Source organism: Heloderma suspectum, chromosome 1, assembly GCF_057233095.1.
Source record: "Heloderma suspectum isolate Gila_16-S chromosome 1, 16-S_ref, whole genome shotgun sequence".
Classification (NCBI taxonomy): domain Eukaryota; kingdom Metazoa; phylum Chordata; class Lepidosauria; order Squamata; family Helodermatidae; genus Heloderma; species Heloderma suspectum.
The window spans coordinates 374,932,872-375,004,960 of record NC_139458.1 but is presented as its reverse complement, the minus strand read 5'-3'; the positions used below and the strand labels follow the sequence as shown (position 1 = coordinate 375,004,960).

At 43.6% G+C, this 72,089-nt stretch overlaps 2 long non-coding RNA genes across 2 annotated transcripts; one reads left to right on the top strand and one right to left on the bottom strand.

The window, feature by feature from the left end:
* Nucleotides 1-64,633: 64,633 nt before the first annotated feature.
* LOC146359885 (uncharacterized) lies at nucleotides 64,634-68,308 on the bottom strand. The gene is made up of 3 exons (XR_014786815.1): nucleotides 68,246-68,308; nucleotides 68,043-68,148; nucleotides 64,634-65,013 (listed from the first exon to the last, which is right to left on the bottom strand). It is a non-coding gene; the product is annotated as an uncharacterized LOC146359885 (long non-coding RNA).
* Nucleotides 66,528-71,876, top strand: LOC146359884 (uncharacterized). The gene is made up of 3 exons (XR_014786817.1): nucleotides 66,528-66,680; nucleotides 66,838-66,939; nucleotides 71,661-71,876. It is a non-coding gene; the product is annotated as an uncharacterized LOC146359884 (long non-coding RNA).
* Nucleotides 71,877-72,089: the final 213 nt, after the last annotated feature.

Here is a 72,089-nt window from a genome sequence, read left to right as displayed (position 1 = left end):
ATTGCTTTTCTGAGTGAGCTTCATGCACGCAGCAGCAGTGGTAAAATAAAGCATAGCTGGATTGCAGACAATAGCTATTGCCACAGCAGCAGTGACCCATTTGTATTGTAGACTGCGTGTACACACAGAACTTTTTCCAGTGAAGGATTACCTTCAGGGAGGGCCTTAGGGGTGGGTGGACGAGCTCGGCGGTCACCCGGGGAACCTAGCTGTAGGGGGGCACCAAGCTGAGCTGAGGAGCTGTGTGTTTTGAATGTACTTCTTGCAGTAAACAAGGGTGGCAAAAAGCCGGTGCCCGTAACCTTTCTTTCAAGCTTCCATAGGTTGTTTGGGTTCTAACTACAAAAATGAGCTTCCCTCAATTAGCTTTAAAGTACATCTCTTTTTGAGGTTCCACTGTGATGTCATTTGTGCTAGGTAAAAATCAATGGAACCCAGCTTTGCTCTGAGGCAACATTCCTGAGCACTTAACGCTTCAAATACTGTAAACACTATGAGCACTGTATAAATAATAATAAAATAAAGCCATAAGCTGTAAGGGGTCAGCTGGATACCTTTTTTATTTAAAACTTTTCTTTATTATTTTTAAAGATAAAAATAATGGATATTCTAAAAGAAAGAATGCTTACCAAAAGATAGGAACTGCTACAAAACAAAACAAAACAATATTATGAGTAGGGATGTGCGAACCCACCTCTGTCTGGGTTCTCCAGACAGATATTTTTTCAGATGTAAATATGCACATTCTCAAAAATGTGCAGTTTTGCGCATATGCGAATATGCACATTTTTGCAATCGCCATTTTATTTTATTATAAGTAATACCTGTGATAGTTCTGCTGTGTTGCATAGTGCACTACCACTGCTCAGAGTGTGGCCTTTTGAACGCTGGCAACTGTAGCACAGTGGCTGAGTGATCAAGGTTTTGAGCAATGTCATTCTTGATGGACATCACTCCTGCACCAGGCCCCATAAATCCTCTGGGTGGCTCTGCAAAACTTGACTACCTGGTGTCGTTGTTTTTTTCCAGAAAAGGCACTCCTTGCCCATGGTACTATTATCGTCAGCCCTGATTACTTTATATGCAGTCCTTGAGCCAGATGTACTCCATATGCTGCTCCAAGTCTATTGTGCAAATATGGGCCACATCCACTAAGGGAATCTATGCACAGAAATTTGTCACCTGCAACTGGCAGGAATGTGACTAGCCCTCACCTTGGAAGCAGGTATGCCTGCATGGAGGAGGTGGAGTTGGCCTTAACCAATTAAGATGAGCCTTTCAATGGCTGTTACTCATACATGCTGCCTCCGGTATTGGAGGCAGTATGCCTTGGTATACCCATTGCTAAGGAACATCAGTGAGTTGGTACCATTGCACTCATGTCCTACATGTGGACTTCCTACCAGCAGCTGTGCTGGAGTAGATGGACTTGTGTTCTGATCCAGTGTGGTTCTTCTTATGTTCTTAACCAGTTATGTGCAGGTCAGATTTATAATTAAATACATGTGTTCCCCATAGTTAAACCCATGAACCATGTCTGTGCCTTCATTTTGTGGGTGCATTTGGGGGGAAGAGTGATTTTGAGGGAGAAAGACAGAGATAAGAGACCAGAAGATCTAGAGGGAAAGGTTTTTACAATACTAATGAGTAAGGGAGCAATCCTATGAGGATAGACGGCCGCCTCTGAACTCGGAGGCAACCACCTATCCAATGCAGGGTGGGAGAAGTGCAGAGGGGATTGTCTCATCCATGCTCCAGCCACCCTGCATTCATGGCTAGATGCCTGATTTCGGCTGTCTAGCCACGGGACATCGGAGCGTGGGGGGGGGAGGCCGGACGACACATAGGAAGTGCCGTACCAGCGCTTCCGAACTCCCCACCCTGCCCTGCCCCAGGAATGCCTCCTTTCCCCTGCTCCACAGTGTTCTTCCAAGCACAGAGCGTGGGGACGATCCACGCTGCCTATGAGGCAGCGGGGGAGGGGGTCAGTTCCCAGGAACCGACCAATCCTATGGCCATCTAGCCGCTGTCTAGCAGCCATAGGATTTCACCCTAAGATTTTTTGAATACTTCAGAGTGATATTACAGTAATTAATCTTCTGAAGAACTTGGTGAATGATTGTTTTGAATAGGAATCTGTCAAACCTACTGATACTTTGATGAGATAGAAAATGTACTTCACTGCATAGCACAGCATATTGATGGACTCACTTCAAATCCTCTTAAAACATACCTCAGAGATGAAGATATAATAGAAATCATGCATTTATCTGTAACGGTACTAGTAAAACATAATGAAGAATGACAACTGTCACTTCCATTATGCCCATATAATAAGGGCCCATGACTCTTTTCTTTTAAATAAGCATACATAAAATATAAAAATTGTGCAGCACACATCATAGTAGAATGTTTAAAGGAGAATAATGTTATCTGAGCTGTAATCATGTTACTTTATTCTCCTGTATGAGTCCTGCTGGTTTTCAGCTTTTGCGGGCTGAAATCTGCGATAATATTTTCCAGCTGAAAGGTTAACCAGAAGGATTATTTACATGCTTGACTAGTGGGATTGCCCACTCTCTAAAATGAGCAAAACAGCAAGCAAACACAAAAACCCAGCAGTGGTTATTGCTTCTTTGAGAGCTTCAGCTATTGAGTGGAATAGAAATATAGTAAATCAATAAAGAACATTTAAAATTATCCACTGAAATACCAGGAGGGCAAAAAGAAACAAAAACACTGCTTGGTGCTGGTAAGTCACTCAGGGTCAGAAATATGACTGCATGGAAGTATCCTCTTTCCAGAACTCCTCATCTATTATAATAGTATTTATGAAACATAGCAATGGTTCCAGCTGAACCAACCACATAGGTTTTCTCTGAACAAACCACATAGGTTCTTTATGTTCAAGGGAACACAAAGAGGTCAAGGGATCAGACCAGAAGATATGATCTTTTTCCAATCTTAATTTAAATTACCAATACCGGCCTTATGTCCTAAAAGGTCTTGGGCCTGGTTATCTCAAGAATTCTGTGCTCACATATAAACCTGCCTGGGCTTTAGGATCTGTCTCAGAAGCCCCTGCTCCCTATGCCATTGTCACAAATTGTTAGGCAAGCATGAACAAGAGACAGGTCCGTCTCGGGGGTGGCACCAAGGCCGTGGAATATCAAGATTCTCCAGGCTGTATTTTTGTTGTCTTTTGGACAGAAGCTGGAACTGCTATTGTTCTGTATTTTAATTTTATTCTGCATTTTAATGCCTAGCTCTGCTGTTATTTTATTGATTGCTACTTTTAATGAGTCTCTTTCAAATTTGAAATTTTAGTAATTCTCTATTTTACTTTTACTTTGTATTGTTTGTCTTCTTCATAAACTGGTGTGGGTGCTCACTGAGCCGAAAAGTAGGTTAGAAATAATAATAATAATAATAATAATAATAATAATAATAATAATAATAATAGCAACAACAACAATAAACAATGCCCACTGGGGAAGGAGGTGAAAAGGAAGGAAATGTCATCTCCCCCCATCCTTCAGTGGGAGCTTCCTCCAGATCTTAGCCCCTTATGGAAACAGAAGGAGCACTTCCATTTTGAAGCAACCCAGTTCCTGAATGCAACCCAGCATCTTTGACTTCAACTGAATAGTGCCAGCAGAGGTTCAGTTTTTTGATGAAAATTCTGCAGCCAAAATGCGGTACAAAAAGAATATCTGTGCGAGGAATGTCAACATGAAAAGTTCAAACGTCTTAAAAATTATCTTCCCCTGAGAAAACAGTGTCTAGAACCAGACTCCTTTCATAGGAGATGGCTGATATCCTGGCTTTTGACTTAGCACAGCAGTGGGCAACTTGTTTTGACATTGTCACAGCTAGCTTTCCTGGCTCCTCAGGCAATTCAACACGACAGCCCTTTTGGCATTCAGGCTTTATTTCCATAGATCAGGTTATTTATTTATTCATTCATATCTATACTGCCCAATAGCAGAAGATTACACAGATACGCATTCCAAAGACCTGTGAAATAGCTAACAGCACTTAAACTCCCCACCAACAACCATTGGCTTCTTCACAGCAAGACGTCCTCAACCTGACTCAGGAAAAACATTCTTAAGCTAAAATCCTTTCAGCATCGTAGTTCCCAGAATCCCAACAAATGTTGCCATTATGGATGTCAGAGAAATCTGCAGAGGAACAAACTAAGTTCAGGTTTTGATGAATCTGACTGGCAGATTCCCCAGCAGACCGGCTTTTCCCCTGTTGGGTGGATTCCACAGACTTGCAGACCGCTTTTCTAACTTTCCTGATTTTGTGCAAATTTCATTGTAGAAAAATAAACAAAAAAATTAAACACGGCCAAAAATGTAGATTTTCCCCATAGCCTAAAGTGTGAAAATACATATTTGGGTGCATTTTTGTGCATTTTTGCACATGAGAATTTCCACAAATGCACATTTGCACAAATTCAGAAACTAAAAAAAAATCCGATTCCGTCAATAGGAAGACGACAGAATGAAAGGTTCTGCAAAACACAGACAGAACAGATTTTACACAATAAGTACTTCCCTAGTTGTCATACATAAACTCAGAACCAAATTATCATAAACAAGAGTTCATAGAGTTACTAAAAGAATTCAGACCTGGTAGATATTCAAGCATTAAAGACGTTGATCTCCACAAGGTCTCATCAGCTAGGGCCTACTTTAAATACAGGGTAGACCTAGTTAACACCCTTTTTCTGACCACTGTTCCTGACATGAACTTTTAGGCCATAAACTAGAGAATGTCACAGGGGCATCACTGCTCCTCGCTCTTCATTTGACATCTCACCCTAGGTGAGGCCTCCGATCCCCCTCCCTCCTCTTCAGAATCCTCTCGTTCTCCAGTTCCCACCATCTTGGGCAATACGGGCAGGGGGGAGACATGACACCTTATCTTGCAGCTGGGCCAGATCTGAAGCTACTCTCCCCGTTGTCATGGAATCAGTTGCAGAATCAAGATGTGCCAGGTTCCCCCGCCTTGAGGTTTCCAACACAATACCGGAGTCTAAATCATCTCTAATTTTGACTCAGACTCCTCAGTGTTAAGGTTCTTAACACTGCTTGGGCCAGTCCTGACAGGCCTACAACTCCCTTCAGCCCTCAACATTGGCTATGCTGACTAGGGTGATGGGGATTATACAAAACATCTGGAAGGCGACAACAAGTTGCCCACCCCTGATCTAATGGGTGCTTTGATTAATGTAAGAGGAGGGGAGTCAATTTTGTCTGATTCCTTTTTCCTGTTGCAGCCTCCTGGGCTCTAGCCCCATCTGTTCTGGCAGGTTGTGGGGATCCTCAACAACAGTGTGGATGGCAGAATCAGAGGAAATTGCCTCCCTCCTCCCTGTGGCCATACCACCCTGAGTGATCCTTCCTCCCTCTTCCAGAGCAAAGGCATCTACTAGATCAAAGATTGCAGCAGTAGCATTGGATTCCCCCCTATGAAATTAATCTGGAAAAACCTGATTAATTTCCTTGATGTCTACTGAGTTCTTACTCTTCCAAGGAAGGAGAATGGCCTTTGTATTAGGAAGGATATTACTGTCCACCTGCAAGTGGTACATAAAAATTGCATCCCAACATTCCACAATATATTAAGCTTTGTTTTAAAGCTAATTAATTCCTTTTCTCGTAACTAGAAACTTGTTATCTCCTCTCAATCTGCTTCTTCATCCTCCTCCAATTTCTTGGTTCACCTAATCTTAAAAACATGTTGCTAGCATGGAAACTTATAATAAAAGGAAACCTGTATGTTTACCTGGAACAGATTTCAAGGTTGTGCAACAGCAGGTCACAAACTTGATTGTGAATTACTTTCACTCTTAGGAGCTATTAATATATATTAGAGGTTGCTTTGATTCTACACACAAAACGTACTTCAGCACATTCTGTTTCAAATGGTGTTCAGCACAGGCCTCATTGAATTCAACTGAAGGAGTTCCACAGATTTCAGAAGGGTGAGGGTTTATGCAGCGAATTACACTGCGTGCGTTATTTTCTCCAACTTCTTTCACATTTTGTATTTCGAAGAATCATTTCAGGGACAGCTATAAAAAGATCTTACTGATAGAGCTGTTTGCAGAGGAAAAGAACCGACTGAAATGTTACTTAAAGTCCAGCTATCATACGTCTGTCCATGAACCATTGGCTGAGGGAGCTGTGATATCACAGAATGTTTATCATTCTTTCTAACTGCTGCGGAGGATGGAGGGTAGCAGTCACTGAATGGAAGAAATCAGTACAGTTCTTATGAAGGAAATGAAAGGATTGTTCGGAGGAAGGTTCACACAGGGACTAGTTATACGAAGGGATAGAGAGGATGTTCCTGGTGGATTGTGCCCATTATTCAGAAGGGTTAAATGCATTCTTCAAAATCAGTAAGTTGAGTCAAAGCATGAATGCTTACTTGTGTGTCCTTTTGTCTCCAGAATTATATGTGAAATAAATGCTCATTTCTGAACAAATGGAATCTGACTTACTTAGGCTGTGCACCTGTGTGTATTGGCATATTACAAAGCCCTTAAGCAATTCATGTCAGTTTTTAAAATCCTGTTAGTAATGGCTTTTTTGTATTGATTTCTGGATGACTGCTGCATCCTGTTTCCTCCCATCTTGTTGTAAATTGTGGTTTACGTGCCAAGGTGTTCTGTGTTTGCAACATGTCTATTGCCATCCGTTTGCCATTATTAGCTCCATAGTTCCCACTTTTTCTTTTTCATATGCTTATGCCTAGGACACTGCAACCTGCTCTTCATGGGCTGATCTAATATATCAGGACTCCGAGTCACATGTTCTCAAGCAGAATTTGTCCTGCAGTGTGTAAGGGAGGGACTAATCCCATTTTTCTATAGTTCACATCCCAAGCACGTTTATTACTGGAAGTTTGCAGGGAAAAAATGGCTGGTGTGCTGACTGGCACAGGGAAGTTAGCACATATTATACCAGCAGTATCCGTCTAATCAAAGCTATGGTTTTCCCAGTAGTAATGTATGGCTGTGAGAGCTGGACTATAAGGAAGGCTGAGCGCCGAAGAATTGATGCTTTCGAACTGTGGTGCTGGAGAAGACTCTTACGAGTCCCCTGCCTGGACTGCAAGGAGGTCAAATCAGTCCATCCTAAAGGAAATCAACCCTGAATGCTCATTGGAAGGACAGATACTGAAGCTGAAGCTCCAATATTTTGGCCACCTAATGCAAAGAGAAAACTCCCTGGAAAAGACCCTGATGCTGGGAAAGACTGAAGGCAAAAGGAGAAGAGGACGGCAGAGGATGAGATGGCTAGATAGCATCACTGATGCAATGAATATGAACTTGAGCACGCTCCGGGAGAGAGCGCAGGACAGGAAGGCCTGGCGTGCTATGGTCCATGGGGTTACGAAGAGTCGGACACGACTGAACAACAACAACATAGCATGAAAACAACTACATTGGCTCCCAATCTGCTTCTGAGCCCAATTCAAAGTGTTGGTTTTAACTAACAAAGCCCTTAATGGTTTGGGCCCAGATTACATTGACTGAGTGTCTCCATATATCCATCAATAGGTACTGTCCTGCTATGGCTGCATCAGGCTCAGCATTAGGTTAAACTAAGGGGCAATCCAAAAGCAAGTCAATAAACAGGCAACGGTCAAAGGCACTGTTCTACCAGGCAAGAGGGTAAGTTCCAAAAGAGAGGTCTGAGGAGCAGCCAAGGTCCAAACACAGATAAGCAGTCAGATACATTATGCAGTCCAAGAAGCAGAGTCATGCAGGAGTCCAAGGTCATTAGCACAAAGGTTCAGTCACAGAGCAACGTCAGAAGAACAAGGATTCTAGGCATTGGAGCAGGTAGAATTCATTGTTTCCAGCAATGGCTAGGCCAACACTGAAAGCTTGTATTGCCAGAGCTTCCTGAGCTCATCTGTAGTTCGTTACAAACCGCTGGCAAAAGTCCTACTAGTGAGGAGGGTCTTGCTCCAGAGGAGGCCTGTTCTGCAGATGGGCATTCCTTTGCCTGGCCATGGCCTGAGCTTGTACATTCAGGCGCTGGTGTTCTCATGTACTGCGTGGTGGTTCAGCATCCCCCACTGACTTGGAAGCAGAGCTTCCCACATTTCGAGGGGGAAGATCTGAAACCCTGTCTCCTGACGGGCCAAGACCTTCTTGGTCAGCACTGATGCCCTGAAGCATTGCGTTATCTGGGAACATCTGGCTCAGGAAGCTCCAGATCATCTGAACATGATTCCCCCAGAGGGTGCATGACGGATACCTAGACATAACAGCTATACATTACCTCCGGTATCAGAAGCAGCATGCCTCTGAATACCCGTTGCTGAGAAACATGAGCAGGAGAGTGATACTGAGCTCATGTCATACTTGTAGGTTTCCCATGGACAGTGGTGTACTGGTAAATTTTGAAGTGCAGACACTCATCATAACAGTCCCCATAGCCACACCCCCAAGGAGAGTCCAAAAATCCAGACAGCTGTCCATATCAAGAAAGCCATTCTAGTAGTTTTCATCTCCAGCAGGAGCAAGTCTTTTGTGAAGCTAATGGGTCATAATTGGCCATTCAAGACTAAGCCACCCCCCAAATACTTTGCATTGCAATAGGCAACACTCACAACAATATATTGTTGTTGGAACACTCTATTTCCACCTCCAGCTGCAGTGAGGATTGCAGCTAAGCTCAGAGGGAATAGCTCGGGCTCCATTACAACAGTGCCCATAGCCACTGTGGGAAATGAATGCTGGACTAGACAGGCTCTTGATCTTATCCAGCAGGGCTCTTCTTATGCTCTTAGATTCTTATGTCCTGACCCAGGTGTTAAGCTCAGCTAAGCCTGGCCTACGATAGGTGCCCCCACATGTTGAGATGCAGTGACTGGCTATCAGGAAATTTGCCTTCTCAGGGGTGGCACCCCATTTGTGGAATCCCCTCCCCCAAGAGGTTTCCTAGTGCTATCTTTACGATCATCTAGTTGCCAGGTGAAGACCTTCTTTATTCTCCTTTTAACAATATTATTTGTGGATGGGTGTATTTTGCTAGGTGCTCTGTGTGTGTGTGTGTGTGTGTGTGTGTGTGTTTTAACGTCATTGCATGAATTTTGTTTTACTGTATTTATGTATGTTTTCATTTCTGAGCCACCCTGGGAATTCTGGTAAATTGAAGAGCAGGGAATAAAATTAACTAGTACATAAATGAACAAATCACATCACTGTGTGAAATTCAGTATTTTCCTACACTATACCCACTGAGTTCTTTGTGCCCTTTTTGGGTTGCAACTTCACACTATTGCAAAGAGGTGAGAAGCCACTCTAGCGAAATTCTTTCTTCACTTGAACTCATAAATTTACAAGAACCCAAACTAAGATAAAAACCAGGAGGATGCCACAAATGGGAGCAGAAACCAACAGTCTGAACACGGACTTGCCACTCATTGCTTTATCATCCATCAAGGCAGCTCAGCAATGGAAGGGGGAAAGCACAAGGAATTCTTAAGTATTTTTGACAGATATGAAATTCAAGCCCTGTATGCCTCACAAAATCACTTTTTAATATGAGTCTTGTTAATTGACCCGATGTTCAACAAAACTGTCTTAATAAAAAGAGCCGACCATGCTACCTGAATCACTGGAGCCTATGGAATTTAAATTAGTTCATTTCACAGATTTTAATAAAGAGAAATAGACTATACCACAATTTGTCATTCTTTCTAGAGTATGTTTCTTATTTCATTTTTTTTTTTTTTCAGGTTAAGAGCCTTATTCAACCCATCTTCAGACATGATGAGACCAGCGAAGGGTGACATAGACTTGATAATGAAAGCCACTCCTGCATTGATTAGCTGGAAAAGGTCTGGAAGGTGAATGAACAATTAACTCTGGAGATGTTTTGTGCTCCATGTTAAAGATAACAAACCATGCTAATGATAAAACCAATCCTGGTCGGTCACCTTGGACTAGACAAGAAGATTAAATAAAGGGCAGTATATTGAATGGTATTTCAATACTCCCATGTAAATGTCCTTAAGTTTCAGAGGTGGAGATGGATTTGTGCCAAAGGCACTTGTCACTGGGTTAACTAGGGCCACAATATTTATTGATGCTTAACAGAACAAGGAAATCTACAGTGATTACCCATAACACATTACAGTGATTACCCATCTAAGACAGGGGCCATCTTGTGACCTCCCTACTGCCTACGTGAGGGTGATGCTGACCCGGCCCTGCATTGGAAGCAGTGTGCTGACTGCTTCCACCCCTTCTGGCCACACCCCTTCTGATGCAATTTGGCTTTTGTTAAAGTGTGGGGAAAGGGGAAAATGGGGGAGAAAGCCCCCAGACCAATTTGTAATTGTAAGTAGTCCTCTCCCATAAAAGTGCTGCAATTTTCATACCCCCTCCCCCAAGAGTGACAGAAATTCCCATCACCTTCACAAGGGATGAAAGTCCAATGAAGGTGGGTGCTTGTCAGGCTCCCAGCCGACCTGAGCCCAGGGGAGACCTCTTCAGAGGAGTAGGAGGATTGGGGTTCCACAGCAAAGCCCACTTCCACAGATAACGTGGAGCAGCCTGAGGAGCCCACTCATTGGGATGCCTCGCCTGAGCCCCCAAAGAATCCTTTCAACCCCATCCTGGGCCCTGCTCTGTTTCCTGACTTTCTTCCCTCAGCCCACAACTTTCTAGAGCACTGGCGGTGGCAGGCCATGTGGGAGACTTAGAGTCGTTCTTAAGAACATAAGAAGCGCCATTCTGGATAAGACCAAGGGTCCATCTAGTCCAGCATTCTGCCCACACAGTGGCCAACCAGCTGGCCATGGGAAACCCACAAGCAGGACATGAGTGCAACATCACCATCCCAGCCATGTTCCCCAGAAAGAAACTGGTGTACGTAGGCATACTGCCTCTGATACTGAAGGTAGCACATAGCCATCAGGATTAGTAGCCACTGATAGCCTTCTCCTCCAGGAATTTGTCTAACCCCCTTTTAAAGCCATCCAAATTGGTGGCCATCTTGTGGTAGTGAATTCCATAGTTCAACTATGCACTGTGTGAAGAAGTACTTCCTTTTATCTGTCCTGAATCGCTGACCAGTCAGCTCGATGGGATGACCCTGGAGCACTCACCTGCCCAGCCAGAAGACCGTTTCACCCAGGATCTAGCCAGGAGGGAGAGTCTACTTGGGAGGAGGGGAAGGCCCACTGCAGACAATGAGGAAGCCAGCTGCAACTGCTGAACCAAGAGAAGAGGTAACTGAGAGCATGTATACAAGCCCTCAATCTCCCCCGATTCCTTTGCTAGGTTAATAACTGCCTTAGGGCCTTTGTCCCAGCTCCTTGCCAGTGTAGGTTCATCCCTAGTCTTAGCATAGATTGCAGGATTAAATTTGTGTAATGTTAGGTCACATGAGTAGCATCACCACCACTTTATGTTGTTCAGTTTGCTTTTTTAAAAAAGAGAACAAGAGAGTAGGTGAAAAAGAGAGAGACAGACGTAATGGTTTGGATGTAATGCTAAATCACAGTTTAGTGTTATGAGCACAAGCCTACTTTCCCCTTTCCTCCTCTGATGCAGCCACAAGGAAGAGATCAGAAGCATCCACTTCCATTTTCAATTAAACAGAGCTTGACATTTGTCTGAACCAGGAACTTTCATTAGTTTGAAGTAGGGTTCATCCAAACAAGCCAGGATCAGAAAGCACAGCTCCATCTTGGCTTGTCTAGGCAAATCATAGTTTAAACCAACCACAATTTGTCCTGGTTTAGAACCAAACTGTGATTAGTTGGAAAGAGAAGAGGATGATTCCAATCTCCTCCCTGTGGCCCTGCTGGAGGAGGAGAGAGGGGAGTGCAGGAACCTAACAGTTGTTCATGTAGCTCTAAAAAGTATAGTTTAGTGTTACATCCAAATGACCAGAGAAGAATAGATAGATAATGGATGGATGAATGGATAGGAAAAAAGGAATACTGGAACTGAGGTTGGGTTAAGTGTTCTGAAAGGTTGAAGACTATGCCTTTAGACTGCACTGACCTTCCATGACCCAGAGTGCCATGATTAAAAGCACTCTTCCCACCTAAACTTCTACTCTGGTTTTGTTTCTTGGAGTTGATTTGTTCTTACATTGACTATTGACCTTCCAGCATTCATGGCTGCTAGTATTTCCAGTATATATAGCTACACACTTTCCTTTCCACAGTGGAATGCCACTGAATTGTTATCTCAGATATCATGATAACTGAGATTATCATTTGTTTGAACAAATTTAGAGAACTGACTGTGTGGGTGCAGCTCTGATTGTTGTTTCTGTCAGACTTCTATTGGTGCATCTTGTTAGCAATAATGTGATTGTCTTATATTCCAACTAAGTAATATGCACATCTGCCCAAGGTTGAATGCAGTTCCTGCCCAGACATGGCATGAAACTCTGTTGCTGGAGCGTATGATATCTTCCTGGCCTTTGAAGGTTTCATTAAGGCTTTTGATATTTGCTTCCTATTGCTAATTCACAGTAGGCACATATTAAGCCAGTATAAAACAGTTATAACTAAAATTTGAGAATTAAATCTCTGGATGGAAAATTGCTACCTTCAAGTAAGATAAACATTTTTAAAGGATTTCTAGGGAGTCCTTGAGTGCTTTAGTGGCTCAGTTGCCAAGCCTTGTGTTTTGGGGACGTGGGGATGGGGGCAGTGGCTGGGCTGAGAAAGAGGCCATTAACAGATAGATGATGCACAAAGAATTTGCAGTGACTGCAGTAATTCCTAGAAGGGAAGAATGGATTCAGAGAATCATAGAACTGTGGAGTTGGAAGGGAGTCTGGAGATCTTCTAATCAAATTCCCTGCTCAATGCATGATCTGCAATGCAAGATGTAATTACAGCTAGGGACAGGGGGTGGGATTGTTTGGTTCACAGTGTCATGCAATCCTCCCTAATTCAAGTTGTCTGAAACAATCCACAAACTGAAATACCATTCTCCACCAGTAGTCGCACTCCTCCAAATGTTGCAATGCAGTTCTCCAGTTAGAAAATATGTACAAAGACCCACATTTCAGGGGAAAGAACATACAAAATGCATTATATTAGGAAGATTTGCATGCAAAAAAAATGTATATTAGGCAAAATTGCATACAAAAATGCATACGTCAGGAAAAACATGCATGAAATGTGTGCACGTTCTCATGTGGACTTTTAAAAAATGCACATTGATGCAGAAGTGAAAGTAAACTAACTTATAATTGGAAAAATGTGAAGCTGAGAGAAATGGAGATTGATAGAGTCATTGATCCCTAAGTACAGCATACATGAGAGACGACTGCCCAGGCTCTGCTGAAATAGCTCCACCAAAATATAGTGTACCAGTGCTCCGCTGTTAGACAACTCTTGATGTTAGGATGTCTCCATTTTTAGCTGAAATCTGCTTCCCTGCAGTTTCTGGATGGCACCAGGCTTTGGAAGGTGAAAAGCTTTGGAAGAGAAAATGGCAGCGGGTATACTCCATGGACACAGAAAGGGTAAACACACCTCTTTTCTGATTCTCTCTTACAAATACTTCTCCTGCACTCATTTTACCTTGGCAAATTGGAGTTATCATATGAAGATGCCTTAAACTGACAGACTGTTGGGCCACATAGGCCAGTATTGCCTACTGTTGAGAGGTGGCTGCATTTCAGAGCTGGTCTCTTAAGCTGTGGATATGCCAGACATGGAACTTGGAAACTTCTGCATGCAAAGGATGTACTTTACCACTGAGCCAAGGCCCTTCCTTAATGAGACAGAGGCCAGATCTATACCTTATGTCATATCATTATGATCCCGTCATGGTAATGCTATATCCCTCTTGCGCAATGGTGCCTCATAGGACACACAATGACATTTGTTGCAGTATTTTGGATAATGGGGAATAAAAAGCAGGAAAGAACACTACAATAGCAGTATATAGAATGTGTAATGTGCCCCAACAGTTATCAGTGCACTTCAATACCGCTATAAAGCAGTAGTGTAGACCAAGCCACACATTTTCCAAAGTCAAATAGAGTTCTGCCTTGAGTGGGGATTTGAAGCCATGGCTCCCTGCAATAAGCCCAACACTGTGTCTATTATACCACACTCGTTACATTTATCTAGTGCTTTAGAGTGTGTGTCCCAAACTTCTAGAGTCTTCTAAAAACTCTAAATGCCTCCAATGTTTTACTTCATAAGAATCCCCACCAGCACATTTGTTTCACTTTCTAGTCTAGATACCTTCACACACACACACACACACCTGCTGCCAATTCATACCTCTAGTCTCATTTAAGCTCTTTGGGATTCCCCAGATGTTTCAGCTGAGGAAAAATGCCCAAATTGGCTCCAAATGTCCCTACTGGTGAAATGTTGGTGGTAACTGTAGGGCTGAGGTTGAAAGAAAGTGGTTGGTCTAAATCAGCAAATCCAACACTTACAGAATAGAACCAGTGAGGAATTCCTGTAGTTTATGGAATTGGATTAAGTGGACTTCAAGACATTTCTAGCCCATGAGCAACACTCACTGTACGGTCAACGCCCTTACTGTAATGATTCTGGGTCCAAAAACAGGCTAGAGGAATAGCTTAAAGCACAATTTTATTTTTAGACCCTTCAGAGAATTTCTTCTACAACAACCTACAGAACTTTGAGGCTGCTCAGGTCATGTGACTTTCGGAATAGCCCTCAAATGTTATACTTCAGTGACACTCCCTATCATTACACTTATCACAGCAAGTGGTGTGCCTCCTCCCAGGGCCAGCACCAGCCTTCAGTGAGCCTTCGATGTAGTGTTGCCAAGGGCCCACACTACCTGAATCCCCTGTGGCACAGTGCTGCACCACCCACTCACCCTCCTTTCTTTTCTTTTTTTACCTGGCAGCACTGATGGTGCTGCCACCTCCTTTTTCTCCTCCTCCTCCTCCTCCTCCTCCTCCTCCTGTCAGGGTTGTATCTCAGAGTCCCAGAGCAGCTCCAATTCTGAGGAAGGGAGACAATTTGTGGGGGAGGAACTCTCTCAGACTTCAGAGGTGCAGCTGGAGGGGGAGCCCCCCCCCATTCACATCCCTGCGAGCGACAGTGAACCAGGCATGGAAAGGGAGGGACAACCTGAACTTTTAGATGTCAGGCGCAGGTGCAGGCACAAGTGAGAGATCGCAGGGGCCAAGCTTCGGCACTCAGCCCGATTGGCTCAGCGTCAACAGCTGCGCCCAGAAGCATCATGGGAGAGGGGGGAGATCTCCCCACCACCACCCCTTAAGTTCAGATAATTGCTGCCCTTTTCCCAAACAGAAATCAACTGACGTCCTAACTCTTTGAACCCCTAGATGGCTGTTCCTTTGTAGTTTCTCTGAGTCTCAAGCAATTAGCATCTGTATGCTTCATTAGGATAAATGGAATTAAAGCCTTGGAAAGCAGCCCTTTTGTCTGAGTGTAGATTTTGGCTACTGGAGTATTCAGTAGGCAACAGGGGCACCTCTGACACCTCCTAGCCTGGCTGGCCCTGCTGGCAAAAGGAAGTGCTGTAGCAGCTGGCTGGACAAGCCCGCTGTCGGGCCCATGGCCCTCCATTGGAAAACTGTCTTTTTTTGTACTTTGCATTTCGAGTAGCAGTAATCTGGACCAATCAGATGCTCCTGCCTTGGGGGGAATGGCCAGTGAGGGCACAGGAGCAGCAAAGCGGTGGTCTTCTTGTCACTCCTGTGCCCTCATTGGCTGTCCCATCCCCCAGGCAGCATCGGATTGGTTCAGATAGCTGTTACTAAAGGAGGGGGAAGGATTTGTTTTCAAAGGGAGTGGTACAGGCCCTGCAGGCTTGTCCAGCCGGCTGCCATGACACTTCCTTTCGCCAGCCGGGCCAACCCAAGTAGGAGAAGGAGGCATGGAAGAGAAGGAGAAGCTGCTATTCCCACAGCAGTCAAACCTTGGCAGCCACTACTGCAGGGTCACGGCTAGGCCCTTTTGAGCCTTTGGGCCCTCGGCAGCTGCCCACCCATGCCTCCTCCACTCCCTTTTCAGTTTTGAAAGAGGAGACAAAATTACACAAGCCCTGCAATGTGTCGGATGCAAATTTTCCATATTCTGCATATCGATGGAGAACAAGTCTTTATTTAATATATCATTGTTGTAGCTGTAAAGAGGGATGAGGGAGAAATTTGTTCAGTTCACAGTTTAATGCACTTACCTAACTTTGCACTTTCTAACCAGTATGTGAACCAAAACTAAGTTATCCGTCAACATTTGCACTTCTCTGAATTTTGCAGTAAAGTTCTCCAATCACTTCTCCTTTAAAATGTGTGCAAAAATATATATGTTAGGCAAACATGCATGCAAAAAATGTATATATTCATGAAAATAACATTAAAATGCACTATATTAGGTAAATTATTGTAACACAAAATTGTGTACAAAAATATATGTATTAGGCGAAAGTGATCTTTAAGTTCCCCATGTGAACTTAAAAAAAAAAAAATCAAAGTCTGGAATGAACCAAACTTAAGTTGGAGAAATTCTCAAAGAACAGGATGATCTGACTTTAAGATCTGAAATATGAGACTGGGAGAAACCAAAAGTAAGAGATTTGTCCATCCCTACTTGTAACAAATGATATTCTTATATTTGCTTTGGGAAAGGAAAACATGAGGAGTTGTGTTTCTAACTGTTGTCACATAGCAAAGTTATTTTTCACTGCATTTATTCTAAACACATTTCCCTTCTTGCTGGGAATGTTGCTCCAACTTACTAAGCCTGCATACTAAGAATGACTGACATCAATCCAAGCAAACATGGGGAATTTTCAACCAGACATTGATGCAAATGCTAAAGTATCATCATCTCACACTGTCTAAGTTAAAGAGGGCGTCATTTTATTTCTACATCTACAGATGCATTAGTGGTGGTGAGAACTATTGTGTGGGCTCAGCCCTCATGATACAACAGCAGGCCTGACTGTTCTATTCATCATTCAGTTGTGAGAGAAAATCAAACAAGATCTGAGACCACAAATGTTTTGGTTTCCTTAAGTTGTTTCTACAGACTGCTTGGAAGGTCTCCTTTCAGTCCAGGGAGATATAATTGGTGAATAAATGTTAGGGTATATTTAACTATCATGGCGTGGTGTAATGATCAGTGGCCTGGTAACACACAGGGAAGGTATTTGGCCATTCTGAGTAGGATGTAAGTGCAAAACATGTACATTTTAAACATTATTTCATTACATTAATATCCCACCCTTTTTTTTCCCTCCAAGGAACCCAAGGTGCCTTACAGAATCCTCCTCCTATCCATTTTATCCTCACAACAGCCCTGTGAGGTAGGTTAGGCTGAGAATCAGTGACTGGCCCAAAGTTATCCAGTAAGCTTCATGGCTGAGTGGGGGCTAGAACCTGGATTTCCTGAGCCCCAATCCAACACCCTAACCACTACAACACACTGGCTTTCAATGTTAGTACATGACCTTTTCATAGCACATATTTTTCTTCCGGTATTGATAACTTTAAATGTGCGTTACAAATTCTGCCCTGAAGCCTTTCCTATAGTCTGAGCTCACACCAGTCTTTCAGGACACATGAATTTTGAGATCACTGACAGCACTCTCCTATTCTACTGTAATCAGACACACAAGTCCTATTATGTTCAATAGGACTTGGTCCCAGGAACTGTGTATTCTAGCCTTATCAGCTCCAGAAAATAATAAGGGGTTTATGTATTCCATGAGCTCGGAGCAGAATTTTGCCTTACAACCATGTCGTGAGGTTGGTTAGGTGGAGGGATGTGACTTAGCTAAGATTTTATTTATTTATATTTATATTTATTATATTTCTATACCGTCCAATAGTCAGAGCTGTTGGTTGATTGATTTTGACTGAGGTCACTGAGCCTCATAGCCAAAGGTGAATTGAACACGTTTTCCAAATCCATCCCCAGGACTTTAAATCTGGCACTACATTCCAGCCACTGTGCCACTGAGCCTTACGTAGGTTTCAGCTACCTATTTCCCTTTATTGCTTGTAGAACCACTTCTTGCAAGATATTTTGTACCTGTGAGATACATTGCAACAGATACAAAATATGTATTGAAACGCATATGACTGAAAATGTGTTTCAAAAGAAGGCTTCCCATCCAAAAATACTTACAAGGTGGTCTCTAAGTCTTTCAAGGGAACAGGTGCAATGCACATGGATTCAGTACTCAGACTTCTATACCCGTTACATCAGATTGCTTTTTTTTTTTTTTTTTTAAGGCAGCCCTGGCATACACGGTGCAAATTTAACTTTCATAGCTTTCAGATCAGGTTTTGGTAAACTGAAAATCAGGATCCACTAATGGAACAGGCATATCATGGACTGGAGCATTGCAGTTCACCTTGGCCTAATTCTCTTTCTACCTTGAACGGTACAGGCGTTGGGCATGACCCTGATTAAAATATTTCTACAAGCCTAGACTACTACTAAATGTGCAAAGGGTTTTCTGTTTCTTCCTAATACCCAGCTGACCAGAATAGGCCAGCATGCAGGGCCGGCTCCATGATCAAGGACCCCCACAGCAAAATAACCTCTGGTGGGGCTCCTTCCTACATCAGTGCCCCCCCCCCAAGCTTACCTGGCAGCAGCAGGGGGGGGTGGCAATGGCAGGAGACTTGCAGCCACCATTTTGATTCCCCAGAATGCCCCTGACCAATGCTACATCAGGGCAGTGTGGAGAATTAAAACAGTGGTCTCTGGCCCCAGCTGCCATGTGCTAAGAGGGGCCCAGGCAGGCATCTGTGGGATGCTGCGTGGTGATGCCAGGCATGCCAATATGACTACTTTTCACAATGTCAGGTTGCAATCTTTGTAGACATATCACTAAGGTGAATATAGCACTATGTTTAATTCTGTTCGATGTTGCACACTAAAATAACATAGCAATATAGCAGTCATGGTCCTCTTAAGCACAAGGTGATCAGTCCAATGAATGGAGTATACAGGACAAGAGTGAGATATACCAAGTTGGGTCTCATGACTTGTGATATAATACTGCTACAAGCTCTGTGAACTAGAGATCAAATCGCCAACTTTCGCTGGATCATGGAGAAAGCAAGAGAATTCCAGAAAAACGTCTATTTCTGCTTCATTGACTACGCTAAAGCCTTTGATTGTGTGGATCACAACAAACTCTGGCAAATTCTGAAAGAGATGGGGGTACCAGACCAACTTACCTGTCTCCTGAGAAACCTGTACGAGGGTCAAGAAGCAGCAGTAAGAACCAGACATGGAACAACCGATTGGTTCAAAATTGGGAAAGGAGTACGACAAGGCTGCATATTGTCGCCCTGCTTGTTTAACTTATATGCAGAGTACATCATGAGAAACGCCGGGTTGGATGAATCACAGGTCGGAATTAAGATTGCCAGGAGAATTATCAACAACCTCAGATACGCAGATGATACCACCCTAATGGCAGAAAGAAAGCGAAGAGAATCTAAAGAGCCTCTTGTTGAGGGTGAAAGAGAAGAGTGCAAAAGCTGGTTTGAAACTCAACATTAAGAAAACGAAGATCATGGCATCTGGCCCCATCACGTCCTGGCATATGGAAGGGGAAGAAATGGAAGCAGTGACAGATTTTATTTTCTTGGGCTCCAAGATCACCGCAGACGGTGACTGTAGCCATGAAATTAAAAAACGCTTGCTCCTTGGGAGGAAAGCTATGGCAAACCTAGACAGCATAGTAAGAAGCAAAGACATCACCTTGCCTACAAAGGTCCGTCTAATCAAAGCTATGGTTTTCCCAGTAGTAATGTATGGCTATGAGAGCTGGACTATAAGGAAGGCTGAGAGCACTGAAGAATTGATGCTTTCGAACTGTGGTGCTGGAGAAGACACTTACGAGTCCTCTGGACTGCAAGGAGGTCAAATCAGTCAATCCTAAAGGAAATCAACCCTGACTGCTCATTGGAAGGATAGATACTGAAGCTAAAGCTCAACTATTTTGGCCACCTAATGCGAAGAGAAAACTCTCTGGAAAAGACCCTGATGCTGGGAAAGACTGAAGGCAAAAGGAGAAGGGGACGGCAGAGGATGAGATGGCTAGATAGCATCACTGATGCAATGAATATGGACTTGAGCATGCTCCGGGAGAGAGCGCAGGACAGGAAGGCCTGGCGTGCTATGGTCCATGGGGTCACGAAGAGTTGGACATGACTGAATGACTGAACAACAACAACAAGCTCTGTGAACAGGAATGGTTACTGATAAGTCAGTCTCCATTTGATTTCATCTCAGCTAAGCTTTGCTTTATTATATGCTAGAGCCTCCATATTTTGTGCCTTTTAATTTGCTTATTAAGGTTCTGGCACACACTGCATAAACATAGTCTGCCAACTCATTGATCCGAGGGTGGCTTGTCAAGTATATACCTGTGTTTATAAAACACACACAGAATTGACACACAAACGTCAGTTGTGTTGGCCACAAATCTGTAATACCAAACCCTTCACAAAACAAAAAGCCAAATAAAATGTGCAAGGCATACATATGTGGGGAGGGGGGAATCTTTCCTTTAAAAGAGAGGACAAAAGAAAACACTAATTTGCATAAAATGTGCACATGCTAATTGATATGTATAGGTGCAAATTCAAGAAATTATTATTATAATTTCAATGATAATACAGTACATCTTACCATAGTGTGGAAGACGGTGACCAAGTGACCTGTTTGCCTTGCTCAGTCTGCTGTTGATGGGCAACTTCCAGACCCAGCTCTTCTTTCTGATGGTTCCTTGGATTTAAATCAAACTTGGATTGGACAGCCCTCTAAATAACGCCTTCATAGGCTGTCCTCTATTTGTCCTTTGGCAGCCCTAGTTTGCAGTCCACTTTGCCTCCTTTCCCCTCCATTCCCCATTTTTGTCTTGTACTTCCCCACACTAAACTCAACAACAACCAGATCTGAGACCCTCTCCCCTCACCCAATATTTCCATTTGTTTAAACTCCCACAATTAATCAGACATGATAGAATACTTATTTTCAGAATTCGCCAGTTCTTTCCCATCTCCTAACCCAGGTCTTGCCCACTAATGTGGACTTGATGGAGTTCAGCCTCATTGCCGCAGGGCCTAATTGCATGAACTTCTCCAATTAAAACCTAGAACTTGGCTCCCTGCTGTGTTTAGTGGCTATGATAAGGCATTTCAGGGCAGACGAGACATATGAAACAGTAACAACAGCAGGTAACAAATGCCTTCATGTTACTTGAGGATAAGTAATTTTAATCATCTTCTAATAAGCAGGAGAGGTAGAAAAACAGGCTTAAATATAATTACAGATTGTAGGTGCAGTTCTCAGTGCAAGAAAAGGAGGAATATTGTCAATACCTGCATGTTTGCAAAGTTCAATCGCAAGCCAAATCAAAGTCTGTTGCATTCCCAATGATCCTAACAAGTTGGTCCTATCCCTCCCACAACTTGTTAGGATCCCCCAAAGCCTCTGCCCCAAATGTTTGTTACTTGGTAGTGGCTGCTACTACTCCAGCAGGTTGAAAAATGTCTGTGTCTTTCTTTCCTCTTCCATGCCACCTGGATTGATGCTACAGCAGTGACTCAACTGAAAGAAGCCCTGGGAAAGCTGGGCTCCTAAGTAGCTATCATACAGTGATCTAGGTGTTGGGGAATGGCGAGAGCCACCACTCCTACCTCGCCTGCTGTAGCAGCAACATAGGTAGGCAGGTGAATGAGTGGAAGAGTGGCTTGGAGGTGGGAGTTTTCTCTAGTTCAGATTAAAATACAAACCAGCAAAGAATGTGGGGTGTCATGATGCTTGGCTCATTGTAAGTCAAGCAACAGGAGTTACCAAAGTTCATATTTTGAACTAAGGAATTAAGAGATACTTGTGAGATCAGAGGAGGGGCCTAGCTAGTGCAGCATTCTGTTTCCCATCAGATGTCCATGGGAGTTACAGAACTCAGCAATTTCTCATCACCAATATTGAAGTCTAGCAAATGTAAGCATATACTTTATTTTTGTTGGAAAGTTAACTTTTACTGGGAGGCTACCTCAGGGCAAGCTGCCAGTATCTCAGTTTTCAGTTACTGGAGTGTAATTTGTCACTAAGAACACATGACATAAACACACAAGACAGAAATTTGTCACCAAAACAGCCATAGACATTCTTACTACCTGGAATTCATCTATTGATGTGATTATATGGTGTAGGCACCATTACCAGTAGCGAATGAAATCAAGACAATTTCCAAGATTCCTCTAGTGCAAGAAAGGAACAGTTCCATTACTATGACACGGAAGTTAATTCAAACTTCCATAATTCAAGTTTAGCAGATGAACGATGAGTGTCAGATCATCGTTCACAAACCCCCCATTAAGCATCATATAATAGACACGACATTCAATATAAAATTCAAAATATAATACTGATAACATACAACAATCAGAAAAAGCAAAGGTAAGCTGGGTTGATGCAAAGAAACAATTCCAAATGAAAAATGCTAAGAGCCATATTACTGTAAGAACTTTATTAAGAAGTCACAAAATACCATGCAAGCTTTCGAGTTCTTCACAATTCTTCATCAGTCAAGGTGATAAACAAAGCAAAAATGTGGGAGGGGCAGAGAGAGTGGCTGATGTTGAAGCCATGGAGTCTTAATGTGTATATTTTTATTCTATGTTGCCTTGAGCACTTTTACAGGGGCAATTCAAAAATATTCTAAAAAATGCAATTTTGGTTACAGCATGGAAAGTGGGAGTGGGCTGCAGACATTCAAACTGGGCTCTACCAGGCGATGATATGGTTTCAGCTTATGCTTGGGGTTTCTGAATAGAAGAAACAAGCAAGGAATGGTAGACTCCCCATGAAAATATTAAATCCAGCTGTTTACTCAAAATCTCTCCCTACTTAGGCAAAATACACAGATCCCTTCATAGGTGGAAATCAATCACAAAGGGCACAAAGGGCACAAAGACAACATCTATAACAATTTTTCCATCTCAACTAAAACTTTACTGAAACAGCCATGCTTTGGATAGCTGCCCCAAAGAACAAATATATTTTCTAGATGAAGCTTTTTAACCCACTAGTTCCAGATATTTTGCAGGATTAAGATTGGATTTCTACGTTTTGTCCTTTCCAGCTTTTAGGTATGTTCCACTTTATTTATTTATTTAAAACATTTCTTGGTCGCCTTTCAGAAGCCCTCCCAAGGTAGCTTACAGTAATAAAACACATAAAAAGTTAAAGTATTAAAAGTGATAAAAAACATAAAAACAATAAAAGCCAACAATAAAAAATAACCTCTAGGTGGCACAAACCTGCAACAATGCCTGTGTAGAGTTGTGCTTTGTTTTGTGATTCCAAAAAGGCTGCATTTTCCCCACCCCTAAAGCTCCAGGAAAGTGGTTGAAAAGTGTAGGAGATTCATTGGACGACGACGTCTAAAGCCCCCATAAACTAGCATGAGTGAGGAGGAATGGTGAGTGCACAATAACACTCTCATCTAGAAAAGCTCAAAGGGGTAGTCCTCGGTGAACCTCTTTGGGTAGGCCATTCTACAGGGTAGGCCCCACTTCCAACCCTGCTCTTTATGGTTCCTGCTGAGCCCTATTGGGTTCACATGGAGGAAGGCCTCAGATATTTAACGGAGCATACGTGGAAGACATAGACATGTGATAGCATTAACCCAGGCTTTTTACAGTTGATGGTCATGTGAGGAGAAGCTACAGTATTAGCTCCTTCCAGTTGGTCCAGGGCTTCTCTTCCCACTCCTGGGAGGCAGCAGGGAAGGGACGTATTGGATGGCTGTGGCTCACACACCCTCAGAATAGTATGAGTAACTAGACTAATTTCAAGCTTGTGGTGAAACACATCAGCCCCAAAGGAAAGGATTCTCTGTCTCCTTGAGAAATTAGGTATTGTAGTATACAGTGCCTTGCATAAGTATTCATCCCCCTTTGACTTTTCCTCATTTTGTTGTGTTACAACCTGGAATTAAAACGGATTTAATTGGCATTTTTACCATTTGATTTACACAACATACTTAACACTTTGAAGGTACAAAATACTTTTATTGTGGTAGAAAAGTTAATTAAACCAAAACAAACTGGCATTTGTTGGTTGCATAAGTATTCACCCCACCCCACCCCCACCCCACAAGTCAATACTTGGTAGAAACACCTTTGACAGCAATTAGAGCTGTGAGTCCTTCTGAGGAAGTCTCTACCAGCTTTGCACATCTGGATCCTGCAATTTTTGCCTATTCGTCTTGGCAAAATTGCTTAAGCTCTGTCAGGTTGGATGGGGACCATTGGTGAACAGCAATTTTCAAGCCTTGCCACAGATTCTCAGTCAGATTGAGGTCTGGGCTTTGACTGGGCCATTCTAAGACATTCAGGGTCTTGTTTTTAAACTACTCCAGTGTAACTTTGGCTGTGTGTTTAGGGTCATTGCCCTGCTGGAAGGTGAACCTCCACCCCAGTCCTAGGTCCCTTGCAGACTGAAACAAGTTTTCCTCTAGAACTGCCCTGTATTTGGCTCCATCCATCTTGCCTTCAATCCTGACCAGTTTCCCAGTCCCTGACAATGAAAAGCATCCCCACACAATGTGATGCTGCCATCACCGTGCTTCACCATGGGGATGGTGTTCTCAGAGTGATGAGCAGTGTTGGCTTTGTGCCACACATAGCATTTTGCGGTAAGACCAAAAAGTTCAATTTTTGTCTCAGCAGACCAGAGAATATTTTCCCACATCTTTTGCATGTGTCTCCTACATGCCAAATGGGGTTTTATATGTTGTTGGGATTTTTTTTCAGCAATGGCTTTTCTCTTGCCACTCTTCCATAAAGCCCAGCTTTGTGGAACATCCGGGTGACAGTTGATTCCTTCAGACTTACCATTGGCCTCCTGGTTGCTTCTCTGACTAATGCCCTCCTTACCCGGTCACTGAGTTTTGGTGGATGGCCTTCTCTAGGCAGAGTTGCAGTTGGGCCATATTCTTTCCATTTTGTAATAATAGATTTAATGGTGCTCTGGGGAATAGTTTGGGATATTTTTTTATAACCCAACCCTGATTGGTGCTTCTCCAGAACTTTATCCTGGACTTGTTTTGATAGCTCCTTGGTCTTCATGATATTGTTTGTTTACATATGCTCTCCAACAAACTCTGAGGCCTTCCAGAAACAGATCTGAGATCATGTGAACTTGAATTGCACACAGGTGGACTCCATTCAGCTAATTATGTGACTTCTGAAGGCAGTTGGTTGCACCAGAGCTTATTTAGAGGTGCCACAGCCAAGGGGATGAATACTTATGCAATGCAGACTTTTCAGTTTTTTAATTGTAAATCATTTTGTAAAATATTTTCTCCCCACTTTGACATTATGGACTATTCTGTGTAGATCAGTGATCCTGGAATGGTGTATGGTTATGGTTGTCTGCTTTGAGATTGCTTGTTGAAGTTGTTTTAGATATATGTTCTTGTATATTGTTCTATTTGTGTGTTTTTTACAGAATTGGCTTTTTAAATCTGTATATTGTATTTTTAAATGTTTTAATCTTTGTAAACCTCCCAGAGAGCTTTGGTGTCAGGGTGGAAACTGAGCCCATAGAGCCCCAGAGCAGTTCTGATTCTGAGGAGGAACAGCAATCCGTTGGAGAGGAGCGCTCTCATCTTTCACAGGCACAGCAGCTGGCAGAGATTCCTCCTGCCAGCATTCCTGAGATAGATAGTGACCCTGGCAGTGAGAGAGCACTGGAGGGGGGCTTGCTGGATGCTCGGCGCAGACACAGGGAGCGACGACAGATGGAGGGCGCCGAAAGGAGGCGCTCCGCTTGTTTGGCGCTCAAACAACAGTCATGTCCCGAGGACCCAAGGGAAAGAGGGAGGATATCTCCATAGCCCATAAGTTCAGAGTCTTCCCGCAGTTGTCCTTCAAACAGGGACCAACTGCCTTACCTGGAGCCTAGGCTACTCTGCTATCTATCCCCAGTGCAGTTCCCTGCTTAGTCGCTAGTGAGTGACTAGTATCTGTTAAGAGTCATAAAGTAATAAAGGAATAAAGCCTTGGAAAGAATCTTCGTTGTCTGTGTCCTGAGTTGGCTATTGGAGGGGACTGTAAGAGGCAGCTAGGGCGCTCCTGACATTTGGCTATTGGGCGGTATAGAAATGTAATAAATAAATAAAAATAAATAAATAAGAAATCCTAATTAAATTCATTTTAATTCCAGGTTGTAACACAACAAAATGTGGAAAAGTCAAGGTGGGGAGGTGAATACGTATGCAAGGTAAATGGTAGCAAAGATTTTAAAAAAGAAAAAAGAAACACCTAACAGATTAATTTCCTTCCTTGAAGAAAATCCCTGTGGATAAAATATGCATTAAGCTCTCTTCATTCTGCTTTCAAATAATGCTTCTTTCTGTACTGGCAAATTGAAGTTCTCTAGAAATGGAAATTTTATGTGAAACTATTGCATTTAAAGTAACTTTATCTACCTTACCTCTTGGGTTGTTATCTGCCTTTCATGATAAAATATAGATTATAGCCTATAAATGGAGGAATTTATAAGGATGTGGTCTCATGCTCACTTGTGCAGTGGCAGAACAGCAAAGGATATCCCATTATCCTCTCAAAGGCAATGAATGCAAATACTGCATCCCTGCATTAAAGTAATGTGACACAGCTGCACAGCACAGCAACAGGAAATGGGCACTGCTTTTAAATTTGTATTTCCTGTGTCTACAATTTGCAATAGACCAAGGGTGTAGAACCTCACGTCTGGAGGCCAAAACTGGCCCTCTGGGATTCCCTCTCCTGAGGCATAGCTACTGGACTTGAAGCTACAAAATGCTGGTAGTTTTTGTATTTTGGGCCTCACTCTTCTGCCTTTGGCTAGGAATGCCGCGGGTGCCCTTCTCAGTCCACAAATCTTTCAGACCGCTGGCACCCACGCCCCCTGAGCTGCACCTGCTGAGCTCTCCCCTGCTCGCTGATCCTCCGGACTGCAGTTGAGCCCCCCCCCCCCAGCTCAGTGAGCTGCCTGCACTTATCTGAGCCTGTTCGTCTCTGTCCCAATCGCCATGTTTTTAAAAAAAACATGGCGATCGGGAAGAGATCATGAACAGGCCCGGGTAAGTTGCGGGCAGCTCACTGAGTGTGGGGCGGGGGGCTCGACTGTAGCCTGGGGGGCCAGCAAGCAGGGGGGGAGCTTGGAGGGTGCCCAGAGAACCTGAGCTAGGATGTGTTCTCACACCCCTACTTTGGCCCTGCCACCATTTGCCTTCAGCCCAGCACACCACTGAAATGCAGCCCCTGAAAGCTCCTCCAAAATGGAATTTGGCCAGCAGGCTCTTCACCCCTGGCCTAGACTGTGATTTTGATTTAAAATTACTATTTTCTCTCAGTCCTATATTAACAATAGTCACAGCTGCACAAATAGCAGAAGGAAGAAGCTCACAGATCAGGACTGAAATTAGCACCAGGCATTTAGGGCCACTTGCCAGCACCCCGGCAAGGCCCGTCAACATCAACACCTACCCTAGGTCCCCCAAGCCAGGCAGTTGGCTCTTTCAGCAGCCATTTAACATTTCCTACAGTGCTCTAGAGCAATACTACAGGGTATTCTGGGAAATTTAAAAGGGCGGCTCACAGCCCCCCATGTCTGCCGTCAAGTAAGCTTGTACAGGGGCTCACCAGAGGCCACTTTTGCTGAAGGCTCAAAACTGAGGCAGCCCTGTCACAGATACTTCAATATTATGTGCAAAAACGTCATAAGAGATTACGCAGAACTGAAAATAACACTCTTTCATGTCAAAAGCTGTCTGCACATACAAAACTACTGTCAGGGAAAAGAGTTTTAGCCTCGACTTCTTCCTAATATGTTTGTTTTTTAATGGCGGTGATATTGTTATTGTTCAGTCGTTCAGTCGTGTCCGACTCTTCGTGACCCCATGGACCATAGCACGCCAGGCCTTCCTGTCCTCCGCTCTCTCCCGGAGCGTGCTCAAGTTCATGCGGTGATATAGGGTGATATAGAGACAGACAGAAGCCTTTGGGATATAAAAGGCACACGTTTATTTAAGCAACATGAGTGCAAATAACTGAGCAGGCCTAATGGAGGTAGTGCAAGGGGGAGTTCACAGTGTCAAATTCCAAGGGTATGGAAAGGATAGGCCCAGCCCTGCCTGTGTAAACAAACCGCAAGTCATGCTCCCTCATTTGATATCTCTTCATGTTCATAGATAATTGCCAGGCTCTCATAGGTAGTATCTCTAACCACACCAATCTAACCACTAGGAGAAGCTGCTTAATCAGTGCTGTATCCCACAACACCCTACCTATAAATATTAAACCTGAAATTATTCATCACTTCTCCATAGATAAAGAGCTATAACATAGTGAGCCTCAAGCAGATGTGCCTTCCAGCAAAAAACAGGCAACAGTTTTGTATGTTTTCACCCATGGGGAAGCATTCGATCGCACTCCCCCAGCAGCAGTAGAAAGTGGTACAGCCCGGGTACAGTTGTACCATCCCCTCTGCTGTTTGTATGAACTAATAACTGATCATCCTGTTTGATTGCATGTAGTTCTCCACCTCAGCTCCACTGGGAATAGCTTCACCTGCACACACACAAAAGAGGCAAAGTAATGAGATTTTACTTCAGAAAGAATCAAATGGTCAAAGCAACCAGCCTAGATTTCACAATAAGTTTTGTATTGTGAAGGTGGTCATTTATTTTGTATCCCAGTTTGACTGTCCCTTTGTGCTAGCAAGATCCTGTTAGGAGTTTTTTTTGGGAGGGGGGATCAATATCCAATGCATCAAATCCACTACATAGTTAGCGGCTGATGTCATTTTGCAATCTCAACAGAGTTTATGTTTCAGGATTGGGGGAAAGCAGAGAGAGGAGATTCCTTTTAAATCCCAAACATGTTTAATTAAAATACGGTAATTATTGTAGGCTAAATTTGAACAGACAATACAGTTGCAACAATTATCTGTAATTATGCAGCTCCAATCACAGAATAATAGGGGTTTCGATGTCACTAAGCACAATAAGGATAATTACCCTTTCCGTTACTGATGGGCATGTAATTAACAACTTTTTCCCACCCAAAATATTCACAGAGCTACAACTGCCATACTTTAATGAAGGGATGGTTATGAATGAACAAAGTAAGCTGCAGGATGGAAGAAAGGGCATCCTCAGGAAGTTCCAGAGTCACCCTTAACTTGTAGCATGACCATATGGCTAAAGGCACTCACACTGCAGAGAGCAGCTAGTACATTTATTCATCCTATGGCAGCTTTGACGAAGATGGGACTTGGTGGCTCACATTGGCCAGTGGGAATGTAAAAAAAGGCAAACAAACACATACAACAGCTACAGTCCGAGTTTCATATCTTCCACACAGGAAGAGGAGGGTTGGTTTTTTATTTTTGTTCTCTTTACATCTCAGCCCTAATTCCACTATGCCTCAGGGCATCTCTACACCAGCCTAAAATCCTGCATTTAAACAGGGCTTTCTGCTTCTGTTTTAAATGCAAGATCACCACTGACTCCCTTTACATGCTCTACCTTTCCCCCCACCTCCTTCTCCCCGTATCTGAGTCTTCCATTACCTTTCATTGGTCTCACTCCTCTTCTTGCCGCTTTTCCTCTTTTCACGGAGGGAACTCAAGCAGAACACAATGGGGTAATTTGATAGCTCATTATCTGAGATCTATTTAAAAATGGAACAAAGGGCATTTCGTGCAGGAGACAGTTTGAATGATCACGCGTCATGTAAAGAGCCCGCAAACTTCTGTGAAGGACCCATCACAATAGCAGGATCAAAGAGAGCTTCAGCTATTGGGCGGTATAGAAATGAAATAAATAAATAAATAGATAGATAGATAGATAGATAGCTCAGTGTGAAGGAGCCCTCAGTCTCTGTTTATAAATGCCCACCACTGTCTGTGCACATTTCATGGTTCTGCAGGAATAGGCTCACTCGGTCCTATCAAACGTTATGGTGCAGTGAACTATTTAGACCAGGGGTGTTGAACCTCTTTCAGCCCAAGGGCTGCATTTCCATTTAGGAAAAGCTCTTGGGGGCCGCAGCCCAGGGGTAGGCGGGGCCAAAGGTGGAGTGGGCGGGGCCAAACTAGAAAGAACCCAAGTGGATTGTCACGTAAGGACACAGTCCTACAGGTTGCCCTCCCAACAAATGCAAGCCTCTGAGTTCAGAGCCCTCTGCCTATCCTGTGCCCTGCCAGCAAGAGCAAAGCAGGGGGAGAGGGGGATGGAGGGGCTTTCACCTCTGTTCCCCCGTGTAAAATGCAAAAAGCAGCTAAATGGTTCTCTGACTTACCTTTCAGTGGGTGGGGAGTGTTGACTGGAGATCCCATATTTATTTTTATTTTATTTTTATTTACAATACTTATATACCGCTCCACATCAAAGATTTTGGAGTGATGAGCAACAAGATAAAAGAATCAAACCCCATAATTAAAACCATTAAAACATTTTAAAATAACAGATTCTGGACTTAATAAACTGCAGCTGGTCACTCAGGGAAGGCCTCTTGAAATAGCAATGTCTTCAGGAGGCACCGAAAACAACACAACGTTGGCACCTGCCTGACCTCCAAAGGCAGGGAGTTCCACATGAAGGGGGCCACCATGCTGAAGTCTCTTTTCCTGGCGGATTCCAGCCAGGCCATAGGTCCATGTGGAACCACCAGGAGCAAGCCCTATGATGACCTCAGTGACCAGGCAGGTTGCTTAAAAAGAAGGTATCCATGGGATTGCGTATCGCAACCTCTCCTCTCCCCTCCCCTCCCCACCCACCAGCACACGACCTTGTCTCCCTCTCAAACCTCTCTTATGAGGTTGCAGTGGTGGCTGGGAGGGGCCAGGGAAGTTCCACAATTGGATTGCCTCCTCTGTACTTGTAGCTCTGTCCACAGGCACAGAGGAGGTGATCTGCAGCTTCCTATGGTGCAGCAGATGCTCTCTAGGGGCCATAGGACTCTTCTGTAAAGCTATTGCTGCCAGGAACCCAGCCTTGGGAGAGGCATTTCAACCTTTTAGAATGGGGAAAAAAACTTCACAAAAGCCAAGAAACCATCAAACAATTTTTATTTTCCCAGGCATTTTAGGAACGGTGTTAAGTGTTTTTTGACATTTGCACTGTTGCTGGTTTTACTCTTGGTTTTATGATGTGCTGCTGCTGGGTTTAATCTTCCTTTAATATTATTATTATTATTATTATTATTATTATTATTATTATTATTATTTTCTTACTTTGTATTTTATTTTTAGTTTGTACACCCCAAGTTTGTTTTTAATTTGTATAATTCTCAAAATTTGGGACAAACTGAACTTAAAATTTGAAAAATTGCCAGTGTTTATGACAAACTAAACTTAACTCTGGAAAAATGAGAAATGGGGGGAGCCTGAAATTAACGTATTTCTCAATCCCTACAAGTTGACACATTGAATTTGGGTCGGAATATCCATTTTTTGAAAAACAAAAAGACATGTCAATGGTAGACAGGATGTGTGCATTTTAAAATCAGATTTTCTTGGGAAAAAATAGTCAAAGACATGAATCCGATTCATCTTTCATCATTACTTCTGTCAGGCGATTTGACTGTGCATGCACTATCCCCATCTCTTGCAAGAGCCTGCATTTTGTAGTTGCCTGCCTATGCCCAAGTACAAAATGTGATGTGAGAAAGAGACCTGAGGTCACCTTAATGGGATGTCACAGGAATATTTATCTCACTATGTAAGACACTATTACTGCAACCAATAACACTACTACTACTGTCATTATAAATTGCTTTACTTACTATTACAAAGGAATTTATCAAAAATAAGGTGCTGAATATTGTAGACAGAAGTGGCACTATCATTGCCCTGAAGTCTTCAAACACCATTCAGATAACTTCAATTATTGAATGGTTTAAAAATGTAATAACTGTGTAACATCTCAAAAGCAGGCCTTCTGGGTAATGGCAGCCACCCTCTGGAACACCCTGTCTGACATGGTTCAGGAGGCAGAAAGTTTGGTGTTTTAAATGCCTCCTGAAAACATACTGCTTTATGCAAGTTTTCCCTGGATTATAATGATCACAATGCTGCTCTGTTTTACTGTCTCTTTTATTGTTTCTTTTGTTCTTATGCTTGGTTTGGAAAGTTGAAATGTTTTTAGTATTGTATTTATATTTTTAACTTTAAATTTTAATTTTCGTACCTAAACCGCTTAGAGATTTTACTATATTAAGTGGTATATAAGTCTTACTAATAAATAAATAAATGGATCATCACCCCATTCACTTGCTAGAGCAAGGAGCAGTCCTGCAGATGACATCACCACGGCAGCTCTGAAAAAAAGTCTCAGTACTGTACTCCCCCATAACCAATACAATTAGAGGCCATTGTTCTTTATTATATTACTTCCTAATGTTTTCTGCAAGACAAGGGCTTTTTCACACTGCTCAAACAGTCTTTTCATTAGGGAGAGACACATCTGTCTGTTTCTCTTTCTCCCACATTCATTTTTTTTTAAATCTCGAGTTCTTTCCATCCTGTTTACAAAGAAATGTGTGAATTTTGGTAAATTCATATAAAAAAACAACCGAAACGAAATTCTCACCCATTTGCACCAGTGAAATTCAATAGGTCCAGCTATCCCCAGCACAGAGAGGACTATGTTGTACCTGCCTGCTATGTCACTGTTATAGATGAGGAGCCTGTCAGAAAAAAGAGCTGGAAACCTTAAGTCAGCACCACAAGTAGGGATTCAGATCCAGACTTTTAAAAGCCCAGGACTCAATGCTCTCTGCCTGGATGGATCTGTCAGTCTGGTTTTCTCTCACATTCAGTTTTTTTAAGTCTCAGGTTCTTATAAAAAATAATTAACCAAACACAATTCTAATCCATCCCTACTTTTCATGGTGTAGCCTATGTGTGCCTCTGACCAAATGGGGATTCAAACACATGATGTCCCTCACCAGAGCTGCAGCTTCCAGGTAGGGATGGACAGGCACCCCCTCACCCCGTCCAGGTTCTCTGGGTACCTGCCCAACCCCTGCCCCTGGACCTGTGTTCAAACACACATGTACACTGTGCTTGCCAAGCCATCCACACTCACCTGGGACCTGTCCTCCACCACCACAATCACCATTTTGAAGAGAAAAAAAATGGCAATCACGAATATGTGCTCATACTCATTTTGTACGCAAAATGGCACCATGAATCATCCATATATGCAAGATTACAGGTGTACTCAAATCATTCGAAATGTGGATAACCGATGCATGCTGAAAATACCATGGACTGATTGAGTTACACATGAGAATGTACTATACAGAATAAACAAACAAACAGAATTGGTCAAGACCACCAAAGAAGAAAGTTACAATGCCTTGGCCATATTACCTGAGGCGAAAATACATCATACTCCAACTCATTATACAAGGGAAAATGGAAGGAAAAAGATCAATAGGGAAAGACAAACATCATGGCTAAAGAATCTGAGGGAATGGTTCAGCTGTACTTCTATACAACTATTCAGAACAGCAGCATCAAAAACAAAAATAGCTGTAATGATAGCTAACTTCCCATAGGAGATGGCACCGTAAGAAGAAGATGTAAATGGCCTATTTAGGTCTGTAATCTTGTGTATATGGGCAATTCATGGCACCATTTTGTGTACAACTAGATGTGTGCATATTCACGATTGCCATTTTTTTTTTTTTTTTTGCAAAATGGCGATTGCAGCGCTGGCGGAAGTCCCGGGTGAGTGTGGGTGGCTCGGTGAGCACGGGAGGGGGGGGCCAGCGGGGGCAAAGGCTCGGCAGGCATGGCTTGGAGGCATGGGCAGGGGGGAGTCCACTGGACTCCCAGACCCAATCAGGCTCCAATGCCATCCTTACTTCCAGGTGGCTTTTCCACAATCACAGCAGCACTTTGTAGGCCATTGTTGTCCTAAAACTACAGTTATATCTCAGGATGTATCAGCCTAGGCATCACATGCTCCACAAAATGCCTGCAAGGATGGCTGGGATACATCACACAGAGGTGCTTTGAACCATATGAAGTAGTGCTATCTTCCATTGTCTCTGGACTAGGGGACACATTCATGTGGCATGGGAAAGCCACTAAAATGGTCTCCCCATGGTGAGTGATCCCCAGGAAGAATTACTTATTGTCACATGGATAATGTCCATACGGAAGCAGCATGGCCTATCTAGTTTGGTACTTTACTCAAACGATTTTCAATGACAGCTCGAGGAAGTGACAGCATTTTAGACAACTCTGCCCTTCTAGATTCTTTGTCACTCATTCAAGCTTTTCTAATGTCTTTCCAAGTTCTAACATTAGATTGCTTCTACTTTATTGCATCGGTTATTGCTTGTGCACTTTTCTCTGAGAATAGATGAGTATTTCCCCCCCTTGGCTTTCTTAATGGTACTGCATTACTGCAAGACTGTGAATTACCTCTCTGATCCGTTTGACCATTTTCACCACTACATTACCATTTGTCTTCCATGTTTGTATAGCAAAAGACAATGCTATCAGGTAGCGCTGCCTCTTTTATACCTTCTACTGTACTTAATTCTGGACTTTGAACACTTCTCCTTTATGAGGCAAATTCTATTACGATAACTCTGTGGAATCTGTCATGCTGGCGAACAGTTTTGTATTTACAGCAGTTAGCAGTGATACCTATTCTAGTGAATTGCATCGTTGCCTTTCTCTATTAATACTTCTTGATATCCGTCTGCTCCCCTGGGCTTATAGTGCAGAGTCCATTTATGGAACAAAGTGTACACTCTGTGGCCCAGTTCCATAAACCGCACAAAACAACAAAAGCCTACCTAGTGAAAAATGCAGCAACAGGGAGCCCTAGAGGCCCCGTCTGGCACTACACTCAAATGATTAAACAACAAATGCAAACACAGGCCGTAGGCTTCTCCCTTACATTTCTGATCCTGGCTGTTGTAATATTCATCCATATTATTTTTTCTGTTTGAGCAGTTCAAAAGGCATACAGAACTTTCTCCCATTACAGTATTTTTCTGTGAATTACTCGGTTTCCTTAGGGCAGTAATATTAATGGCCTAGGAATACGGGAAGCACACTGTGGCAAAAAAAATCAGGATAGAGCCATCACTTCCCCAAGCAGCATGCATCGCACACTGGCGTGCCATGAGTGAAGTGCTCGTGTGCCATGAGGAACAAATGAGAGGTTTTGTTGATCTCAATGTCCTCACAACAGAGGAGGCTCTCCACAGCCTCACTGCATTTTATTTCAATCAGTGTCTGTGGAAGGCAGGTCATCCTGCTGTTTCTATCAGAGCTAGGAAGGAAGAGCTGGCCCAAGTTATGTTGCTGCCTGAGGCAAAAGGCAAGGTGGTGTCCTCCCAGTTTATTTATTTATTTATTTATTAAATTTATTAATCGCCCATCTGACTGGTCACCCAGCCACTCTGGGCGATGTACAACCCACCATAAACAATTTAAAACAATAAAATTTTACCATAATTTTTTTTTAAAAAAAATACCCTAACCCACCCCAAATGCCTGCCTGAACAACCACGTTTTTAATGCACGACGGAAGCTCATTAAAGAGGGGGCATGACGGAGTTCCCTAGGGAGGGAGTTCCACAGAGTGGGGGCCACCACAGAGAAGGCCCTCTCCCTCGTCCCCACCAGTCTAGCTGTCCTGGCTGATGGGACAGAGAGAAGGACATCCAAGGCTGATCTTGTTAAGCGGCCTGTCTGGTGTTGCTGGAGGCGCTCCTTAAGATAGGCTGGGCCGGAACCATATAGGGTTTTAAAGGTTAAAAGCAACACCTTGAATTTGGCCCGGAAAACAACTGGTAACCAGTGCAACTCCTTCAGCACTGGAGTGATGTGATCTCGCCGGCGGCTGCCTTTAATCAGGCGAGCCGCCGCGTTCTGTACCAGCTGCAGTTTCCGAACCGTCTTCAAGGGTAACCCCACGTAGAGCGCATTACAGTAGTCTAAACGAGAGGAGACCAGGGCATGTACAGAAACCAAGCAGAGTGGCAGCTGAATCTTCCTTCTATGTTGGTGTCCTGCACTACATCTGTGGGCAGACGGCTAGCTTAGGAAGCACAGAATCCCTAAGGATAAGACTAGGGACCGTAGAATCTAAGATCTAAGAGCATAGAATCTAAGGCTAGGGAGCATAGAATCTTCCTTCTACGTTGGTGTGCTACACTAAACCTGAGGGCAGAAGGCTAGCTTAGGGAGTACAGCTCTGTCCTCCAATACATTGCAGCTGTTCCATGCCACCCCAGCATTGCCCACTGAGGTGGCTGCCTCACTTTGCCTAACGATAGGGCTGACCTATGGTCAACAGTTAGAGGTGATCCAGGGACCAGAAACCATGGGACAAGCCAGAGGTTAGGACTGAAGAGCAAGTCAAGACCAAAGGACAAACCAGGAAGCAGGATTGAGGAGCAAGCCAGGTTAGAACCAGAGAATAACCAAGGATACAGGAACACTCCAAAGCTTAGCAAGACATAAGAACATAAGAGCAGCCATGCTGGATCAGACCAAGGGTCCATCTAGTCCAGCATTCTTTTCACACAGTGGCCAACCAGCTGCCCATGGGAAACCCTCGAGCAGGACATGAGTGCAACAGCACTATCCTGTCCATGTTCCCCACCAACTGGTGTACATAGGCGTACTGCCTCTGATACTGGAGGCATCAGAACTAGTAGCCACTGATAGTCTTCTTCTCCAGGAATTTGCCCAATCCACTTTTAAAGCCCTTTCATTTGCCCAAACCCCTTTTTAAATGTTGCTCAAGCAAGTTTCAGCTGAAATAAGATTCATCTGTTTAGATGTGGAGCAGTATATAAAGGTCAATCCTATGGTTTGTGCCCTGGGTACACATAAGCCTCTGAACTCAGAGGTACTTACATGTATCCAGCTCAGATCAAGAGGCACCTTCCACCTCCCATGCTGCATTTAAGCTAGACCAGCAATTTCACCCATCTAGCAGAGACTTCGGGGAGGGGGAGGGAAGGAGGCTTGAGTGGCAATAGGAAAAGGTGAAAGCCAGCTGCCCCAGTCTCCTCCCCTCCCTGCCCCAGCAACGCCCCCTTTGCTCCATTTCTGCACTCCATTTACCAAGCACGGAGAGGTAGCCAGCATAGTTCTATCCATGCCAGCTATGAGGCGGTGGGGAGGAGGCGAGCACAGTTTCCTGGATCCAAGCTCGGATCCCCATCTTCAAGCTCAGATCCAACACTATGTCCCCCAGACACACAAAATGTTGTTAAATAAATAAATATAGGAAGCTCTTTATACTCCTTTCTGCCCAGAAGGATCCAATCACCAGGATCTTTATCACTCCTGATGCAGAGACATATGAAATCATCCACCCTTAGGAGGGGCTGCCTGTTAAGTTCCTGCATGAGTCACTGCTCTGGGCTTGCCATCTTCCAATCAGCAGTACAAGTAGCCAAAGAGATTTCAGAGGAGAACAATGTTCCTAGGTAGCAATTAGGAATATCTGAGCTATCCAATCTTGCAAATTCCTATATTAAAAAATAAATAAATTGCTACTTCTTGAATTAATGTGTGCACCTGAACTTAGCTATCCACCTGATTCCACACTTCTCCAAATGTTGTCGCTCTCAGGAGTTTAAATGCATTGACATTAGCATTTAAATATGTATTAAAAGCAGGGGGGAGGGGATATGCATTTTGAGATGATAAAAAATGGTCCAATTTTCAGATTAATGTGGAAATGGAACAGAATGGAATTATGGGTAAAGAATTATCTTTGGGTGACATGGACCAGAAATAAGACAGATTTACCCATTTGTAGGAGCAACTGGTCATTATATCAGTTTGTTAGCTCACTATGGCCAAATAGCACAGACTCTGAAGGTACGTGATGGAGGAGGCTACCCAGCCCCCACCGTAACTGTGTTGGGGGTCTTGATACTTGTTTCCAATTCTTGAACATAGGAAGCTTCAGCTGAAAGCACTTACAAGTCCCTATGTAGCCATGGGCAGTTTTGCTGTAACCATATTGCAGGCAATTGCCTGCATAGGACTTTAGCAGCTCAGTTTTGTGAGCCCTTCTCACAGGGCTCAGCCAACTGATGCCATCATGATACAAGGGGATAATTTGTTCTCTTCTACCAGCACAGCTTCTGCACCAATCTGCTGGCCTGGTATTCGAAGACTATCCTCCATGGACTGTTCACATATTGCACTTCAGGCAAGATTGGAAATTGTGGCCAGAGGAAACACAAACCATGCACTACAAGTGATGGTGAACTTACCCCAAATGAATTCATTATTTCCTCAGAAAGTAATGGATTCATCTGTGTAATCTCAGATGAGAGTTCTCCTTTAATCTGAGACCTTGTTCTGTGTATATGAGTTTTTGCATATGTGCAGTATCTGGGCAGCTGTAGTTTGTAATTGCATAACATGTCATGACATCATGCATCATCCATGTTCTGAACCCTTTCCTTGGACCTGTTACCATGGGTGATTTACTCTGAACTGGCTGTGTGTGGAAGTTGTTAGGGATACATGATGTTGTAGCCATCCAGCAGCCACCCTGGAGCTTATCGCAGAAAACCAGGATTTCCTGAGACTGCGTGTAGTTTGATCCTTTCCGTAATTCGGCTTGTCTGCGCTTCTGTTGTGGTGTACACCAACCCTCCGCATTTACTCCAGTGTGTTAGCCCTGCCCAGAGGTGTGCCTTGCACTATGACCCCGGTCAAGGGGTGTTTCCCCAATGTTTTCCCCACCTGCATTTCCCTGATGTTTCCTCCATTTCCCTGCTGGCCACCAGAGTTCTTTAAAAAAAAAAAAAAGTAAAGGATTAAACCAAAACAGTGCTTTAGCTCTACATCGCAAACCAGAAGTAAGCACTTCCCATTCACCAGCCACCAACTATATTGATGTTGGACATTTAAAGCCATTACTGTATCAGGGGCTAAGGCTTACACTACTAAAAGAGCCATGGGGTGAGGTGTACATATATACGTTCCCAGCCAGATCACAGTTCTAGAGGTACTTAGTGGAGAATCCTCAGTTGCAAATTTAGAAGGCATCATTATCACTCAACAGCAGAAAAAAGCTCCAGTTCTCCAGCAGCACCTCTACCCCCCCTTGCTATCTCATTATAACACTATTGTGCATTTCTTCCATCAGTATGCATACCCTCTATGTCAATATCTCACTATCAGTCTATCACTCAATCATGAAATAGCACTAACACACATTTGTACTATCACATGATAGCGCACCAGTTCAGGGGATCCTGCTAACTCCTGTTGTAGTCAATGAGGCTTGTTCCTGAAAGTGCACTATTGCGTGTTTGTGCTATCTCACAATAGTGCATTTATTCAGGGGTGCCTGCTAATGCAGAAGTCTGATATTTAGAGGGAAGGGGGGGAAATGGGCAGAATCAGGCACAGGTCGAGGAAGTAGGGATGGCGGAGAATTTCTCCACGAATCTCCAGGAGGCCGAATGCCAACACATTCGGCCCCCCAAAATTGGTGGGGAAATTCTCCGCCACCCCCCCCCGCCACCCCCCCGGGATGGGACTTACCTCCTTCGAATGTCCCTCTCGGCGGCGAGTCCCGGCGGCATTTTGGCGGCGTTTCAGCGGGGGCGGCGGCCAGTCTTCTGACTGGCTGCCGCCACCGCCATTACAAAGTAAAGTAAAAAACAACAACAACAACATGTGATAGGCTATGTAACGATTTACGTAGCCTATCACGGCTAGATTTTCAAAGTCAGCCGTGATAGGCTACGTAAATCTTTACGTAGCCTATCACGGGTGACTTTGGAAGAAAAAAAAAAGCTCGTATGCAAATGGCAGCGCCCATGGGTGCCGCCATTTGCGTACGCACTTTTTTTTTTTTTTTTCAAAGTCACCCGTGATAGGCTACGTAAAACTTTACGTAGCCTATCATGGCTGACTTTGAAAATCTAGCCATGATAGGCTACGTAAATCGTTACGTAGCCTATCACGTGTTTGTTTGTTTTTTAATTTACTTTTTTTATTTCGTGGCCGGGGAGACGGGGCGCTCCCCCCCGCCTGAATTTCGGCGGTGAGGGATGGGGCGTCTCCCCCCCAGCCTGAATTTTGGCCGGGAGGGGTGGGGCGCCTCTCCCCCACCAAGAACTTCGGGGGGAGAACCAAAGCGCCTCCCCCCCACCACGAAGCAAGCTGCGGGACCAGGTAAGGGACTTTCATCCATCCTTACCAGGAAGTCTTCTCAGAAGTAACTCCCATTGCAGTCAATGAGGCTTGTTCCCGAATTTACTGAGATTGCCATTAAACCAAAAACACTAAGTACACCCACAGTATATCATGTATTCATCAGGCGAAAGGCATAGTAGCTTCCCTAATGGCTGTGAAGCACTATTTCCAAAGTTGTGTGTCTCTGCTGCTTGGTTTAAGGCTTTTCAGCAGTAATTAATGCCAGCTTCAATCCTTTGCATCATTGCCTAACTAGGGGGGCAGGAGAAGGGGGGGTAAAGCCTGGAGAGGGGAGCCTCTCTTATTGGTTGAGCAGCCCCTGCCAGTCTGATGATGTTCACTTCCAATCCCCCCAACCCACCCAGAAGTATGTTTCTGTCAGCGACTTATAATGATGTGGTGCAGTCCTTTGTGGAACCCAGCACGGAGCTATACCAATTCCATGAAAAATACACATTGAGCAGCGGGTTGGACTCGATGGTCTTATAGGCCCCTTCCAACCCTACTATTCTATTCTACAGTATTCCTTCATTTCCATCACCCTTCCATTGTCATGGAAACACAGGTCTGATTGTTTTTTTCCATGTGGCCTTCCCATGTAGTGTCATCTATCAGTATATGAAAAAGATACAGTGGTGCTGCCAAGTGACATCATCACATTTCTTCCTAAAAGAAAAGGGTTAAAGTAAACCAACCAACTCAACACATGTGCAGAAATTACATAGTTTAGAGGCAGACAGTGGATGCACTGAAGTTCACAAACTATTCCAAACTTAATAACAAATTAGTAAGACAGCAATCCAAGCTCCTGACAAAGGTGAACTAATTATGAAATTTGGCAGCATCACTATTCACTTCCCCTCTCTCTGTTCTTTTGGAATGCCCAGCGCAGCTCAACAAGGCAAACCAGTGCTGTGGAAGTTAAAACTGATTCATCAACTGGACTGTCCACTTCCTTCAGCATAAAGTACTCCTGATGCCCTGTCTCTAATGGCTTCCTGCTGACCCAAGAGTGAGCACGTGTCTCTTTTCCCCCATTATGAGCAGAAAGAATCGACCTGTGTAATTAAGAAATGTACTGGGCATCATCTGGCTGAGGACATTCTGATGTTACATACAAAGTGTTAAAAGGAGTTGTTTCTCATAACTCTCTCGTCGGAAATTTTTCATTTTCAAACCATATGACATCCTTGAATATTGACGTTCTCAGCAGTCACGGCAGTCAACTGTCACAGAATGGGTGGGGGGAATAAATGTTTTTTGCTAGAGAGAGCACCAGAAAAAAAATAATGTCTCCAGATAAGTAATGATCAACTGAAACTAGTATGCTGTCAGGTGTTACAAAGGATAGAAAAGAAGACGAGGAAGGATTAGAATAGAAAGAAAGCTATAAACAGCTAAGAAACCTGACAGGCTGGTGAGAACAGAACATGTTCTTCTTGTACTCCACAGAAATTACAAATAAATCCCATGGTTTGGTAAAAGAAAGGGATGAACACAACCAAGATTCTCTTATTATTTCTCTTGCTTGCTTTTTTAGTTGGTGTATAATGTCTAAGGTTCTCTCTCTCTCTCTCTTTCTCTCTCTCATGTCACTTGTTCATTGAATGGTAACAATTTGCTTCTAGGTAAGTATGGAAAGAGCAGCAATACAATTATCCTTTTATTTACATATTGCACTAGGTTGTATTCAGCTGGTCTCATAAAGTGAATTAATACATTTTCTAATTAGGAAATAAGTTACACTGTGGAATCCCACTTATTAAGCTAGGGCAAATGTATTAGGAGCATTTATTAAGTCTGGAGCAAAATGGAATCAGCTGTCTGGAAGAGAGTTCAAAATCCCATGAAAGGAACTGAAAATGGGTTCCAGTTTCTTCTTCTAAGTATGCTCGTATTCAAACTTCACCTGGGGAAGGACCAAAGAAATGGTATAGTCCCAAACTGGTTGAGATGGGTAGTGGGAAATGGGAAAGGAACAGACCTCAGATGCAAGAGAATGGGATCCAAGACCCACATTTTGGGTGAAATGGCCACTGGTTTGACTCATTAAAAAAAAAGGACTCTGTTCCTAGGAGAATCCCATTTAACTGAGGTCCACACTAGGAGGAATGCAGGAGATCTACAAATAGGATCTCCTGTGAATGTTGTTATTGTTGTTGTTGTTGTTGTTGTTGTTGTTATTAACTGGAGGACTGGGGCTTGGCGGTAGAGATGTGCGGACTGTGTAAAATTGCTCCATCTGTGTTTCACAGATTGTCAGGTGCCTTTTGTTCTGTTGTCCACCCACAAACAGTTGCAATTTTTTTTTTGTCATGCAGAAAAATACGCAAATAATTACATAAGTATTTACATAATTTATCTTAGTACATAACTTGTAGCATATTGTCCCCCATTCCATTCAACACTTCCTCAGCAGAAACGTACGTACTTTCCTACGAATTTATATGCATAAATTACAGGAACGTGGTTTTTTTTAAATCATCCAGAAGTCCACGGACTCCGCGCAGCCTGAGGGGGTCGCTCCGCATCAGATTCTACAGGTCGGATTCTCAGAAATCTGAGCTCATTTTAGTCCATCTGAAATTTCTCCAGCATCCCTACTTAGAGTAGGGATGTATGAATCCCTTACCTCGTTCCGGTCTGGGGCATCCAAGGTGGCGGGGAGGCAATCTGCCCCTCCCCCCAGAATCCTCCCCAGCTGGCTCCGCTCTGCAGCAAGGCCACGGAGCTGCCGGCCAGGGCCAGCCGCAGCCGGAACTCCGGCCACTGCTGGGCTGCTGTGGCTGCAAATGGCGGCCATCGTAGTGGCCTCCTTTTGCATCCTTGCATTAAGCCATGATAGGCTATGTAAGTATTTACGTAGCCTATCACGGCAAAAGGCAGGGACACAAATGGCGGCCGCTACACCACTTGCACCCCTGCCTTTTGCCGTGATAGGCTACATAAATACTTACGTAGCCTATTACGGCAAAGAGCAGGGGTGCAAATGGCATAGCGGCCGCTATTTGCGCCCCTGTTCTTTGCAGTGATAGGCTACATAAGTATTTACGTAGCCTATCACAGCCTAAATGCAGGCACGCAAATGGCGGCCGCTACGATGGCCGCCATTTGCAGCCGCAGCAGCCCAGCAGTGGCCGGAAGACGAGACGGAGCCGCCGCCGCTGCATCCGCCACCAGGTAGGTCTGTTCCGGGGGGGATTTGGGGGGGTGGCGGGGGGAAGGCCGTTCCACCACAGACTCCAAGGGGGCGGAGTCTAAAGAATTCGGCCTCACTGGAGTCCGTGGCAGAATTCTCCAACATCCCTAACTTAGAGGTTTAAGAAGAAGTGGGATTTGTGGAGGACTTTGAAGAAAGAGACAGAGAGATCATGTAGGTTCAAGGGTGGGCAACTTCTGTCCCTCCAGTTTTCAGATTTCCAGAGAAGGCCTCCAGATTGTTGGACTTCAACTCCCATCAGCAATAGCCAGCAGAACTAAAGGTGATGGATGATGGGAGCTGTGTTCCAACAACATATGGAGGGCCAGATGTTGCCCAGCCCTTGTGTAGGTGTTCTTGGATGGAGTTCCAGAAACAACTTCAGTTCCATTAGCACACGTTGCCTAATGTATTAACATTAGTTAAACGTGGTTGCAGTTAAAGACTGTTGCATCCATCACCCCATATACTGCAGCATCATGCTATAATATAATATAGTGCTGTAAATCAATTAATTTGATGATATCCATTATATTCAACCATATACTGACATCAGAGGCTTCCGCTGCTTCAGCTGCTAAGAAGTGAAAATTCATAATAATTAAGAGTACTTTAATCTTTAAATACTTCAAAGCTGCATCACAGTTAGGTTATGATTTTAAAAAGTCAATGAATGTTACCACTGAGATATATATTGGCCAGGCATTCAGTACAAGGTGTTAGCATTCTCACCAAAGTATCATCATTAAAAAGAATACAATCATAGGTAATTGCCATGGTAATATAAAGGCTATGAAATGTATTTCAAAGTCCCCCTTCATTATAAATCCATTTGGCTTCTATTCTAATTGCCAAGCTATACTCAGAATTTATGTGATGTTCCTCCAGATGTCATATGTGCCTGGTATTTTTATGTTACTTTCACTGTAATCTAACATTAATTAAATTTTCCATGAACGTACTGTAAAATGCTGCCACCCAGACTGTTTGTATTCTGCAAATGAGAAAAACACAGATCCTTTCCATGTTACTTTTATTACAGTTTATCCCATAATTTTCTCTTCCTTTTTTGCTCAGTTTATTGATGTCCTGAGCATACAGGAGCATTTTTTTTCCTTATATAGGCTTTATATAATTAGTTCCTTGTTCCAAGAACTCCTCCCAGTTTCTAGCTTTTCTGGGATCCATTTTCCTGCTTTACTGCTGTCTCAAAACTTATCAGAATAAACTAGGCGGAAACAAATGGGTTTTGTTCTTTTGCTTTGTTTTTGCAAATCGCCACTTTTGCAGAAGGTCAGTTTATGATTCTGAATGGTGCTGTTCTTCAGCCCTTAGCGAAGGGTCATTTCACACGTATGAGGGTGCATACGATCAGTCTTGGTTTTTCATGTGACCGTTAAGTGTACAGATATAAGATGGGGTGACCAAACTACATCTTTACATGTCTACCGTTCATTACAACAATTCCTGTAGCCACGGAGAGCATTTTCTCAAGTCCCTGAGATTACAGGAAATTATTGATGATGATGCACCAGTATACTTCTCCATGTGCAATCTGGAGGCCAATCAGTTGCAGAATATTTGGCACTGCACATGATGTGAGCTTGCCCACATTTTCCACCAATTCAAGATTTTAAGATGTCGTCAGTGTCCATTTCCCTGAACAAGCCTTGACAGTTCATATATGAGGTCTGAGGCCACGAACCACATTCCCGCACCTATAGGCATTGCCTGTTATTGTAGATACAATTCTCTTACCTCACGGACCTCCTTCCATTAAAATGGGAGGCTGTGCTTCTGCATAAAATGACAACCTCACTTTATTGTTGCTGCAGATTTTAGAGCCAAGAAAAGGGATGTTTTTGATTTTCCCATGTCTTGGAGATTAATTATTATTGCACTGAACACTGTGAAGAAACAGAACTGTCCCCCATTTTTGTATTTAGTTTGGTTTTAGGATGTTAATTGGTTTTAGGGCCAATTAAGATAGCCCGCCCCAGGACAGTGATGGATCTGGATGGCTTTCTGGTGGCTCTGGGGGATTTTCCTATCACCTCAACAGTAGGATGGATGGACTCACCTCTGTCCATCCCCTTCAGGCAATTCCTGAGCTGCTGTCGCTACCCACCCACAGAAGCTGTGCTGCAGGAGCTAAAGGACAGCTTGGCAACCACCTGAGAAGCACTGTGAGACCATCTGTCCCCTTACCAAGCTGCAATTGTGCACACAATCTCATTTACTTTGGCATATCTAAAGTTGTGTCTATGGCTGCCTTTAAAGGGCAATGACTCAAGATTAGAGGCGTAAAGGGCACTTATCAACTGGCAGGGTACTTGGAGAGTGAGGCCTCCCACTTTTGTGCTGGACCCTGCCCTTCCTAGCTTATAAAAGTCTCCAGGGGGAGACTGAGTGGGTAAGAGTAGTGGTCAATGCCCCTTTACAGCAAGCTCAAGCTGTGATTCCATCTTGCCTAAGACAGGTGGTGATAAGACCTCTGTTTAAAACATCTTTGCCTGAATCCCACTACACTGGATAATTTTCAGCTGGTCTCCAATATTCCATTCTTGAGCAAGGTGCTGGATCATGTGGTGACTTAACTCCAGGGGTTTCTAGATGAGGCAAATTATCAAGATCCATTTCAATCAAGTTGATTATTGAACAGAGACTGCTTTCGTCACCTTGGTGAAAAATCTACACCAGGAACTGGACATTCTGTTTGGACTACACTAGGAACTAGATATTCTGTTTGGACTACTGTAACATGCTCAGGGTTGCCTTCAAAAACTGTTCAGAAACTTCAGCTGGTCCAGAATGCTGCATCTAGACTGTTGACCGGGGCTGGTTACAGGGAGCATGTGACTCCCTTGTTACAACAGTTTCACTGGCTACCATCAGAGACATGTTGGGTGGTGACATGACATGAGAGAGGACCTTTTCAGTGGCTGCTTCCAGGCTGTGGAACTCCCTCCCAAGGGAGGCTATATTCACTTCCTCTCTGCTTTCCTTCTGCTGGCAGGCAAAGACTGCTTTATTGAAGGAGGCCTTGGGGTCTGGTGGGTTGGGTGCTGTTTTTAATTATATGCATACATGGGTGTGTGGGTGTAATTGTTATGTTTTTGTTGTATTTTATTGTATTATTCTGTAGTTTTAATCAATTTTAATTGTGTGGCTTTGAATGCCATTTTTTGGTAGAAAGGTGGGTACAAATCAAATAAATAAATTGATTAAGGGTGCAATGCTATGCATGGTTAGATAGAAAAAAGTCCTACAACTCCCAACATCCCCCAGCCATCATGCATAGGACTGCATCCTAAATCTTTTTTTTTTTTCTCTCTGTGCTACTCAGTTTCAGCCAAAGAGGTTGAATGTTTAGTTAGTATGTAGAGGTCAGAAAGTTTGCTCAGGAAGCCAGGAGATTATTAAGTTCAACAGAAGGTCAGAGGAAAGGAGGAAAAAAGTTTTAAGTATGGAAATAGAAACTTAGTTTCCAGAAATGAACAAAAAACTACCTTCTTTATTGGTTGGAGATGGGGAAAGAAAAGAACTATAGAAGGTAAAGCTGGCAGGCCAGAGTCCTAGAGGAAAGAGAGTCAGAGCTGCTTGAACTAGAACTAAGAATGCAGGACTAATGACAGTAAGATATTGCTTAAATAAGGAACCTGGAGAAAATAGGGACACAGTATAGTTAAGTGAGCTGGATGTGATAATCCCCAGTTGTTTATTACCCTATTGTTGATATTATTTATTCTGTGTTGTATGTGCGCTAGGAAAGAGTCACAAGGAACAATATTAAAGCCAGTCAAATCCTAGGTTATTCTCAAAACTGAGAAACAGCAGCATGAGGGATGCCCAAGCAAAAAGAATGTGCATTGACTGTTGGAACTCCAAGACAGTTATGGTTCGAAACAAAGGGAAGAAAGAGCTCGATGGTTCAGTCCAGAAGCTCAACACAGGATGGGCTGAAAGCTGAAACAAAGGGAATAATAGTTTCATTCAGGCAACTGAACAGAAGGCTCAGGGAGGTTCCTTGCCTCTCGATTAATGTACATCTAGCTAGCTACACAGAGTAGTGTAGTCCACTGTTTGGAACAAAAGGTGTCATGATTTCTTTTATTGCTGTGTTTTTAACTGTGTTTTTAATGGATTTGTTCTTATGTTGTGGTTTAGCTAAGATTTTGTTTTTAAACTCTATTTTATTATTGTTAGCCAGCTTGAGAACACCATTTTTGGTCCAGGAGTTTGTAAATTCCTCCTTGAGAGAGGGAGTGGTTCTGGCCTCTTTAAAAGAGGTGGTAATCAGGCCACTCCTGAAAAAGCCCAACCTGGACCCAGAGAATGTTAACAACTATAGGGCAGTGGCTAACATCCCCTTCCTGAGCAAGGTGCTTCAGTGGCTGGTTGCAGGACAACTCCAGGCACTCTTGAATTAAACAGATTATCTAGATCCATTTCAATCAGGCTTCAGGCCAGGTTATGGAATGGAAACTCACTGCCTTGGTCACCCTGTGGGATGACCTTTGCTGGGAGAGGGACAGGGACAGTACAACCCAGTTGATTCTCCTGGACCTCTTCCAATACCATCGACCATGGTATCCTTCTGGATAGGTTGTCTGAGTTGAGAGTTGGAAGCACTGTGCTGCAGTGGTTCTGCTCCTACTGGGATTGCCTATTCCAGAAGGTGGTGCTAGGGGATTATTGCTCTGTGCTCTGTGCTAGGGGATTATTGCTCTGTGTCCACTACGCCATTTGCGGCCCTGTTCTTTCACACAATAGGCTACACAAATATTTGCGTAGCCTATTGCGTGAAAAAAAAGCAGTAAATTTTCCATTTACAGCTGCATTTACCTTAAACTAAGACTTTTACGGCCGCAAATGGCATACTGGACACCATTTGCATCCTCAGTCAATCCCCCTCAGCCAGCGATACAGCATGGCAGCCGTATCGCTTGCACTTCAGAGCTGGCCGGCGGCTCCGCGGAATCGCCATGGAGCAGAGCCAGCTGAAGAGGATTCCGGGGGGGAGGAATGGATTGCCTCCCCCCCCATTGACCTCCCCCCCCAGACTGGCAGGTAGGGGATTCGTACATCCCTACTGCCAGTCCATTTCCAGGCCCAATTCAAAGTGTTGGTATTAATATTCAAAGCCCTAAATGGCTTGGGCCCAGGTTTTCTGAAGGATTGCCTCCCCCCATATGTACTTGACCAGACTCTAATATCATCTTCAGGGTTCCTTCTCCAGGATAGGGATGTCAGAGAACTCCGCGATGGATCTCGGTGAGGCCGAATGCCAGTGCATTCAGCCCCCCGAAATCCATCGTGGAACGAAGCCCCTACCCCCCCACCCCATGAAAGGCGCGTGGGACGAAGTCCCCGCCACCCCCACCCTATGAAAGGCGCATGAAACAGAGCACTTACCTGCTCCCATCTGCGCTGCTTTGCGAATGGCAGCCGTCCTGGCTGCCACTCCCTTCCTCCTCTTCCTAGCCGTGATAGGCTACATAAATACTTATGTAGCCTATCACAGCTAATGCAGGGACACCATTTGCGTCCCTGCGGAGGCCATGATAGGCTACGTAATATTTACGTAGCCTATCATGGCGGGGGGGGGGGGAACCCAGCGTACGCAAATGGCAGCAGCTACCGCCATTTGCGTACGCTGGGGTTTTTTTCCCCTTGCCATGATAGGCTATGTAAATATTTACATAGCCTATCATGGCTCAATACAGGGACGCAAATGGCGGTGGCTATGACAGCCACCATTTGCGTCCCTGCAGGGCTGCCCAGTGGCCAGAAGTCCGGCTGCGGGTGGCCAGAGCCGGCCAGAGCTGGCCGGCGGCTCCGCGGCTTGGCCGCAGAGTGGAGCCAGCCGAGCAGAATCCCAGGGGGAGGGACGGAGCGCCTCCCCCCCGTCCAGGATTCCGGGGGGAGGGACGGAGTGCCTCCCCCCCCCCACGGATGCCCCTGCACGGAGCCAGGTAAGGGATTCATACATCCCTACTCCAGGAGCCCCTGCCAAAGGAAGTGAGGTGGGTGGCTACCAGGAGGAGGGGCTTTTCTGCTGTGGCACCCCAGCTGTGGAATGAGCTCCCTAGAGAGGTTCACCTGGCACCACTGTACACCTTTCAGCACCAGATTAATACCTTTTTATTTTCCCAGCCTCCGGGAGAGAGCGCAGGACAGGAAGGCCTGGCGTGCTATGGTCCATGGGGTCACGAAGAGTTGGACAAGACTAAACGACTGAACAACAACAAATTTTCCCAGCATTTTAGCATTCTTATATTTTCACTCTGTTTTAAATCTGTATTTTAAATCTCCGCATTGCTGTTAGGTTTTATTCTGGTTATACTTTTATACTGTAATTTTAAGCTTTCATATTTTATATTGTTTTATGTTGTACTTCGTTGTTTTAATTTCTGTGAACCACTCAGAGTGCTTTGGCTATTGGGCAGTATAGAAATGAAATAAATTAATCTAAAGGGAGGATATAAATTTAATTAATTACTAAACAGTAAGTCAAGGGTACTGAGGTAGTATGTGACCTTGCTGACCTGTCTGGGAGGTGGGGATGCTTCAGGATTGCACCATTTTTCCTGCCAGGTCTTTTGATTGGCCAGTTCAAAGGCACCCTTGAGGGTTCATTCATTGGCTAAGTAATGGCATGGCAATCAGGAAGGTATTTTCATGTTTTCCAAGGTCACAGGGAACAACCCTTTTTCATCTAATCAAGGAGGAAGCAAGTATTTCCTATGGTTCCAAATGTCTGTTTGGCAGTTCAAAGCCTCAACACACCACTCCTGGCAGCATATCACGAACCAAAATGGATTCTTGAACCAAGGTGTCACAATGTGGAGCCAGTGTGGTGTAGTGGCAAGAGTGTTGGACTAGGAGCTGGGAGATCCGGGTTCTAGTCCCCACTCGGCCATGGCAGCTTACTGGGTGACTTTGGGCTAGTCACAGACTCTCAGCCCAACCCACCTCACAGGGTTGTTGTTGTGAGGATAAAATGGGGAGGAGGTGGATAATGTAAGCCGCCTTGGGTTCCTTGCAAGAGGAAAAAAGGCGGGGTATAAATGCAATAAAATAAATAAATAAATAAATAAATAAATAAATGCACAGTAGGCATATCATGGAGCCAAGTGTCTCTGTAACTGCTTGGGGCACTCCCTCCCCCAGGAAGTATGGCTGGCACCTTTGTTAATGTTGTTTAGGCACAAGGCAGAGACCTTTTTTTTATTTTCCTAGGCTTTTAAGCACTGTTGTATTTCTGCTGTGATTGTTTTTAGTGCTGCCTTTTTACTGTTTCAGTATGTTTTAGTGTGCGTTGCCTGACTTGTTGTAAACTGCCCTGGAAACATTGAATTGATGAGCGGTACAGAAATGTTTCAAGTGTATACATAATGCAAACCCCGGTGGCTGGATTAAGCTACATCTACATCTACAGCAAAGGAAATTGCAAACATGACCCAATAAAAGCCTATTGTAGCATGTAAATGTTATCTGCCACTCCTGACTCAAAGAACATGTAGCCTGATATGCCACCGTTCATCTTGTTTGAAGGCTGAAATGCCATTGCATGCACCTAGGCTTTGGGGGACTGCAAAATGACTATTGCAATCCAGTGATGATGTGACCTGCACCAGTCCAGTGATGATGTGACCTGCACCTGCACTAATGTATTATTAACATGTATGTAGCGGAGGCTTTCTTAAAAATTAGCTTCCTTTTTCAGCAGTTCCCATACCGAATTCCTAACTTACTTTTCAAACTGGAGGCCATTTTGGTTAGAGAAATGTAAGGCATTTGTTGTGGAGAGTTGCTGAAAGAGAACAGGAAAAAGTGCATGGTTCAAGTTCATACAGACCTCAGGAACATAGCCATTAATCTGAGGAAGATGCAACAGGGATTAAAAAGACCTTCCTTTCTGCATCTCGATACTACATATTTTGGTTATTTTGTATCAAACCTAAACAACATAGCTGGATCCTGACATTTGTATTTTGAGGTTAAAGTCCTGAAAATGCCATTGTTTGTCCCACGTTACTGTTATTTAATAGCATTTTAAGTGGCACCAACCCTAGAGATGTGCACAAGTCTTGACATCTGGAATAAGGGAAGTGACATTTGGGTTTACTCATATTCAGAAACCTGGGCTTTAAATAATCACACAAAAGAAAAAAGGGAGACATTGCATGCAATGGACCCTCGTCTTTATTCCCCGAGACAGCTCTCCTTTTCTAAGGATTTTTTCTTTTATTTCCATGAGCCACAGTATCTCCTGATGGTTGAAATTCTACAATAGTTAAAAAACAAACAAAAAAACCATCTGTTCCACATCACCAAAGAGAAGCATTAGCCTAGCCTTCCCCAACCTGGTGCCCTCTAGATGTATTGGACTACAACTCCTATCATTCCCAGCCAGCATGGCCATAGTGCAAGGCATCTGGAGGACACCAGGTTGGGGGAAGGCTGAATTAGCCATTCCACTCTGGAGTCACACTTGATTATGTAGATTCAGAATATATGTGTTAAAATGCAGCTGGTGCGATGGATGGGCATGTCTAAATTGGTGGGGAAGGAAATAGCTAAGAACTGGAATCAAGCTACTAAAAGTTGTAAGCAGGGATCTCAAGTGCAGCAGGAAGCACTTTTTTGGACCAGCAGGGACAGAAGGCCTGGAAAATACAGAGGTTTCATACTGTCTGCCAAGTGCAGGATGAAGAAGTTGCATGAGTCTGTATTCCATTCTTCACCTAAAGAGCTTGAGCAGAAATGGTTGTACGTTGCTCCCAATCTGGGTTCTAGGGGGTGTCACCATGACAATGGAAGGAGATGGAAGGAGAAGCCAATTGTGGCTTACTCGGATTTTTCAAGGAGCCGGCTTTGCTCTGTGCAGGGGGGGTTGGAGTAAACGTCACCTGACTGGCAGAGGCTGCTCAACCAATAACTGAGGCTCCCTCCACCAGCTCTTCCCCCTTTCTCCCTTGCGAACAAGAGAGGCTCCCCCGCATTCAGGGGACAAGCCTCATTGACCGCAATGAGAGTTACTTCTGAGTAGACACTAATTGGTGTGTATTGGGAAACACAGGGAGACAGGAACAATTTCCTTCTCTCTCCCACCACCTTACTTCCTTAAATAAACTATCCTTTCCAGAATACAGCTTCCTTGCTGCCCTGCTGTGGTCAATCAAAGCTTCAATATTAAGGATCTCTAAATGCATTATTTCGATTCACAGGAATCTCAGTGCACATTTCGGAAACAAGCCTCATTAACCACAATGGGAGTTACTTCTGAGTAGACACACATGTTTTTTCTGGGAAAGACAAGGAGGGGAAACCAGCCCCCTTTCTAGCCCAATGCTGTGCAGGAACAAAGATCTGAATTAGTTACTTCTGAAGGCAATAAACCAAACAAGGGAGAATCACAGCTTGGGGAAAATGCTTTACGCCCTTTAGGGAATTTGTGCTTTAAAATGTGTCATTTCAACTGAGGGAGATCTGTGGTGTGTGCATTCAGAGGACAAGCCTCATTGACCACAATGGGAGTTACTTCTGAGTAGACACTAATTGGTTTGTGCTAGGAAACACTGGGACAGGAAACACCCCTTGACCGGGGTCACGGTGAAAGGCTCACCTCTGGGCAGGGCTAGCATAACCAAGGTAAATGCGGGGGTTGGGGCACACAGCAACTATAGTGCAGAGAACCCGAATTAAGGAAAAGAACAGGACTTCAAGCAGTTTCAGGAAATCTGGTTTTTCCCTGATAAGCTCCAGGATGGCTGCTGGATGGCCATGACATCATATATCCCTAATGATCTCCAAATGCAGCTAGCTTGGAGTAAATTGTTCATGGAGACACCCCCCTAGTCTCTAACCAAGGCCTGGAGTCCCTGACAAGATGTGTGCCATGAGCACAGGAAAAGTCTGTTCATTGTTGTTGTTGTTCAGTCGTTCAGTCGTGTCCGACTCTTCGTGACCCCATGGACCATAGCACACCAGGCCTTCCTGTCCTGCGCTCTCTCCCGGAGCGTGCTCAAGTTCATATTCATTGCATCGGTGATGCTATCTAGCCATCTCATCCTCTGCCGTCCCCTTCTCCTTTTGCCTTCAGTCTTTCCCAGCATCAGGGTCTTTTCCAGAGAGTTTTCTCTTTGCATTAGGTGGCCAAAATATTTGAGCTTCAGCTTCACTATCTGTCCTTCCAATGAGCACTCAGGGTTGATTTCCTTTAGGATGGACTGATTTGACCTCCTTGCAGTCCAGGGGACTCGTAAGAGTCTTCTCCAGCACCACAGTTCGAAAGCATCAATTCTTTGGCGCTCAGCCTTCCTTATAGTCCAGCTCTCACAGCCATACATTACTACTGGGAAAACCATAGCTTTGATTAGATGGACCTTTGTCGGCAAGGTGATGTCTCTGCTTCTTACTATGCTGTCTAGGTTTGCCATAGCTTTCCTCCCAAGGAGCAAGCGTCTTTTAATTTCATGGCTACAGTCACCGTCTGCAGTGATCTTGGAGCCCAAGAAAATAAAATCTGTCACTGCTTCCATTTCTTCCCCTTCTATACGCCAGGAAGTGATGGGCCATTAGTTATGTTGCAGACTTCCTATGTGTCAACAGCTGTAAGGTCTAGAACCAGGAACTTTCAGTTCTGTGTATGGTTGCCCCATGTGACAATAAGCTAACAGAACTACAAATTGGAATGTTTTCCTGGCAGTGAAGTATTCTCAGGTTCTGGCTCTGCCTGCTCAGACTGGCCGTTGGGCCCTCCTGGACAGGAAGAAATCTAAAAGGCTTCCTGTTTGGGCTGGGGCCTTTCCTGAGCAACAATAGTCTTCCTGGTTCTTGTGTGTTTGTGTGTTTCTTAGCTCTCACTCTCTAGATCAATTTGTGGTTCTAGGCTCCTGGTTTACCTCTGATAGATGTCTACAGCTCAGCCTTGACACTATGCATACCTGCTGCTCCCTTTTGAAACTCCAAAAGAGAATGATTTGAGCATTTTTTATTTCCACTCTATGACATGTTCAGACTCTGACTCAGCTGTACTTGCATTAATTGGCATATTTGCAATGTGCTGACATGTATACAATTGTACACAGATAGATACCTTGCAGATGTGACAATGTATGCACTATGACCCTTGATGCTGTCCCCACACACTATGCAAACTCACTGAATATATGGAGATAAGAGATCTTCAGTTGGCAATGGATAGCTCAATGAAGCTCAGTGTGAGAAAATAAAGCTGTGAAATAAAGTGAATTCCATGCTAAGAATCATTAGGAAAATAAAACTGCCAATACCGTAATGCCTTTATAGAAATCTATGGTGTAACCATACTTGGAATACAGTGTACAGTGCTCATCATAGCTGAACAAGGCTATTGTAGAGCTGGGAAAGGTGCTGAAAAGGGCAACCAAAATTATCAGGGGGCTAGAACAACTCCTGGATCAGTAAAAGTTACAACATTTGGGGCATTCTAGATTTGTTTATTTTAAAGTGAGTAAGGAGGAACATGACAGAGGTTATAAAATTATGCATGGTATTGCAAAAGTGGATAGGGAGATGCGGACAGGGTCATCCAAGTGAAGCTGGACCCAAAATGGATAGGGTCATCCAATGAAGCTGAATGCTAGAAATCTGGCACATGGAAAAGGAAGTATTTCCTCACACAGCAGATAGTTCTAACTATGGAACTAGTTCGTGACCACAAGATGTGGTGACAGCACCAAGCTTAGATGGCTTTGAAGATGGATTAGACAACAAACAAATAAACAAACCTAGAATGCCCCAAATGTTGTAACTTTTACTGATCCAGGAGTTGTTCTAGCCCCCTGATAATTTTGGTTGCCCTTTTCAGCACCTTTCCCAGCTCTACAATAGCCTTGTTCAGCTATGATGAGCACTGTACACTGTATTCCAAGTATGGTTACACCATAGATTTCTATAAAGGCATTACGGTATTGGCAGTTTTATTTTCCTAATGATTCTTAGCATGGAATTCACTTTATTTCACAGCTTTATTTTCTACTAGTCATGATGGTTATATGCCACCTCCAGCATCAGAGGAAACATGCCCAGTTGCTGGGGAACAAGACCAGGGGGGGTGTTTCCAGGACAATGGAAGGAGAAGCAAATGGAGGAGTACTTTAAATTTTTTTTTAAAGGAATCAGCTTTGCTGCACTTTGGGCCATGAAGGGCTCTACAAGTGAGTGCTCCACACCAGTAAAAGTCGCTTCACAGAACATAATTCTTGTTAGGGGTGGGGGTGGGGGTGGGGGTTAGAGTGAACAACATCTGACTGGCAGGAACTGCTCACCAATAAGAGAGGCTCCCTCCCCCCAGGCTTCCCCCCCCCCTTTTCTCCTTTCCCCTGAAGCTCTAGATGCACCTGCATTTCAGGAACAACCCTCATTGACCACAGGGGGAGTTATTCTGAGTAGTCACACATATGTTTGTGCTGGGAAACAGGAAACACCTTTTGTCTCCTTCTCTCTTTCTCCCCTCCCTTGTTGTTGTTATTTATTCGGGCAGTTGCTTCCGACTCTTCGTGACTTCATGGACCAGCCAACGCCAGAGCTTCCTGTCAGCCGTCACCAGCCCCAGCTCCCCCAAGATCAAGTCCGTCACCTCCAGAATATCATCCATCCATCTTGCCCTTGGTCAGCCCCTCTTCCTTTTGCCTTCCACTTTCCCTAGCATCAGCATCTTCTCCAGGGTATCCTGTCTTCTCATTATGTGGCCAAAGGACTTCAGTTTTGCCTTTAATATCCTTCCCTCAAGTGAGCAGTTTGGCTTTATTTCCTGGAGGATGGACTGGTTTGATCTTCTTGCAGTCCAAGGCACTCTCAGAATTTTCCTCCAGCACCACAGTTCAAAAGCATCTATCTTCCTTCGCTTAGCCTTCCTTATGGTCCAGCTCTCTCAGCCATAGGTTACTACAGGGAATACCATTGCTTTAACTATGCAGACCTTTGTTGTCAGTGTGATGTGTCTCTGCTCTTCACTATTTTATCAAGATTTGTCATTGCTGTCCTCCCAAGAAGTAAACGTCTTCTAATTTCCTGGCTGCAGTCAGCGTCTGCAGTAATCTTTGCGCCTAGAAAGACAAAGTCTGTCACTGCCTCCACGTTTTCTCCCTCTATTTGCCAGTTCTCAATCAAGCTGGTTGCCATAATCTTGGCTTTTTTGAGGTTTAACTGCAACCCAGCTTTTGCACTTCCTTCTTTCACCTTCGTCATGAGGTTCCTCAGCTCCTCCTCGCTTTCAGCCATCCAAGTGGTATCATCTGCATATCTGAGATTGTTAATGTTTCTTCCAGCGATTTTAACTCCAGCCTTGGCTTCATCAAGCCCAGCACGTCACATGATGTGTTCTGCATACAGGTTGAATAGGTAGGGTGAGAGTATACAACCCTGCCGTACTCGTTTCCCAATCTTAAACCAGTCTGTTGATCCGTGGTCTGTTCTTACCGTTGCTACTTGGTCGTTATACAGATTCCTCAGGAGGCAGACAAGATGACTTGGTATCCCCATACCACCAAGAACTTGCCACAATTTGTTATGATCCACACAGTCAAAGGCTTTAGAATAATCAATAAAACATAAATAGATGTTTTTCTGAAACTCCCTGGCTTTCACCATTATCCAGCAGATATTGGCAATTTGGTCTCTAGTTCCTCTGCCTTTTCGAAACCCAGCTTGTACATCTGGCAATTCTCATTCCATGAATTGCTGGAGTCTACCTTGCAAGATCTTGAGCATTACCTTACTGGCATGCGAAATAAGTGCCACTGTTCGATAGTTTGAACATTCTTTGGTGCTTCCCTTTTTTGGTATGGGGATATAAGTTGATTTTTTCCAATCTGTTGGCCATTCTTGTGTTTTCCAAATTTGCTGGCATATGGCATGCATCACCTTGACAGCATCATCTTGCAAGATTTTAAACAGTTCAGCTGGGATACCGTCATCTCCTGCTGCCTTGTGATTAGCAATGCTTCTTAATGCCCATTCAACCTCACTCTTCAGGATGTCTGGCTCTAGCTCACTGACCACACCGTCGATTCTATCCCCGATATTATTATCCTTCCTATACAGACCTTCCGTATATTCTTGCCACCTTTTCTTGATCTCTTCTGCTTCTGTTAGGTCCTTGCCATCTTCATTTTTGATCATACCCATTTTTGCCTGGAATTTACCTCCGATGTTTCTAATTTTCTGGAAGAGGTCTCTTGTCCTTCCTATTCTATTATCTTCTTCCGCTTCCACGCATTGCTTGTTTAAAAATAATTCCTTATCTCTTCTGGCTAACCTCTGGAATTTTGCATTTAATTGGGCATATCTCCCCCTATCACTGTTGCCTTTTGCTTTCCTTCTTTCTTGGGCTGCTTCCAGTGTCTCAGCAGACAGCCATCTTGCCTTCTTGGTTTTCTTTTTCTTTGGGAAGTTTTTGTTGCTGCCTCCTGAACAATGTTGCGAACTTCTGTCCGTAGTTCTTCCGGGACCCTATCTACTAAATCTAGTCCCTTAAATCTATTCTTCACCTCCACTGCATATTCATGAGGAATATTCGTGAGCTCATATCTACCTGATCTCTGGGTCTTCCCTATTCTCTTTAGTCTGATTCTAAATTGTGCAATAAGAAGTTCATGATCTGAACTACAATCAGCTCCAGGTCTTGTTTTTACCGATTGCATAGATGTCCGCCACCTTTAGCTACAAAGGATGTAGTCAATCTGATTTCGGTGTCGACCGTCTGGTGAAGTCTGTGTATGATGTCATCTCTTAGGTTGTTGGAAGAGAGAGTTTGTTATGCACAGTGAATTGTCTTGGCAAAATTCTATCAGCCTATGTCCCGCTTCATTTTGTTCTCCCAGACCACGCTTGCCTGTAATTCCAGGTGTCGTTTGACTACCCACCTTAGCATTCCAGTCTCCTGTAATGAAAATAACATCTTTGTTTGGCGTACTATCCAGTAGGTGCTGCAGATCCTCATAGAACTGATCTACTTCTGCTTCTTCAGCATCTGTGGTTGGGGCTTATATTTGGATCACTGTGATGTTAAATGGCTTACCCTTAATTCGAATTGAGATCATTCTGTCATTTTTTGGATTGTATCCAAGCACTGCTTTAGCCACTTTATTATTAATTATGAAGGCTACTCCATTTCTTCTGTGGTCCTCTTGTCCACAGTAGTAGATCTGGTGGTAATTTGATGTGAAGTGGCCCATTCCAGTCCATTTCAGTTCACTGACACCCAAAATGTCTATATTTAATCTTGACATCTCCCCAATAACCACATCCAATTTGCCCTGGCTCATAGATCTTACATTCCAGGTTCCTATGGTGGGTGTGTTGATCTTTAGAACATCGGATTCGTCGTTCACCACCAGCACCATTGGCTGCTAGCCGTCCTTTCGGCTTTGAGCTAGCTGCGTCATCACATCTGGGGCTAGTTGAAGTTATCCTCTGTTCCTTCCCAGTAGCATTTTGACCATCTTCCGACCTGGGAGTCCCATCTTCCGATGGTATACAGACATATCTCTGGTTGTACTGATCCATTTAGTTTTCATGGCAAGAATACTGGGGTGAGTTGCTGTTTCCTTCCCCAGGGATCGTATTTAGTCTGACGTCTCTGCCATGACCTTCCTGTCTTGGGTGTCCCTTCACAGTTTAGCTCATGACGTCATTGAGGTGCTCAAGCTCCAGCACCACGACAAGGTAACGATCTCCTTTGCTGAAGTCTCCCCTCCCTACACTTGCATTAAGTACTTTCTTAAAGTGACAATCATTAAAAGGAACAGAGTGTTAAATAAACAATCAGTAGGAACACAGTGTTCAAGCTGCCATGCTGGATCAATCAAAGCTTTGAAGCTTCGACATTAAGCCTCCTAAATGCATTATTTTGATTCAAGGGAATCTCAGTGACTCCCTGGACTGTGTATTTCAGGGACATGCCTCATTGAGCACAATGGGAGTTACTTCCAAGTAGTCACACATATGCTTGTGCTGGGAAAGATGGGGAGGGACACAGGGATGGGAAACCAGCCCCCTTTCTATCCCGATGCTGCACTGGATCCCTATAACGAAGGTCAAGATCGCGCTTTACAGCCTTTAGGGACTTTGCGCTTTAAACTGGCCATTTCAATTGAGGGGGATCTCTGTACATTCTGATGTGTGTATTCAGGGGACAAGCCTCATTGAGCACAATGGAAGTAACTTCTGAGCAGACACTAATTGGTTTGTGCAGGAATGGGAAACACACAGGAAACACCCCTTGACCAGGGTCATGGTGAAAGGCACACCCCTGGGCAGGGCTAGCATACCCGAGGTAAATGTGGGGACTGGGGCAAACTGCAACTATACCAAGGAGAAGCTGACTTGAGGAAAAGAATCAGACTTTAAAGAGTTTCAGGATATCCGGTTTTTCCGTGATAAGCTCCAGGCTGGCTGCTGGATGGCCACGATGTCATATATCCCTAACGACCTCAACACAGCCAGCTCAGAGTAAATCGCTCATGGAGACACCCACCAGGGGAGAGCTATTGCCCTTATATCCTGCTTGTGAGGCTCCTATAGGCATCTGTTTGGTCACTATGGGAAACAGGCTGCTCTATTAGATTGGCTTTGGTCTGATCCAGCAGGGCTTTTCTTATGTTCTTAACCCAAACATATGAAAAGGGCTCTGCTCTACATTCCTATTTATTCTATATTCATAAATGCTTCCTAGGGATAATCACTTGGAAAAATGTTGATTACAACTTTGGAAAACTGCCCAATTTACTGCTATTCATAGCCATGTTTAATACATTTTATGAAAGCATGATTTTTAAAAAATTTAAATGGATCATGTTCCACGGAAAAATATTTCACGGCAAAAATATCCACCCACATCACTGACAGTCTATGATGCATGAAAGGCAAAGAAGAAAGAGGATATCTTTGATTGTTGCACCCTCCTTGCAGAATATTGTCCTGCAGGTGACTTACACACCCTGTCCTCTGTAGAGTTTCAGAAAAGCTTTTGGGGGATATTGATGTAAACACAGATTATTATTATTATTATTATTATTATTATTATTATTACTGTTAGTGGACTTTGTGTCTTCTTGTGGAGCTGGATTAAGAAATACAAGCATAAACAAACAAACAGACGTAGCAGCAGTTTGCATGCTACTCAGGTTGAGAATCCACCTTTTGTTATAATTCTAAAGAGTTCACTTCCTTCCTGTAGTGAAAGTGTCTTTTTACTTCAAAGTAAAAAAAATAAAAGCAATGCGAACAACAAATTTAAGGGTGTGGGGTTTTTTAGTGCAATGGAAAAAGGGGGCAGGAGGTAAACACAAGGTGCAGGTGTACAGTTTCTTTTGTATTAGATACATCTATATCCAGCTCTGTGTAATAAAGAGCACTCAGTCAGGAAAAAAATGGGAGAGAGACCATTATTGGCAACCTCACTCGAAGCAAAAACAGCATCATTAAACAAACCATGTCTGCAATCAAACATCTCTTTGGTAACCTGAATTCAGGCAATTTTGGAAAGAGAAGCTGCTGACACCTGTGCAGATGAGTCACAACTACATTAATAGATCTTTTTTTAAAAAAAAAGGGGGGGGGGAAGGAAGAAGGTAACAACAAAAGCAATTGCTGTACTGTGGAGGTGTCAGATTTCCAGAGGGACCAGAAAAAATATTTCACAGGGGAAAGAATGAAATTCTGCTGCTTACTAGACCCCTTGAGTGAGCTCACAGAGATGGGTCTTGAGTAGAGCTGTGCACAAACGGCCTCTTGAAGTTCTCCACCTGATTTGTGGGCAGTGAGTGAAAATGGGAGGACAGTTTTGCCAAATTTCTCCAGTGGGAGGAGAAATTCTCCAGCATTTTCTCACAGGTAGGACTCACCGTTGGTAAGGGTGATAGTACAGCTTCTTTCTTTTTTCCTAAGGGTTCTTGGTTTTTTTGCACCGCCACTGCAAATGACAACAGCATCAACTGTGTTGACAGCCACCCCCACCCCACCCCACCCCAATTTGCATCTTCCACAGTGCAGGTATGTGTGTGGGGGGGGTCTGTTCAGCTCTATGGAAGAGGTGGGACTAGTGCTGTGCTAAAATCTGTCCACCAATTTCCTGAAAGTTTTCTTTCCCCATGACAGAGGCTTCCACATTTTCTGCCACATTCTCAGATTGTGAACATCGATTGTGTTCTTGAGTTTTTGAGCTGTTGCACTCATGTCCTGCTTGAGGGTTTCTGTGGACAGCTGGTTGGCCTCTATGTGATCATAATGCTGAACTAGATGGACCTTGGTCTGATCCAACACAGCTCTTCTTATGTTCTTACCTAATTACTGTAAGTGGTCAAGGGTATTTATCTTTCTATTATACTTCTCTCCATTGCTCTGCAGCCTCCCAGGCTGCCTGCACTTTCTGCCCGGAAAAAGTCTTATTGGAGGAATTACCTCATGGTGTGGACTTTAATGGCAGCGCAGATGGAAACCAAAGAGGCTATAGGCTGCCAGAGAGATGATGGTAGAATGAAAGACAGGACACTTGAGCTCATTCCTCAGCCATCTCATAAGTAAGGTAAGTGCAAGAACCCTGAACCCAACCCATGAGAATTTCTCCAAAATGTTCATCTCCTTTGAATTTCTTTTCAAAAGCAATTTCTTTTCTATTAAATTGAATGAGAATGGTTGGGAAAATGTGGAAGACATTTCCAGCACAGCAATAGGCTTGAGCCTGTTTTTGGAGACCCTCCTCCAGCTTTTTGTCTTGGGAGATTTCATCATCCATGTTGAGGTGCCCATGTTTAGTGTGGCTCAGGACTTCATGGCTTCCATGGAAGCCATGAGGCTATCCCAGTGTAAGTCTAGTCCAGCACTTTCAGTCAGTTATACAACTGATCTGGTGTATGATACTGGACAATAGAGGATCATCTGTGGAAAGGGGAGCCTTCTTTGTCTCCTTTGTCATGGATTGATAATTACATAGTAAGGCTGAAACTCATGGGACCTTTAGCCATTTTGATAGGTGAGAAGACCTATCAAAGTGCTTCATCCCAGGTGTTCTTGGATACAGTAGGTGTCCATTCTGTCCCTGCAAAGTTTCCAGCTGGCTTGGCAAGCCTTTTTTATGGCCTCGTTGATTTTTGGCATACAGAATTCCAGTTAACAAAATCGCTCCTCTAAATATGAAAATATGGCTCCACTGAACATGTTCCCACTGAATAGGAGCATACAGAGCTGCCTTATTCCTACAGAGCAGTCACAGTCTTGTCTACACTTAGGGTGGCGAACCTGTAGCCCTTGCCTATTTCAGGCAGCCTTCCATGTCATCCAGTTCCCTGGATGCTGCAGGTCCACTCTCGCTCTCTAGACTGCCCCTCTGGGAATTGCTTCTTCTTCCTCTGTGTGTGTGTGAGAGAGACAGACAGACAGACAGACAGACAGACAAGTGATGGGGTGGCACAGAGAAAGAAAGTTTCATGCAGTCCTCTGACACCACTGGATCTGACTCCACCCACCAAAAGATCTAGCTCTGCCGACCATTGGTTGGCTTTTCTCATAGGCGATGCCATTCATAGGGAAAAGGTACCAGGGTCTCTACATGACTTGGGACCTGGCTATCTGGGACCACAGTCTCTCATACGAGCCTTCCTGGGTTTTTAGATCTTCGGCAGAGGCCCTTCTTTCAGTCCCACTGGCATCGGAGGCATGCTTGGTGGGGTCGCGAGAGAGGCCATTCCCAGGTTCTGCAACCCCTGCTGAGGGAGCAGGGAGGCTAGATTGACCCCCTCTCTGTTGTCCTTCAACCAGCAGGCAAAGATGAGGCAGGCCTTTGGCATGTGAGCTGGTCTGTTACTGAAGGGGGCAATTGGTTGGCTGCTGTTTCTTTTATTGTTGTCTTTTTACTTCTGGATCTGTTTTTATGTTATGTTTTAATTAAGATTCCGTGTTTAACTTGTATTGTATTATTGTTATCTGCCTTGCATGCCATTTTGGCAGAAAGGCATTACATAAAACAAACAAATAAAAGTACCCAATAGATGTCTCCATGGTTTTCAAGGCAGCTGCTGGCAATGAAGCAGTCTGGATGTCAATGAACGAACAGGGGGTAAGGAATGGAATGAATCTGACCATTTGAGAGCTTACTCTATAGCAAGATTGGTGGTGAAAAAAAAACTTCCTTCTTTGCCACATGCTTCTTCACATATTTCCAGGTTGTTCGGAGAATTATACAGACCCGTGTTAGTGAACCTGTGTAGCCATCATTGGTCAGCTACGATAAAGTCATTCATATCTATGTGCTTTGACTGGTATGTCACATTGGTTATAAAAACTGTACTAAGATCCCCCTTAGCTACTGTCTATCCTAATTGCTTGAATAAGCTTCAATAGATGTCACCTGACAACACAAACAAGATGCTAGTTATCTTGGTTTGTAACATCGAAGCTAGTGAAGAATGGCAAGTGTGGACAAGATAAAAAAAATACACTTTTTAGAGGTTGCTTGAAAGGCAGTAATGTCTCATCCCTAAGAAACCGTCTCTGGATCCTGTGCAGTTGGGCAATTAGAGGGCCTTCCTTTTTATAACTTTTTTTTTTTTAGCCAGGTACTCAAGTTTGTGGTGGCTAGACAATTCCAAGTGCTTTTGAATGAAGCCAGTTATCTAGATCCGTTTCAGTCTGGATTTTGGCTGGATTTGGTGACTGAAAGTATCTTGATTGCTCTAGTCAAATGGCCTAAGCAGCAGGGGAGGGGAGCATAGGCCAGTCAATTCTCTCCTGAACTACTCAGTGATACCATCTTGATAACACTGAACATGGTAGCTTTCTGGACCAGCCTTCTGGGTTGGAAGCTATGCTCCTACAGTGGTTCCACTCTTTTCTGAAAGCAGTACCAGATGGTGGTCCTGTTCAGCTTTTGGAATTCTGCTAATATGCTTTTTCTTATCATCCTCATCCTCGTTAATTTTTATTTTATTGTATTCCCCATTTTTCATTGTTTATAATTTATATTTTTGTTATTGATTGCTGCAGTTTGATATCGTACAGACTGTTTTGGACATTGATATTGAATAGTGTGGCATAACAATATCATAAATGAAAATATTTGTCGGTTGCCTTGTTGAACTAATGGATGTCATTCACAGATATGAAAGAGCTGGGGTCAAAAAAGATCAGAATAGTGTTTATTATTAAGGTAGACTAGTCTCAGACCATTTTGGGATGCAAAGATCAGAAGCAGCATTTCAACTGAGCCTGCCCTGGAAGCACATTGGCAACCAGTGCAGATGGTATAATATCAGAGATGGTATATGGCAAAATGTGTACCACTTCCCACAAAGCCCATCTCTAGAGCTGCCCATTTTGGTACAGCCTTCCCACTGTGGCTAACTTATTTCAAAGGACTGCAGGGTGCCGTAGCAGGTTTACCATACAGATCCAGCCAACAATGAAAATCATTTTGAGGTAGCTGCGGATGTCCTGAGTCGTTCGTTACTTTTCCCACATGAATGCATCCCTGGATGCAGCCAGGACATGCTCTGTGGAGGAAAAAATTACATGTCAGAACTGTCCCTTAGCATTGCCCATACAAGGAAAAATAATTATGTCTCCAGTGACATAATTCATGCAAGAAGGTAGTTATGCCAGGGGTAACCACAATATGTCAGGTAGTTGAGCTCTAATACTTGCTGTGCTTTTATATCAGTATAATCAACTCAAAACAGGTATATTTTGAAGCCATTTAACAAAGAACACTTTAATACAGAATTGTATTTTGAGGTCTCTTTCCTTGATTAAATGTTTAGTTGCTTTGACTAAATGAATAGTTGCCATAACAACTTTGTGCAGCACCTTATTTAATTATTGCCCCCTTGCTATCAGCATTTGAGTTGCTATGACTACAAAAGACTTTGTTTCGCAGCTCTTTTCCCCCAGTTGTGTTAAGAAGAAATCAAGCTCTTTTGCTTTTTACTGAAAAGAGCAAAAATATCTGGAGAAAATGGGAACACGGCCAACGAAGAAGCTTTTCAAATGCAGGTATCATCTAAAAATGGTGCTGGTGTATGTCCCTTCCCCACCTTTGACCAACAGTTGGGTGCACCAAAAATTAGTTATCCAAGCATTCTAGACCATGTCTGAGGGGAAGCAACGTAAGAGAAAGAAGCAGAGAAATGAAATGCACGTTGACTTAAAGTAAAACCGTTTCTTTTTATGTCAGATATGGAAATGCAAAGCATAATCCCTCCTATTTTCTGGCATGTTGTTTAGATACCATTTTCTTCTAAATCATACTAGCTAAAAAAAAAAAAAAAAAACAGCTATCATTATGATCAACAGAATGTGTTAATAAAGAGAGGGCCTGTATATGAGAGAGAAATCCCAGGGAGCATGCTGTCAGTGCTCCGAGATACATTCCACCCTCCTGAAATGTTGGTGGTGAGACTCAGGTTGCTGAATCTCAGGGTAATAGTAGGTTTGCCAACTCTGCATTCTCCCTAGTATAGTTCTTTATGTTCTTCAAAGGAGTGAATGGCATTCATTTCCTATAAGTTAGAAAGCAAACAGAGGCAGTTGGGCGCTCCATTAGTCTAAACCTGCTCACTGCCTCTGGTGATCCTAGCCAAACATACCTGCTACCACCTACCTAGTCTCCCCCCCCCCTTTATATGCATGCCCTATTCTTAGGGCCAAAACAGACATTACTTTAAATCCATATTTAGCAGCTATGTCTGTTTAATTCAAGAGAAGGTGCAGGGCTCCCCCCCTTTTTTTTTTTTACTCTAGAGTTGGCACAGGGGACCATTCTAGTCTAGATCAGAACCCTAGTGGTGGGGGGAGGCAGGGAACCTCTTAAGGTCTGGATTGAGGCCTCTGTGCCTACTCTAGAGTCTTCATAGACTTGCATAGGAAAAAACGGCTGGGGACAGGTTTAGAACCACCTCCCAAAAAGGACCCTTGGTGTCACAGGGTTGTTGGGGGAGGTGGGCCTTCCCCCTCTCCACCAGCTGATTTTCAGAGGCACAACTTTTTTTCACAAGTAAGTCTATACAGTGATGTCTCCATTGACTTGCCTAAGGGAAGAAGGCTCAAAGCTGCACTCTGAAAATGGCAGGGGAGGAACAGCCCACCTCCTACCAATGAGCCTCACGGCAACATGGTCCTTAGTGGAGGGTGGGCATTTTCCCACCAGAACCCATTTCTCAGGGTAACAGCTTCTTCTCCAGTGCAAGGGCTCATCACACAGAGTTTTTATCCTGCAATTGAGATTGCTCCTTCATGGAAGTTTGCGGGCTCTTTACATGATGCCATGACCCTACCGTGACCCTCCTGCACTAAATGCCCTTTGTTCCATTTTTAAATAGATTGCTGATAGTGAGCTATCAAATTATCCCGCTTGTGTTATGCTTCAGTTTCCTCCATGAAAAGAGTTAAAACAGCAAGAAGAGAAGCAAGATCAATGAAAGGTAATGGAAGACTCAGATACGGGGAGAAGGGGTGAGGGGGAAGGAAGTGCATGTAATTGTAAAGGGAGTCAGTGGTGATCCTGCGTTTAAAACAGAAGCAGAAAGCCGTTTTAAATGCAGGATTTTAGGCTGGTGTAGAAATGCCCCAAGTCAGTGAAGAAATAACTCTACTGACTTGCTTGGGGGAGGAGAAAGGTGGTCTCTCCTCTCTCTCAGGGTGTGTGTTTTCTTTCTCGTGTTCCCTCTCTTTCCCCACCCCCATAGAAGTCAATGGACCAAGAGAGAAACAGAGAGAGAGAGAGAGGCACACACACAGAGAGACAGAGAAAAAATGGGGGATGTTCCCAACATTTTGTGAATAGCCATTCCTCCCTGCCTCCCAACAGCAGCCAATTTTTTTATTGCACCTACACTTTTTAAAATATCCGAATGTGTGCATGGACCCAAAAAGGCTGGAGACCCCCTAGACAATACTGAGCTAAAAGACTGAGTCATTATAAAGCAGCTTTCCATGTTCCTAAATTCCACATGAAGTAAGAGCAAGGATGGCAGTATTTGATATTAACTTTTTGTTCAGTTTACCTACACACACACACACACACACACACACACAGGGATACACTGCATTTTGTTATGGGGCTCCGCTTGTAGGTGAAATAATTTTAAAAGCCACACACGACAGAAATTGAACATGCTAATTACCCTGTTGTCAGCATTTGTTTTTTTAAAAATCAACTGACAAAAGGGAAGGTGGGTGGGAGGAAATCTGCCTTAAATGCAATGTACAGTGGAATAGATAGCAACATTCAATTATGAGAAAGTTGGATAAGAAACTAAATTAGAAGGTAATTGTTGGGCAGAGGAGAAACTAAGATGAAAAAGGACTAATTTTCTTTCTCCACAGAAAAATCTCAGCTGCTTTAACCCCTCATGCTAACCAGCACGGAGCATTCTTGTAGAAGCACCTATGCCAATTTGTCGATTCTCAATTTATTGCTAATGCCACTGACAGTTGCTATTTCCATGAAACTGCAGACAAAAGCAGTTTATCATGTTTTCACCCACAAAGATTTTTAAAAGAAAAACTGACAAATGGAGTTTACCCGGTAATAGAAGCCACATCCATCTCCTTGTAATTGTGATTGTAATGGGAGCGGTTTGTTTCCCTTTGGGAAGTTGCAAGACTTCATATTCTTCCTCAGTTTTATTCTGTGAACCAGATAAAGCCAGAGTAAATATATATTTTAAGGTGCTCATTTTACAATAGAAAAAAAAATCCTGTAGCTACACCCCACTGAGCATCAACTCCCCTATTCCACTGCTGTTTCAGATGGGGCTTGGTTCTCTAGCTGAAAGCACAGCTCCTACTGCAAATCAACAGCGTCACCATATGCTCAGGCATTGTTTGATTTGCTTTGGTTCTTTGCCATTCCCCTCTCCTTTCCCTCCCAGATTTATAATTTCAACTGCAAAACAGATGTTAGGTTAGGACAAATATCAGTATTCCAGCTCCACATATTTCCCAGTTCTGCAAATTAATTCACAATGCAGTGTGTATTCCGAGAGAAATATTAGACACATTATTTGTATGCCTTTGAATGTCTACAAACTGGAATATTTTGCCATTCATGTTTTTTTTTTCTGCTGTCATGCTGATTCCTTTGATCAGTGGGGGGGGGGAAATCAGCTGTTTGCTTTTGGCAAATATTAGGCTTCATTTTCACATATTGGGCAAAGAGAAACGGCAATATGACTTGCAGCTGTGTATTTCTTACAGATGTTGTTTGTTTATGTTATGGGAGTAGATAACACCTACGACAGTCCAAGAGCTCAAGCAAGTCAGCAATAGATCTTTTTTTACAAGGAAAATAGAATGCATTGTGCTTGAACCTATTATAACAGGTGAAAATAAAACAGTTCCTAAAACTGGCAGTTCCTAAAACTGGTAGTAGTACTCTATTGGCTTTTATCTCTAACTCCAAAAATCAGCCCATAAAAACAGATATTTTACCATGCTTCCAAAGGATGCGCATCTTCAACCTTGACTTCAGACAGTTGTCAAGGGGAAAGAGTTCCAAGGTTTTGAAGTTCCCAAAAGTTAGTACATTTGTTTAAGTATTCTCTTAGTCAGTCTTGGAGATCATGATGGAACATGCAGAGAAGCTGTAGAACTTTCTAGCTTCCTCTTGAGGTTCTCCAAAGCCTGCACATCCAGTAGCCATCATGGGTCCTCGCTGCTGTCCACCTCTTTCTGCCTTCTTAATTCTCAGAATGGAGAGAAGGGATCCCATTCCCTTATTCCGGCTTCATCCCTACCCCCTTTTGAACCTTCTCATCTGGACCTACCAGAACATGATAGCAAGGCCTCAGTCTGGGATCTTCTCTTTGCCCTCCTATCTCTGTCATTTCAATGGCACTTCACAAGCAGTACATATGAGGCAGTTGTGAATCTTATGGCACTTAGTGTCACAAAATTTCATCAGCAAAAGTCTACCCAACAGTCACCATAGGATGTGCAACATTCTCTTCTCTAGCTCAGCCCTCCACCGCAAGACACCTCAGATGCCTTCCTATAGAAATTTAGAGCAACTCATTAGTGGCCAGGAATAAAATTTGAGTTTGTTCTTCATTGCAATACTGGCTCACATACCTTAATATTCTCATTGGTTTATGCAGCAGAGGGCACTTCTTTTTGCAAATATATATATATATGCCTGTAAATCACCCTTTATGGCATCCCAGTCTGAATCATGGTCACCCTTAATGGGATCCCAGTCTGAATCATGTTTATTCATATGGTTGTCCTTTGCAAGAACTTCTGGATGCCTACAGAGAAATATGCATCTTAAATTGAAGAGGAAAAAAAAAACCAAAGACATCATTTTGAAATGCAATCTTCCAAATTTCACTGTTTGGGGGGAAAAAAAGTATTCTCTCCTTCTTTTTCCTTCCTTCTTTCATCTTAATTTACTTCCTTCGACTTTTCCTAATGTTATATATCACTGGGTTGTATAATATGTTATATATCACTGGGTTGTATAATATTGGTTGAGTCCAGAATTAGCCATGCTTAGAGTAGACCTATTGAAATAAAAGGGACAGGTTAGTCACAACTTACTTAAGTTCCACTGATTTCAGTGGGTCTAAGTCTAAACATGACTGAGGGCAGAATCTAATGGGATGCTTATGCCCCCGCCAGTTATCTAACACCCTGCCAATTCTGCTGCACAACAGCAATTTAGTGCTGCTAGGCAACTCGAAATGAGGAGAAATGCTAGTGTCTGGAAGGAGGCAGGGAGCTCTGCCAACCTGCCTCCTACCAGAAACAAGTGTTTCCACTTGTTTCAGGGCTTTGCTTGCCTTAGGAAGCGCTAAATCTCCCTTGCATAAGCGGTGTGTCCCACTTGTGCAACAGAATTGGTAGGACCCACTGCTTGGGGAAGTTGATCAGGGGGCAGAAAGAAATCGGGAGTGGATCCTGCCGTGTGTGTGTGTGTGTGTGTGTGTGTGTGTGTTTAAAAAACTCCTCTGAGCCCTTGTGCATAGTATTGGTCATAAATAAAGCTACAGACCCCCAGTGTATGGTTTGGGAGATGTTTTGGGGTTACAGTGTAGTAGGTGAGCTGTTCATGTGTCACTACTGTTGACAGTAGTTCTCCTGTACCCAGGCAGAGGTGTTCATCTTTGGGGCAAATGTTCTGTGGGTTGTTGGAGAAATGCAAGGCAACAGTCTTGCAAATGCTAGCTTGACTAAAACTCCATACCTTCTCCTATTCAAAACAAAGCAAGGACCTCGAAAAGGGGGCTGGAGACAATATCGTTCAAGCTATACAATGCAGAACTCTTAATTATGGCTCTTGCTGAGATGAATAAACTCACATTGATGTTGGCTTGGAGAACATGAAGAAATGTCCTTTGGCCCTTTCAGGTCTAGCATGGAGTAGTGATTAAAGGCACAATCCTATGCATGTTTGACCAGGAAAATGCTCTACAACTCCCATGCTGGCTGGGGAATGCTGGTAGTACTTTTTTCCATCTAAACATGTATAGGATTGCACCCTAAGAGACTGAGCTATCAGTCAGTCCCTGCTTCAAATCCCACCCCTGCTATGAGCTTACTAGGTGGCTTTAGCAAAGTTCACTCACTCAGCCACAGCTCCCCCATCTGCAGTATAGGAGGGGTGGGGATAATATCACTGACTTGCCTTACAGCATTGTTATAAGCATTACAACTGGACAGTGCATTTGAAGTGCTTTGGATGCTTGAAAGTTTTATACCTGCTGCAACTTCCATCATTGCCAGTCAGTATGGCCATGCTGGCTGGGAATGATGGGTGTTTCAGTCCAATACATCTGGAGGGCACCAGGCTGGGGAAAGCACTTCTATACAAATGCTAAATGTATATGATGGAAGATAAGGGCAATGGTCTTTACCATTCTGTCCAACTCTAAATAACGTTTTTTTTTCACCTGCCTATAAGGCAGAGTCCTGCAAAAAGTAACATTTAGAAAGTTCATGCCAATGTAGTTTTGTGCTAACAGAATGAATCAGAATCTGTTCCCATGTGTGATTTTTTTTTCTATAAGTTTTTGAAGAGTGGATAATCTAGTCTTCTAGATTCATGTCTTTGCTTGCCAGCTAAAGGGCAAGAGGGGAATAAGAAAATTTATATTTAGATGAGTATAACTGGACTCTAATATTTTATGTATTTGTTTTTCAGGGGCTATTTGAGGAGCAAAACCAAGTATATACCCAGTTCTCATATTATTTCAGCTCCCAAAGAAACTCCTGGAGGCCAAAAGGAAATTATGAGAAAAAGGAATACAGAAAATTGCTGAGCATTTCTGGTGTGTTTGAATTTCTTCAAGAATCTTAAGCATACAACTTTGGTCCCAATAGTTTCAACATACACAGATCCTCTGAAATGGATAGGTTTAAAACCAATAAAACAAATAAAAATGAATTAGTTCTTCACACGCTTTCTAATTATCTGATGTATCGCATTGCCACAGAGTCTCAGAACAGGCAAAAGGAAGTACTTCTTCATAGAGCACATAGTTAAACTAGGGAATTGGCTTCCACTGGATGTAGTGATGGCCACAAATCTGGGCAGTTTTAAAAGTTTTTAAAAGACAAATTCATGGAAGAT